General features: G+C 30.4%; 1 protein-coding gene across 1 annotated transcript; it reads right to left on the bottom strand.

The window, feature by feature from the left end:
- Positions 1 to 19,357: 19,357 nt before the first annotated feature.
- LOC132949296 (uncharacterized) lies at positions 19,358 to 70,761 on the bottom strand. Its single transcript, XM_061020113.1, has 6 exons — positions 70,264 to 70,761; positions 34,874 to 35,085; positions 32,869 to 33,004; positions 32,342 to 32,475; positions 21,655 to 21,898; positions 19,358 to 20,341 (listed from the first exon to the last, which is right to left on the bottom strand). Exons 1-6 carry the CDS (start codon positions 70,352 to 70,354, stop codon positions 20,241 to 20,243), a joined length of 918 nt encoding a protein of 305 aa, XP_060876096.1. The 5' UTR covers positions 70,355 to 70,761; the 3' UTR covers positions 19,358 to 20,240.
- Between the last annotated feature and the right edge of the window lie 1,328 nt (positions 70,762 to 72,089).

Below are 72,089 nucleotides of genomic sequence, written 5' to 3'. Positions count from 1 at the left end.
TACATAACATGAAAAATGGCACGATGTAGGAGGGCTCCCAATGGAGCTACCAACTTGGGTGATATTTCTAAGGACAATTTTTAAATGTCCGTTAAAACCAGTGGAGTAGTTTTTGACTCTTTAAACCACAGTCGTACACACATTGCATTATATTTTAATAAATTATAGTATATTATGTACATTATAATATCGTCTTATTGGCATTGTAGTGGTCGTGTACAACTCGTTGGCCCTCTTGTCAGTGGCTGTTTATGCAGGATGATTAGATTTACCTTTATACAATAATAAATTATATGTTTAAATAAATAAGGTCTATTACAATGCACCTCACTCGTCGATGACCATTTATACCGACCGACCGGATCGACGAATATATAAAATACGGTTAAAAATTATAATTTGATGTGATAATTAAAGCGGTCGTAAAACGACGATTGCCAGCGGCGGCACTGTTAGGGAACTCTGTCTATTAAATAAAATAAATAAATAAAATACGTATTAATACACCACCCACGTCAGGGAGGAGATATCTCGTCATCCACGCTCGTGACCCACTCGACACCACCCCTACGTGCGTGTCATCCATGTAACGACTAAGACATTACGCAATGACGTTTCAAACAGTTTACACGTCAATAACGATTGCTCGTCTTAAACGCGGAAGCAATAACACGTCATCAACAAAATTGAAAATATAAAATCACACCACCGCGATAGATGAGTACAACATTACAGTGTAACACGAAATATAATTATCGTTTGTCACGCATAATATATTTCCAATAGATATACTTGTCTTATACCTACGTTTTACAAATATTACTATAACTGATGAACAATAATAATAAATGGTCGTGATTCCGAAAGGGTATCGACCGCAACATTATTTATCCCGATGCAATATGGACCTCGATGCAATGTTTGTACTCGGTGTTTTCGACCATTCACAAAATCAACGATCGTAAAATACAATAAGTAGCTCTACGCGGATACACTCGATAAAGTTTTCGTCGGCACAAAGGATACCAAACTCGATTTCTACCAGTTTAACCCGTATATTTGTGTTAACAGCTATTACTGCAGGTAGGAAAACACGTAAGAACCGTAATCATTTTTTATTATGCGTTCAGTTCACTATACCAACTGTTGATAGCGTTGTCGTTGCAATTTCCTCTTACGATCTATGGCATGTAAAGTATTGATATGAAAATAATAATAATATTAATAAAAATAATAATAGTAATAATAATAATAATAATAATATAGTAATAATAATACACGTAACTAACACGTCATGTACGTGGGTCCTAAATCTTGATACACAAGTTTACATTTCGTATAATTACCATCCATCATTAGAACCCTATAATTTATTTGGATGGACAGATTTTAATTAAACTTCAGTTTTCACTAAAACTTCACGACCGACAAAGATTAATTTCCGTTCTACATCTCTGTCCAATTAGTCGATTAATGTCAGCAATTTTAGTTGTTTCTGCTATACACTATGCTCTCGTCCAACTATGTCGTGTATAAACGTACAAACTTGTAACGTCAAAAATAGCATTTAAAATTTTTGTTTACGTTTTGTCGGTTTAAAATAATTATTAGCTATATAGCTAATTAGTAGTTTAGAACCTATACTTAGTAGTTATACAACCAATAATTACTAAAGTATAGTTACAGACACAATTACAAAAATAAATTATAAGTCTACATTCAGTATATCTTGTCTACACAGTCGTTTCGTTCTACTATAACAAACATCAGTGTCTAGTTTTTATTAACTATCGATAGAACATTATTCATTTAATTTTAATTGTCGAATTTAGATTAACTTCAAATCGCAGTGATCATTAATAACTATGGCCACATTTTTACGTGGTAAGAGTAAACTGAGACCATGTTATTTTAAATACAAAACAAGTTTTGATTACTATTTGGTACATAATTGATTAAAGAAAATCTAACAGCTCTAAGCATAAGGCGGTTGAAAGTCTACTATTTTATGAAAGAACAGTGGAAAATATTTCAGTATCTCAAAAGTTCAATAGCTCAGTACTGAATATGTGAAAAACAGTTGACTGTCCAATTGAATCATTTTTTTCGTATCGTTTTTTCCTTACGTTTATAATTAATTATACTTATAGTAACGTAAATAAATTAAACACGGATCAATCACTACGTCTGATTTTAACTGGAAATACTAGACTTGGTAAGCACAGTGTGAACTTCCTACAAAAAAATACCCACATATGTCAAAAAATAAAATAATATTTCATTGTATAACTACCTACAACCTACCAATTGAAACACTTTGTTTATAATGTTGACATATTGATATAATATATGACGTCGATATCACGGTATCGAAAAAATTAAAACGAAAACTGTACCTAATTAAAGTATAGATAATATTATTATCGTTGTATTAGACTAATATTATGATTATCGTATACAGAGCAGAGGTAGTGGGCGGTGACAAATCGCATATATAACAATAAATTAGTAATAAATTAATTCACCGTCGAATTGAAACTCTTTTGTAAAACTCATAAGTGCATCGTGATCGCTATTGGATCTGCAAATAGAAGAGGTTCTGCTGGACGAAGAACGGTCCTACTGGGTGCCTGGGTCGCCCCGAGAGATTTACGTTTCAAAAACAACTTTTGTCCCAAATCTTGTTATATATATAGTGCGCGCTCTCGGCGTATGTATATAGTGGAATTTATTGCCTCCTTCTCGCCGCCGGTCCTCTGACCTGCGCCAAAGTGAATTCAGTGGCTCTCTCGTGATTTACTGTGACCGCTGTATATGTACATATGTGTGTGTGTGTGTGTGTGTGTGTGTGTGTGTGTGTGTGTGTACATACGGGGTGCCATGGGTGGGAGAAAAAACTCATTACCCGAAACGTCGTCGTTCCCCGAGCGTCGAAAAAAATAAAATGTCGTTTGCCTTTTTACGCGCTTTTATAGTCGCCGCAGCCTGTAGTGGATGTATATTATAATAATATATTGTGTGTATTATGACACTATACCCGAACGTATCGCGTTAACGCCCAGTTATAGGACGTAAGCACTGCCGCTGGTCCAGATCGCGAACTTGTAACGCGACGGTCACAATAGCGCAAATTTAAATTATAAATGATCGAATGTATTATACGTAGTTACATGGTTATGATCAAATCATAACGTTTTGCATTCAAATATGACATTAATTGATTACAACTTTTTATGATTTTTTTTTTTATCGCGTTTGTATCTCACACATTTATGTCACACAAATGTATCTCACACATTTGGTTCTTTTTTCAAGCCAACGAAGAAACATTTCCAGTGTTGTTAGGTCTTATGTGGTAATCGATTGGTTATTTATATTGTATCAGGAAATTTATTTTTCACAGATTTTCGACGATTTTGTTTTGCTGTATTATTAACTTTATTTTTAGTACTTTTTCTTTTTTCTTTAAAGGGTAATAGTGCGTTATTGGAAAATGATATGGATCTTAAAATAATAAAGAGAAAAAATTAATAACCATGTATGTTTAACGTTATATTATGTAGCTATAGGAGCTAGTATAATATGAGAATATTATAATATTTGTTTTCAATATAGTATCGCAATAACAGAGTATTGAATTAATTTGGCTCAGTATAATAACACTTTGCCATCATAGACGACGCCGTCTGTTTTGATTACCGCTAAACTGGTTATTTATCTCATTCCTTATCCGACAGTTGAGTGTTGTTCGATTTATGTGCCACACACCAATAAAATAATATCATTATTTTAGTACATTAAGTAGAAAGTACACGATTTCATGACATCGGACGGTTTCGCCGAGCTTTGTTCTATGGTAGCACCTGTTAAATTATAATAATCGCGTCACAGCTCTGCGTGTTATGATCGCACATTATCTTAAACGGTGTTTGGCAAAATATAATTATAATAAGTCAAAACTATCATTAGACACTGTACACTGATTGAATCATCACACGTCTTATTGTTTAACGTATATTTAGCTGGTATTCAAAGAGTCGACTAAAATTTAAACGCAAACATGAAATTCACAAGTCAAGTTCTACATTCGTATTCCGTTGACGTGGAAAAATTCATGTTATTCGTCGATATTCTACATTAGGCGCAGTGACAATAATTTTTATACTTAAAGACGCATTTTACGTAAAATTTTTCCTATTTGTTGATGAGATCCCTGGAACGAGTGTTACTCGTTCATTGTGCCGACTGAATAGAATTATAGAAATTGTTCGACTCTTTAGCTGCGTTTACATATGGCATGGATTTGAAAGTGAACCACGGCATGCCACCTTCGTTCGACAAACATTGTTTGATTCTATCAAGTTTGGGTCGTGGGGCCGTGATTCATCCGTGATTCACGTCTAGTGTAAGCGTAGATTTAGTCGGTAAACAATTTTATCATTTAGCTCTATTTGGGTGGCTTCGTGGTGTGGCGTGATGGTTTTATTCAGCCACGAAACGTGTTCTGAGTGGCCGGCGTCACTATTTCCCGGACGGGTGACCGCCCGGGTTTTTGTGACAAATCATTACCCCACATACACACGTTTTCCAATAAAACTGTATTATTTAGCCCCCCCCCCCCCCTAACAAACCGCTAATGACCATAGTTGATGGGCTTAAGATCAATAAAAAAAAAAATAATATTTTTGGTCGCATCAAACATTCCTAGTTGAAGTACAATATTAGTTGGTTTTTACAGTGATGTTTTTACTTTTTTTCTCGCTCATGATCACGTTTTTAGGACTAAAGAGCACTCCAAAACTTTTATATATAATATATAGCCACTCTATCAATTGGAAATTGGACACATGTGCTACTATAAAATGGGTATAGGTTTTAGACTTTTACAGTAGTTTTTTACGAAATTGAAGAGCTACAGAAGAGCAGTAAAAAATAAATACATCAAAATTTACAACACACGTGTTTTCTGAGTTGTCCACTTTTGTGTATGGCTGAATTTTATCGACAAACAAATTTTTGATGAGACTAATAATTTCGATCGTTTTTGACGAAAGTTGTCAAACGGTTTCGTGTTAGTTTTAGAATTGAGTTTTTACTAATTTAATATTTATTAAATTTATCATTGATGTTAATATTGTACTTACTTGCCTAGTTAAAATAACCATTCCGGTCACACGGATCTTATCAACTAAATAACAATTGTGGCAGCCATATATTTAGATAATGCGAGATATACTTCACAACGAATATGAATACATATAAAGCGTTGAATAGCTACAATGTTTATATTGTGATACACAACCGTAAACGTAGACTTTTTATTTTTTTATTTGCCTGATGAACAATTTGTATGCATGCAAGCCGTCCGGCGGCCGTTGACGTGCGTACCATAAAATTATATTATAATACCGCCGAAATTGAACTAACTGTGGCAGTTTGAATAAAGTAAAACAATGATTAAAGTTTATTAGTTTTTTCGCACGAAGAAGTTTTTAATGTTTTTGTTTTGTTAATTTCGTTCTGTTTTTTTTTGAGAAAGCAAATTTGTCATTACTCCACGAGATATTATTGTGATACGAAATTTACGAATTCAACGACTCGGAACGATGATAAATTACACACCGTTTTGGTAAAAATATTCTAGTTACTGTATAATATATTATTTTATCAAATAAAAAAATTCTAAAAACGACGATAAAATAATATCGTATGTAGGTACCCTATAACTTTTTAATCATACTCTCGTTGTTATTATAGATTTGTTTTTTGTTGCTTATCCAATTAATCAAACGCAAGGGGTTATGGATAAATGTAAAAAAAAGAAAACATTTCCTGTATGAATTTGATACAGTTATATAAAATATAATTCCGATATACAATTGGGTGATATAATGATATATTATAATATATATTCTGTATAGGTATAATGTTATACAGGATGATTCATAAAGCGTAAGACACTCATTATCTCAAAAAGTATTAATGTTTTTGAAAATATTTTTTACATAGTTTCAAGTTGTTAAAAAAACTATGTTTTTTTTAAAAAATTATATTTTTAAATATTTTTTATCCTTATAATTTTTTAAGTTTTTACTTTTTTGAATGACAGCATAATATTATAATAGTTTTAATTTCATATTCCAAAGCGGAGTATTTTTCTAAGTATTTTAATTCATAAAAATCTAATTTAGGGTGAGTATTCTATGAGTTATGAGCATTTAAAGTTTAGATCGACGGAGTGGAGTGGTATGGGGTTACCCCGCAAAATGTTTGTCCACTCCGCTTGTCTAAACCTTAAATATAACCTTAAATATAAAAAAATACTCATAAACTACTCGTCCTAAATTCGATATTTATGTATCAAAATACTTAGAAAAATATTCTGCTTTGGAAAATGAAATTAAAACTATACTGTCGTTCAAAAAAGTAAAAAACTCAAAAAATTATAAGGATAAAAACTATTTTAAAATATAATTTTTTAATGAAAACATAGTTTTTTTAACAACTTGAAACTATGTAAAAAATATTTTCAAGAACATTAATACTTTTTGAGATAATGAGTGTTTTACGCTTAATGAATCACCCTGTATACAGTCTTGTTAAGTATTCAAATACTTATATTTAAATACTTTTTTTGTATTTCAAATACTTCAAAAAATACTTTTTATTTGTATTTTTATTATAGAATACTAAATGCTTTTTTTAATTATTGTGGTCTACTCCAAATTCCAATAACTAATATTTCAGAACGTACTATTTTAAAATGTTTCTATAACTTCTGATAATTTATAAATAAGGTTTTGCCGAAATACAAGCAGATAACAAAATTACTAAACCATAGAGTATAAAATATATTACTCTATGGACTAAACACTGAAACCCCCGTCGACTCCGCACTCCCATATTACCATGGCATACAAGACACTGACCACTACTGGTTGGATTGGCATTTATCTTGAATCTTTAAATATTCTTTCTTCTTATTTAATGGAGGGTTAATAATTTAGCTCTTGTAAATTAAACTTATATCAATTATTTAAATTAAAAGAATTAATGCATATTTTACCAAACTTTAGAGGACCATGGTTAATAAACTAGCGAACCAAAATTGACAATTTGAGTATCAAAATTTTCAGAAAAAAAAACTTTACCAGAATCCATTAAAAAATATAGTAATTACCATTTGAAAAAAAAATAGCTATTGGTACACCTGCGTGTTTGAAAATTTTGAAATTATTATAAAAAAATTGCCTGTTAATAATAAAGAAACACGTATTTTTTCGTTTTAACGAAATTCTCTGTCATCGAACCTTAATCGTTAAAAACTCCCGCGTACAATGACATTAAGATACAACCTGTATAATATTAGTGCGGGACCGCTACCCTGCGATTTATTTAAGAAATAATGAATAATATAATATACCTATCCATCGCAATTAAAATTCCTGTCTATGCCATTGTAGAGTGTATACACGGACGCTAAACGTCTATCCGGGACTTAGACGTAAACTAACGATGTTCGACTCGATAATATACAATGTATTGTTCATAATAATAACATTGATAATATATAACAATGTATATTTAATCAATGATAGCAATAATATTAACGCCAGCGTTGTCATTTCGTTGTTAAATCTCCGGTATCCCACGCGTTATTTCGTCGTTTCTTTATATTATTATACAGTATTATAATGACGTATTATGCATAATGTATATTGTATACTTTTGGCGTAAGTACTCGCGATCACTCGTTTGGGCGTAAACAACGACGTCTCGACAGACCATATTATTATTATTATTATCATTGTTATAAGTATTATAACTATGTTTTTCTTACCCGTCAACCGTAAATAATATATTATAGACCACCGGAAAAACACTATTTTAATCATAAAATATTACACAGTTTGTGGCTGCACATCCGGTAATTTCGGTGAATTTGATAAGTTTCTTCGCGTTTACTGTGTACCTACGGTGAAATACACTTGGCCGGGTCTCACGATTGAAGGGGTTGATTTTACATAGGCATATATTATCGTCGAGGGTGATAGTCGGCACAGCTTAAACAACAATGCATTACACCTACATCGATTTGTTAATGACATCCATCGTAGTAAGACGACGTTCTGTGCACGCAGTTTTGGTACGTCACTGCAAACTTTTTTTTTTAATTTTTGCATAATACATATACCTAGTCCGAATACTGCTTTTAAATAATATTATGACAGTTTGTTATTATATTGTAAAATGTAATAATATAATGCAAGTCGTTGGAGCACTTCAGCTATGCGAGTTACTCGTCGAATACACATCGATTATTGTCATATATTATACAATATTATAATATACTTATCTGAGTATACTTACCATATTTCTTCGAGTAGGTATTTCTTTAGAAACAAACTTTGTAATGTTGCTGTTTGAAACACATTCGATTATAATACATTGTAAACATTCGATCACGATATTGAAGATGATCAATTATTGTTTGTCGGTGAATTTGTATATTTTACATTTTGACAAGAGTATAAAATATTAACGTCAGTCTAAAACATAGCTACGACCGTGGTCAGAATTGGGGTTGTATTTTATCGTCGACAAAATATTACGCGTAGTATATCATAGTATGGTATTTACATAATTTGATACCTGGTGCGTTATTTTTGCCCACTGAACATTTCCATCCAAGAAATACATAATAGTTTCAAACCCCATAATATCGCTATATTTTGTCATGCGGGTTAATCATTTTAGATTTAGACCATGAGCAGAGCAAAAACGTATTTGCTTTACAGTGAGTCCATCAGCAAAATAGTGGCTTGAATTTTCCATATGGAGGGTAGGAAAGTTGACGTGGTTGGTGCTTAGTAGGGGTAAAAATTAAGAAATTTCCAGCATGTGTCCTTAATAATTAGAAATACTAACAAAAAACAAAATAAATAATAATATTTACGCAACAGCCGTTTTCGACGAAACTGATTTTATGTTTTTGTTGTAATTCAGAAAGGAACTTTATTAAATTTCATTAAAAAACTTATACTCGCATTTTATATATAAAATAACATTTTCAACATATTTTAGCTGTTTTTGAGATATTTATTCATTGAAAGTATTCAACATTTTTTTCCATTTTTTATGTATTAATTAAAATAAATAATTATTTTTTGATAAAAAAATATTAAAATTTATTACGAGTTTTATCTTATACCTATTATAGGTATGTTCATGTATTAAATAAGTTGTTCTTTCAGCATTTCATAAATATCAAAAATACTTTAAAAGTTTAAAAGTTCCTACTAGTGTACATGAAAATGTACTAAATTATTTTAATTATTGATAAATTATGAATGGCTTCCTAAAAGATAATATATTGGAAATGATTGCACTTTTCTTATACATGTGTTAACAATATCTGTGGAAATTAAAAAAAGTTTTTCTCCATACAAAACTTTATTAATTGACAATCGCTTAGGACGCTTAGGTATATTATTTGTTACAAGCATACCTACTTTAATTGTAAAGTCTAACACATTTAATGTACAAAAATATTAACATAGTAACTACCTGTAAAGTTAATAACATTAAAAATAAATTATTAATTATAATATATTATATGAACTTATTATTAAAAACGTAATTTTTTGAATATGTTAGGACATTTTAAAGTAATTTTTTGTTATTTTTGAAATAATTTTTCTGTGTTATTATCAAGTCATTTTAAAATTTTTTTCTGTGCATTTTTTTCAAGAGATTATTAGTTCATCTGCAAGTTATAGTTATCACCATTGAGTGGTAATTGACCGTTATTAAAATTTGTTATTCAATAAACAATGTAGCATTGGGGTAGTAATGTTAACGCAGAACCCTTCTGCTAATGTAAATCTAAAATATACTATGTGTCTATGAATATATTTGATTGAGGTGTATTTAACAATAATCTATATTGAAGAATCCAATTTAATGGCATACATTTCTTATAGATTACTATTAAAATAACTGAATTTGGATGGACTACTTCGCCATAGAGATAATTATATGATACGGGACTTTTAGAACGTAATGTACAGCTTAAACAAGTTTCACGGTGTTTCGCTATGGAATTTAATGTCTTGATTGTGTAATTAATAAATATTTTACAAGATACAAACGATAATTTTAAACGACTTCTGGACACCATTAATACTGTAAGGTCTATATTATAGTATCGAGTATGGAAACAGAAATTTTTCTTCGATATCGATTTCGATATTTTATGAGTGTAATATATTATCATGTGATGACATAATATTATGGTAGTGGTTTATACATTTTGGCTACTATATGATTTATGGCAGCGGTTCTCAACCTTTATTGGGTCACGGACCCTTTTTAAAATATCAAACTACGGACTATCTAAGAAAAATAACCTTTGTTTTCGATTATTATTTAATATAAGTTAAAAAAAAAACCAGGGAACTTGATCTGAAGTACATCACCAATCGCCATGATAGATCACTGTAATGGATAATATGTTAAATTATTATATTTCGATGATAAACCATTGTATACGAATACAATCATTCTTCGAAGAGGCGACGGCGAGTCAGTCTCTGTCTAGGGATATTTTAATTTTCTATTATTAAAACAGTAAGTTGATCTTGTTTATAAAATCATATAATATAAAATTGTTAATTATTATTTTTTATATTAACTAATTATATGTCAAATAAGTCAACACATGCATAATGCATAATATATCGTATAATGGTGTCACTAGATTCATAATAGGTACCTAGCTTTAAATTAGTCTAAGTAGCTTAAAAATTGTATTTTTGAAGAACAACAAAATAACCAAAACTGTCATTGATTGTTTATATGTACCTACAATTTCGTTGAAATTTGAACGATAAAAACTTATATACAATATTACATATTTTTAATATCTTTAAATTAGGATAAAAATAAATGAATATATAGGAACTTGTATAACATTATCAAGCTTTTTGAAAGACATTAAATTGTTTATCAATATTTATCAAAACAAATATAGTTTACATGTTATTATAATATGTATATGCATTAGGTACATCAAGTCACACAGTGTAAACAATAACTGTGCCGTGTTTGTTTATATTATATTATTATAGTATAATCAATGAGACAATTGACATGCATCATAAATTGACGCAATCCACCACCGATCTCAACATAATGTTTAGAGTGTTTACTACCCCTAACCAGAGACGTGCAGGTAGGGAATTGTTGATGGCAGTAACTGCCAGCAAGTAGTTGTAGTTGATATTTTATTATGGATTTGTAAAAGAAAGCGCTCTGTGATATTTAATATGACAATGTTAAAAACGGAAACGAAAATATAATATTATAAACGATTTTTCGAATTAAAAGTAGACACATAGTCTGAAGTTTCTGAGGTTTCACAGATCACTTTCAGGGGTCAAACCCTCTGATCAGTCGACCCATAAATAGGGTTTTAAATGTATTTTTTTTTTGCTTTTCCAACCGTGCGCATGAATATCATTTATTTGATTAAGTCCGTTATTTCGTTTCACTTGTAACTTATAAGAATATATTACTTTTTCATATTTCCGTTACCAATATATTAAATTTAGTTAACTGCGCCAACGGGATGAACGATAGTAATCCAATCGAAAAACATAGTTTGTTTTACATTTTAATTCATAGGTGCAGTAAGTGACTGTGCGCTTGTACATTTTTGTCTGCCTATTAATTTGTCTATTAAAAATAAAGAATGATTATTAAATTGTTACTTACAAAATAATATAATGTATATACGATTAAAACGGGGTTTTACGACCTAAACAGTAAACAATACTATTCCGTTTTACATACAATATAATTATTATGTACAAAACAGTTTAATTATTATTCTCATAAATAATCGGGCGCCGTTTAACGGTACTTATAAGCAGTGTTGGGAATTATCTAGATAAGGTTTTTTGAAATAAATTATTTTTTAAAGTATCTAGATAATTATGTTACGATTTATCTAATGTTTAGCTTAGATAAAAAATGGACTTATCTAGATAAATAGTATAGTGCCCCTAAAAAATTATAAAACCAATGTTACTAAAATTCTAATATAATATGAATTATTTATAAAATTAGAAGAATATATTTCTTGTTATTATTGCCAACGACAATATTACGATAATACGAGACCTGCATGCGGACTTGCACTATACATCGTTCTCTACTAACCATAATAAGCATATTTAAATTAATTATGTATAGGTTTATTTCCCCATTAATTTTAAAAATAAATTAAAATTTATTTCGTAGAACTGTACTTCAAAGGCTCAATTCGTTGTTATTATAAATATTATGTCATTATTACAAAAATACTAAAAAACAATAATAATAAGTGTAAAAAAATGATATTTATCTAGATAAATGTATTATTGTATTTATCTTTATCTAGATAAATTAAATTTATGTTATCTTCATTTTTATCCAGTAAATTTTTTAGTCATCTATTCCCAACACTGCTTATAAGTACTAAACGCGTTTAATTCCAATGATAATAATATTATTATTATGTACATAAGTTTATTTTTTCCTGCAAAACTGCGTTTATAAAACATGATCGAAAATCGAATATTTAAAATAAACGTGTTCTCTGTACCTATTTGTATATATTAATTTAATTTTCATATCCACCGAGCCCCATGCTTTAAAAATAAAATTCCGATTTTCAGTATAAGTACTGAAGTATATACTTACATACAATACAACATTTTTTATAGAACTCAATGAGTTCACGTCTATCAATGCTGATTTGGCGGATGATAGAGATGTATTTATATAAAAATGTCATTTGAATAATAAGTGCTCGATAACAATATATGGCTAAACCAAGTTTAATGACTCTAAAACTACGTAAACTATTTAGATTAGACTATTTAATTAGATTCTGGTTTTCGATTTGTTATCAACAAAAATTGAACACATTGCCTGTTGATTGATACATACTTTTGGCGACTTAAGGGCACGTTTTACAATCGTTAAACTAGGGTTATACCACCGAATTTGGCCGGTAAAATCAGTGGGTTTGGCGTAACCTAGGTTTAAACTATGATTGTAAAACAAGCCCTAAGTCAGTTTAATGCATGTAGTAGCCACAATGCCTATTTGCAGTGTTGATTTTATCTAGATAAATATTATTTTATATTTTAACTTATCTAGATAAATAGAGATTATTAATTCACACAGTTATCTAAGATAAAAATCACCGTTATCTAGATGAATTTATCCAGATCATTTAATTTATCAAATGGCTTTTATTTATTATAATTTATAGGTAGACAATTAAGTAATTTATTAAGTAAGTAGTATAAACTAATTATAACTATCGACATTTTCGATAACATACTATCAAGTTATTCTATATTGACGCGAGCTTACAGAGAGTGCCATAAACCAATATAAAAAATCATCCAATAATTTATCTAGATAAAAAAATTTTTTTTTCATCTTTATCTAGATAACATTATTATAATTTATCTTTATCTTTATCTAAATAAAATTATATTTATCTCGGCTCAATGCTGCCTATTTGTTCACTAGTTGACCGTAAATATTTACGTTTATAAAAATAGAAACAGTTGTTGGATTTTAATTAAATTAATTTCCTTAGTTTATTATCAGTTATTCGTAAATAAAATCATAATATAGAACAAAAAAAAATGTATTTTTATGTTTAAGTACCTATAAGGAGTTAACAAATAGGTACTCATGCTACTAGATAACATACGAGTTCAAGAGGGATTGTAATCCCTAAAGTGAGAACCGAATTGAATACGTTTTATTCACCGTTTGTTTTTTTCAATATTTCTTTCTGGTTAAAAACGAATTTATCTGTTTTGGTAATAACTATATTAATTTTAAATACTACCTACATTGATAGTGTAAAATTTAAGGATTTTGTTATGTAATAATATTATTTATAGGTATATTATGTGATAGATAAATCAATTTAAAAATGTTGTTAATTTAGTCGTATAGTGTATTTATATGTATAGTTATTTTTAGTGAGTAGACAACCTTGTAATATTGCTAGTAATTTCAACTGTAGCAAACATTTTGTTGTTAGTAAATTAATATTATTATTATTTTTTTAGGCTTCGACGACTGAGGTCATTAGCCTGTAAGGTTGGTAGGGTTGGTGCAGTATGGTTGGGACTGTTGGTACGGTCGGTTGGGAACACGTGTATGTGTGACAAGGTTTTTGCGCACAACGAACCGGATGGTCACCCATCCGAGAACTAGTGGCAGCGGCCGTTGCTTACTCTTAATCACGTCGCGTGATTGATTTCAGCCATTGCGCCGCGCTGAGTCACATTATTATTATTATAAATCTGATCTATCAATATTGTAAATTTTATATACAATAGTTTCACGATAATGTAAGTTTTATTTCCTTCTTAAAATTTATAAGTGGACATTAACATAAGATAGGAAAAACAAAGTTGCGTCTAGAATAAACAATAAACATGCAAATTAAAAAAACTAAAAAAACATAATGACCATTCTATAAGAAATACGTTATATTATTTACAATTCAGAAGTAAATGAATCAAATATATTTTTTATTAGTTTATATCGTTTTCTATGATATTGATGTTTCGGTGCATGTATAGATGTTGTAATACTATAAGGCATATCGTAGAGCGTATTTTGATACGAATCAAATTATTAGTATTAAAATTTGTTAGCACATTATTATTAATTTTTCAATTGTTGTTATAATTTAATCACTAACAATAATTCTGAAATAGTACCAATCCATTACCAGTAGTTAGATATAATGTAACATGTGGCTCAACGAGGACGCCTTTGTTACACTCATAGAATACAACAAAAGCGTCTCTGAAGTGCTAAGTGCGTTACGTGAAATTCGCTATGAATACAATAAAATTCGTCTTACATTCGGCAATGCAGTTATAGAATTACTATGTATTATTATAATATGTGATTCACCAATCAGCTCATTGCTAATCCCTCAATTTTTTTTATAATATTCCATTTATTCAAATTCTGAATTTGGGATTTTATAATATACTTTAAGATTTATGCTGTATTTTTAGATATTTAGATACTGTAGTTTAAGGCGTTTTCGGTGTCTTGTGACGATATAAAATTCCTTTTGTTCCAATGAGATTTGACCTTTTGTACTATAAATTATTAAACACAAGATTTTTTTTTAATGTTGATCCAACTATATAAAAGTTTGAACAAGCGCTTTCTGAATTATTGCATACTGTGTAGGTACTAAGAATAATAATTCAAATTAACAATTTTGCGTAACAAGTAAAATAGATATAATATTTGAGTCTAGTGTTTATTTTATACTACAAATATTCTTATACCTAAGTCATGAAATGTTAATAATATATTCATAAACAACTTTAAATTTGAAAATCGCCATAGACATCGTCAAATTGCCTTATTTTTTTTTAGTTATCGTCAATATTTTTACTGTGAATTATTATTTACTTGATGAAGATAACATATTATGTGTGATACTTACGAATACTTCTTATCAAAGAAGTGGAGAACTTGTCGATAAATCTATTCCGGATATCCTAGAATAATTATAGGTTATTATTGTATCAGGACTGCCTGCATGATTCCTATTTTACATCCAAGCGTTTGTCATATATATATTGATGTCTAGTTGAAAATAAGCGAAAGACACTTTTATTTTTGGTCTACACAAGAAACACTTTCAAATCTCCTATTTTAAATTTTTTCTACGGCGCGTCTGAAAAAATTGTCATTTTTTTCTAAGAAAACCGAATGGGTGTGACGTGACCAGTGTTTCTGCTATAGTGGCACAGACTCATACAAATGATCAGTCACAAATTTCCCCGAGGAGTGGAAACACATAAAAAAAATGTATATTTGAATTTTACTTATGTTTCTACAACACTTGGAAATTAATTACAATTTCGTTTCATAATATTTATAATGAATTACAATCACCACCCATTTACCTACATGAAATATATCAAACTATTTGCATGCGTAGAATCAATCAACTGCAAAATTGTTTGATTATTATAATTTATAATCATAGATATAGCATACAAAAATACCTTGATTTTATTTTTGATATTTCAATTATTAGGTAATTTAAGATATTTTTAAGTCCCAGGGCTTAAATTTAAAATAAATATATCATTTTTACGTTTTTGGGTATTGTTTGAACTTTATACAATTTTAAGGTTTATCATTACCTATATTTTTAAACGTTATTTTAATTTTTTATTATATTTTTATTTTTGGTACCTACTTTGATGTAAGGACCTATCAAATTAGTAGAATTTATTGTCTGGGATAGATTATTTTCAATCATCCTAGGCTTTTTAGGAAGTAAGTCCTAGCTATAACTGGCAAATTAGTGTTAGTTTGGGTGTGTCAAATATTGCTGAAATAATAAGACATGAATGAAAGATGAAAAAATTAATGTTATTAAAAATAATTATTTTTAACAATAATACAACATGAAATGGCATAATAATGTTAATACTTAATTGTTATATAAGTATTTAGTAGGTAGCCAGGTAGGTACTACCCGACCACACGTTCGCAGTTTTGTATCTTGTTGAAATTTGAATTACAGAAATAAACTAATATTGTATTAAATTAAATACTTATAAATCAAACAGGGATAAAGTATTTCAAAAATATAAATTACTGTTGACATAGGTTTTCTGACTTTTAATTGTTCGTAGTTATAACTTATAAGATTCATACTTATATAGACTACAAGATTTAAAAACGATAATAATGTTCAGTTCAACGTTAAAAAAAGCACAAACGTTATATCGAATAACGTTGTTTGAAATTTTTTATGTTACATAATTTACGTTTATTGTTTATTTTTAATCATATTATGATGCTATATTACTATCATATTATATAATATCATTATTAATCATGACCAATGATATAATTAATATAATATTAATATTAATTATATTATTATGTTTAATGATATTAGATTATTTTCGTCTTTGTTTATTGATTTCGCTTATTATTTTTTTTTCCGTTATAACGTTATAAACAACGTTTCGAAGCCCTGTTTTTAGCTTTATACATTATTAAGATCAAAATGTGTTTAATATAAAAAATATCATAATATCATAAAATTGTTATTCATATCCGAGTAGAGGTGTAGGAATAAATTGTGTGGAATGACAAAGAACAATATTTCAACCAACAGGATAGAAAAAATAATACTCCCTGTTTTTGATGACGGACGAATCAACGTCGATCATCAACCATAGATAGTCAGAGTGTTCCACCTTTACTTACCTATAGTTACCTGTATGATGATGTACTTGATGTTTTATTATGATTTATGAAGTTTAAACATTTTTTTTTTTTTTACAAAATGGTTGATATTTTGTCTTTATGAGAGAAGCTTTAGACATTTTTATGGGAATTTTCATATACAAACTAATAAATAAAATATTATTATTTTAAAACCATAGAATTATTTTAGCTGTACCTACACCCGTTACAGCTTATTTAATTGAAATTTCACAATTTTTTTTTTGTATTATGTGCAACAAGCATCCGTGGGTTTTGTTTTTAAAAATATCTAATTATTTTTTAATTTTTAATTTTTAATTTAATTTATATATTGTTATTACATAAAATAAATATAAGTATTACATAATAAACAAAAATATTACCTATCTACCTTCTAAATTATGAATAAGGACTTTTCTAATATTGATATTGTTTGTCTATAAAACAATTTTATCATTAAATATTTTATTACAATTTTAAGTATGGAGTTTTCATTTTGTTTACAAACTACACAGATCATATTTTGATATGTATTACAATCATAAACGATACACGTTTTATAGTATGTACAGTGTTGATCTGGGAGTTAGGATATCTAAAGCGTCTATTTTAAGACAAAATACAATGTCCATCAGTATGAAAATACTTTTGTAAAAAAATTGATTTCCCTAAGTGGCTATGCGATATAAAATATATAAATCGAATATATATTGTACAACGCTTGATATATAACGATTTATTGTCGTACGTGGTAGTGTTTCATAAAATATTATGCAGAAGATTATTGCATGAATATTATTTTATCGTTAACCAGGTAGTATCGCAAAGAGTATTGAACTTTGAGTTTTAAAAAACTATAAAAATAGCATCAACTTTTAAATAATTCAACAATTTTTCGTATTTCCTTATATTATATTGCCACATTAATCTGGGTCACCTTTTATATTATTTTATTCAAGAATTAAACCCAATCACTTACTTTCTGATAGTTTTGGACTCGCCATAACCTCATAAATTGTCCATATAGGTATACCCGTCATAGGTAGTGTTTTTGTCAAGCCCAAAAATATATTCATCCTATTTAACTACAAGATATTACACTCCGCTGGTCTTTAAATATTTGAGTATTTGACAAATTGCATACTTCATTCAAATTGGTAGGTATGCACAAGTCTGATGATTTGAATACAAATTATAATCCTATAAAAATCATAAATAGTGCTATATTATCCTTCGTTTTTAGTGATTTTTAACAAAATACTTTTTTTGTAAATACTTAAAAATCAACTATGAATTCAATTTTTGTATGACAAATAAATACATATAACATAATATGTATATTTTATTACAGAAATTATATCTCAGGACAAGTTTTATTTTCTGAAAATTATAATGTAAACGTCATTTAATAATAATCGAATTGTGTTAAATAAACTCTTTTATAATCATTTTAATTCAATATTAAGTGTATTACTATGAAGTGTCAGTCGATAAAAGATCCTTCAACACGTTGATGCAGCTAACTATTGTTGTATTGCATTTAAAATTACTATTATATTCCTACATGATATCAAGATAAAGTGCAATATCTGATATCAATAATATGTTACGTATCGATCAAAATTAAAAAAAATACATACATGGTGTCCCACGAGGGTGTACCCATTAAGATATCTCCTGAGATAATACATTTATCATATGTCTGTTTTTTAATAGACTGACAGAAACAAGGACTACTTATATTTTATTTTTGAAACAATTGAACATAGTGATTTTATAGAGTTTAATTTTCTGAACATTTTTACTTTCAAAATTTTTTTTTCATTAATTTCATGAATTTTATGTATATTTTTAGCTTATAGGTAAAACAGCAAAAACCGGTTTTTGTCCGGGCGGCGAGTCCCCCTCTACGGCTATTGGGTTTATCTTTACGGGACATTGTATAATATATTCTACCACACAATGTTATATTAGAATATGAGTGAATTACTATTCTATAAACAGTAAAAAACCAAAATAAAAATAAAATCATTTGATATATTTTGTTCAAATATAATTAATAATTGAACACTTTTTAAAAAGTAATCTTTGTAGCGCCACTACCGACGTATTCCCCTCAGTCAAGTTTGACGGTTTGTGTACACAACTACTTGCATGCTATAATATTATGGACAACATACATATATTATGATATATAATTAAAAATCATTTAAAAACATCAATTACTCGGTTTTTATTTCAGAAAAAACTTGAATAAAACATAAACATTCAATAATTTGATCGTATATATATATACTTATATATATACTGTTACACAGTTAAATGGTTTTGGAAAATACAATATCGTGGTTAAATCCTATATTAAATGTATAAATCGTAATATAGTATAATGTTCTTGTGATCACGTATTATTATGTTTATATCGTATATCGTGGGGCGAAAATAAATGTATGTCATTATCGTATTTGATTTTTATTACCAATATAATGGGTTAAATGGGTGGGAGGTGGAGGGGATGCGACGGTTTGCTATCGCTTCGGCGTTTGGCCTTGCTTGTAGCTCAATCGCGCTGTGAAAGAGAAGAAAATATTATTTTAAACAAGTAATTAATATACTTTCAATTGGCACGGTTAAATAGATTCAAGACCGAGACACGAGCTCTTCTGGGCATCCACTCCGATACAAACATAATAACATCACAAACGGTCGACCGTGTTCATAAATATATATATATATATATATTATATATATTCATGTATATTACAATCATAATGTATAACATTATTACTCTTGTAAAACACTTATAAAATACGACGACGACGAATATCGTCCGTTATAACATGATGACGTAATAATAATAATGTCGGGGTGTTTGTCTATTGTGTATGATAATCGTAAAGCTATCTTAAGAGATACGGTGCAATTCGATGGGCGACAATAGCAACCAATACGAACGCACATCCAATAGCGAAACGATCAGCTGAACTTGCTTGTGGTCCACCTAGAAACGTTACACAAAGTGTAAGTACACATGATAAAAAAAAACATACATTTATAAATCGATAAGGGCCATAATTTTAAATCAGTAATAAAATAATATCGAGTATGGGGACCGAGATTATTGCAATTTTAATATAGGTATAATTGTCATGTGATTACATTTGGCTGCGAAGCTCGGATAGCCAGTACACAAGAGGTAAGACAACTAGAGGTTTTTGAAATGCAGTTCTATTGAATAATGTTTAAAAACGAGAAGTTTAGTATCGCATTAAAGTTGAAAGGTACATAAGAATGACAAGATATGAAAAGCTGTATTGGAAGTAGAGGTCCAAGGATGGAGTACTTCATGAAACAAATCTTGGTAGACACGGATCAAAGATAATTACATGGATTTATAGGAATTAAGTTACACAATGAAAGCTTGGAGTAATGTAACAAACCAATAAAATTATCGAAGACACAAAGAATAAAAGGATGCAATTATATAACACGAACATTTTATGAAGACCCTCATGGCTATTATGCAAGAATGTTCAATCTTTATTGGGTTACGGTTCCGATAACGATATACAATATTATAACAACTTTTTTTTTCGATAACTAGTTGACGTTGTTTAAAAAAAATGTTAAATGATTGTTATCATAATAATATTATAATGTTATGTAAACAAAGTCACAATTTAAGAAATAAATTAAGCACTAGCATTTAAAAAAATAATATATATGTATAAAAAATTGATTTAAATATAAATCTCATCGTGAGGACTATTGATTTTTGGATTGAACGATTGCATTGAAACCTGGAGTTTTTTGTGTCAACACAATTGTAGATAAAACACAAAAAAAACGAGTTAAGTTGGGTTATAAATAACAACTATCAACAGCCGATAATCATCAAATAATTATTTTTAAAAAAAATCAGAGCCACACCAAAAATCCCAGAGAACTCATCTACGGACTCCTTAGGGGTCCATGGTTCATTGGTTATGAACCCCAGACTCGCGGCGTATTTTATCCGATAAATATCTTTTGAAGACGTATACGTGCATATCGAGTATCGATTCGTGCCAAGTTTTGGAATTGAAATTGAAAATATTGTCAGTATCACCCTAATGCATTGTTAATAATATTATAATTTATAATGAAAATAATATTTTATTTTATTATATGGGTCAGGACGATTAACGCCATACGACAAACATAATTTAGTGTAGTCGTGTATTCAATTTAAAAACTATATCTACTTTAAGATTGTCCCAACGGCCAGTACAGCAAAATTGCATATGTAGGGGAGGTAGAGCGTATACCACTTACCCGATCTCAGCACGGCAGTGGGGCTGATCATCTGGGCCAGTCTGGGTGAGTCATCCATCAACTCAATAACTGAGTACTTTTTGTACAACAGAAACTGATTGGACTCGCAGCGGACCATCATACGGCCACCCGGGAAGTAATCGGCGTGGGTCGCAAGCTCCAGTCGCGATCGGCTGGTCAGCAGCCCGTCGTCTTCAGCTGTGACCCAAGCCGTCGTCTTTGCGTATTTCGTAATACTCGTCACCTGCAACGAAACCACGATTTAATATAAAATGTGATAATTATTTTTTCTATATATTATGTAATCGATTTTATAATGTTGTCACGTCGTCATCGTTTTTGCCACATTTCACCACCGTTTAAATATCACGATAATGTATGATGTGGTAAAATATATTGTAAAAGCAAAAAAATTAAAATTATACGCCACTCGTCGCCGTCGTAAAAAAAAAATGTAAAAGGCGTTAATCGTTTTATGACTCTTGAGATGAAGTTAATAACAAAACAAAAAAGGTCCGTGCACTTATATAACAATATATAACGCGTACAATCAAAATCGACTACCCTACATACAAGCGCAAGTGCGGAGGGCGCGAGACAGCCATAATTCAAACAGAACAAAAACTAACTAAAACGAAATACTTCGGTAAAGCTTAACTTTTGTAGTTTCGGTTTATGAAATTTCAGAAAATATTGCACAAACCGAAAAACCAACACCAATATCGATTAAAACAAACTAGTGGAAAATAATAAAAATTAAATTTCACGAGAAGAAAAGAAAAAAATAATACGCTTAGATGTAAGATACGTTTAAACTCCGTTCCACGAGAGAAGGAACTCGTTTCGCAATGTAACTGACGGAATTTAACGTCCTGGGGCACTATTTCCTTCTCTCAAACATTCCGAGAGGGAGCGTTGTATAGCTGTGGCGTTGTATAAACTATGTTTATGGTCTGAGAAGATAATAATGAAAATGAAATCTTGATTATTCTGAACCCGTGCGATTCAAGTATAAGTGGTTTGACTTTCATTTCGAAGTGGACCTACATTAAAATATCTAATCAAATTTTGATGAAAATCTATCGTTTTGACATTATATATATATATATATATATATATATATTATGATTATGTATTATGTCTGGGGGTCATTCTATAATTTTGTACGACACGCAGAATGTTACCGTTACGTCATAGTGTTGAGCCAGGGAGCCTAAAATATTATTATATTTTTCTGACCGATTACACGTTATATAGTTGTAATGACAACCAAACGATAACAAAGATGAAATTAATTGTATCAAGTTCCTAGGTTGCTCCTATAGTAACACTGACGGTTCTCATATAGTTAGGTTATACCATAGCAACGTCATTACCCTTTTTTCGATTCTGAGCGTAGCGATGTACGTATTTAATTTACAAGACATATACATTATACACGTACCGATGTATCTGCATGATGTGTGGATAGTTTTGTTTTTTTTTTCATTTAATATCAGAAAATCATCCTCGTAATTTTAAGTGACGTTCTGGACATGGTCATGTTCTATTTAATGATACGGGTTGTGATTATTTTATAGATAAATAGTGGTTGTACGACTAATGGATGATAATGCCACTGAATGGACGTGGGTTCAATGTGGCTCACTCGTTTTGTTATTACCATCGACACGGATATTTTTTTTTCCCGGCTTTAACCGACTGGAATTGTCAGAGTGTTTCAATTTTTTTTAAATCGGCGTGAGATCTAACCGTTGCCGTTGATCTAAAATCTAAATTATGTTTTGATCCTACCTCTAATTTCATAATATATATTTTATACGCAATCTGCAGTCTGCCATATAGCCATATCGATATAAATGGTATGTCTACAAAACACTAATGAAATAACTTAGTCAGATCCAATTAAATATTGAATCGTAATATACTTTTAAATATATTTTACATTAAAATTATACAAATCGCATAAATTATCTTCACCGATGTACTTTTTTTTAGAATACTTTCATTTATTGGTCGGATTTCCACTAAATAAATATGTACTTTTTGACGTTCGTAACTAAAAAATGTAATTTCACTTTGAAAGTAAAACAACATTTTGAAATTTAATGATAAGATTAATTAATGTAATTTAGTATTTTACATTTGATAATTTATAACATATTATAAGTTATTAGTTTCTCTTCGTCATGAAATATTAAATACCAACACTACATTTTAGTATATTTATCTTCATTATATGTATTGCTTTTGTTTCATAACAACTCTACAAATTAAATAATAGATACAATGAAACAATGTTATAAAAATTGTTTAGTACAATAAAATTAATAATTTAATTTTCAACAATAATAGTATTAAAAAAATAAATTAAGAATAAGTATTTCAGCATTAATCTTGTGGTAGTTTCGTGAAATTCGTGGCCAACAATATTTATACTTCAAATCCCGTATCTAATTGTTCTTTTACTTAAAGTAGTTTTCTTTCATTATTGTATTGGCTTATTTTATAATTATACATTATTAAGTACTTATACATGTATTTTATAAATTTTAATTTTAATACTATAATAAATTATTATACATCGTTGATTAGGGTTGGGACATTTTCAGGGCTGATAAGACAAATAAAAAAATGCAATGTAATTAATAACCATTTATTAAGCATTATGTTATATACTTATATAAAGGAATATTTTAATTAAATATTAAAATTATTTATCGAAATTAAAATAATAATATTATAATACTTACATAAGCTTAAGAGTGAAAAATAAAACAAGTTGTAATTTTATTTTACTACTTAATCTTTAAACCAATATACCTAGTAAAAATTAAAATAATTGTTCTTATATTAATTACTTTCTATAATTATTATTATTTTACTTTTCATAGTAATTTCAAAGCAAATTTTAATATCAACATACTGTACTCCCGACATTTTTTAACAAGGTGTTTAAAACAAAACATTTTGCACAAAATATCCACCCTGATTACACCGTGAGCGTGAAAAGCAGATTGAGACAGATGAGTCTCTAAAATAGTGTGGTAGTAACGAAGAATATTGAGTTCACGGTTTTCGGCGCAGTGCGCCTGTTTATAATATACATCCCGCGGGCTCGGTTTTAGGATTATTATTATTGTAATATGTGTTCACGCTCGCATTAGAATAACAATTAGTTCGCGGGAACAAATAAAAAATTGCTTAAAAAGAAAAAAAAATCCCCGACTCGTATATACTATATTATAATATACGCGTGTGTACATGATTATAATAATAATAATAAAAAAAAATATGAATGCGTTTTTCGCACAAAAACGTTTCGTATAATATTTAAGCCCCCATTATTATTATATTATTCGAGAATATTTTTTATGATTCACGATAGGAAGAAAAAAAAACATAAAAATACTATTATTATGTCCCCGTAATACGCGTGTGTATACCGCGGTTATGGGTAATTTATTCCGAAATGTTTTACAATGGTTTGTCCGGGTACCCCGAGCGTTGCGCAAGCTTTTTCTCTTTTCAGTGTAATGACTTCCTTCAATTGCGACGACCATGACAATATTATTATGTAATATACATTATACACGTACAACATCTACCTATAACAATATTATACGTACCTATATAATATATTATACATACATTATGTAAACCACACACGGTCTTGCGGGCAGTTTTAATCAAAAGTCTATGATTTTTTCATAAGAAAAACACTCGTTTATATTAATGAAGTGCGTAGTAGGTACAGTTGGAAGGAACATAAGGTATAAGGGTACCTACGTGTGTAACGGCCGGGCGGACAAATTTCGAGTATTTTAACCCATGTTATAATTTTATATATTAGATACACAAAATCATAATATACTATTATTATTATTATTGTTATTATTTATATCGCACAAAGACGACAATACACGTACCTAGTTATTGTTATACGAGCATGTGTCTCGCATCGTATAATGGCAATAACCGTATAACCTAGCGATAATGTTGTAGGGGTACAATTTATTTTTGAAGATGTCGAGCGCGCGTACGTATACCTTAGTATTATATAATTATAATAATATAAACAGGCCACAATATAGGTGTTTGTGACTGGCTGCACTGATATTCCGGGTACTTTTTGTTGTTTCATCAGTTTTATAAGTACATAGTTTATTGTACGTACCTGTGCAAAAAAAATCTTTTATGAACTTCTTTTTATCATAATAAAAGTTTTTTATAAGTAGTTTTTTCACTACCTATACCTATTACTTATGATTTTAATTTTCTACCATAGGGGAGCATGGGGCGTAGTGTTATACACGGGACAAAGTGTTACGTTAACAATTATTCGTATTACGCAGTCGGTAACACTAGAATAACTGCGCAAGATTTTCGGCTTCGGCCATGTGCGTACTGTTACTGATAAGCCGGTTTAATAACAAACGTATTTTAATAAATAATTTGGAAAATGTAAAATTAGTCGAAAAAAAAAGTTTTGTATGTGTCAAGTTTTTTGTCACAGTTTTTCTTTAAGCTAAGTGATTTTTATTTCATTATACAGTCTAGCTTGTATAGAATAATATTTCGTTGGAATATCTTTTTATACAAAATAGCTATTGCGTTATAACAATAATCGTTAATAATGGACGGTTGGGGTCAACTATTACGGGGTAAACTGTTATAATGTTAGATATTAACATATTATAAACAGTAAAACTCGATTATATTCTATATCAATTTCTTTTAGTGTTTGTATACATTTAATTCATCTGTGCTTATTCAAAGGTTTTTTTAAAATTGTTTTGTACAAATGTGAACTGTTTATAGATGACTAAAATTTAATGTAATTTTAATAATACTATACAAAAAGACAAAAAGTGTATCACATTTAGCCCCAGGCTCCCCTACGTAGATGAATACTTATCTAAAGGCTTAAGGCTTTGATAGTTTGATGAATTAATTATTATAACCGGTTATCGAGTAAATTTAATACTATATTTAATTAATGAGCACATCTTAAAGTTTAGATGATTGGATCCTCAACTTTTGCGAAAAACCAATTTTCAGTCTCCGTTTTATTACGCTCGTGTAAACTAAAAATGCTCATATATTAATAAAATACTGTTTATTCGGTATCCTATATATTAAAATACATCAATGTGCTTTTGTTTAAGAAATTAAGAATATTTGCCTCACCTAACTAAATAAAAGTTTAAATTACCAGACAAGTGGCAATCCTATAAGATAAAAAATACTTCAGAAAAAATAAAACAAAGCAGATAGCATAGACATTTAAATAGAAAACTATACTCTATTCAGGATGAGAGCAGTACCGGTTTTCGTCTGGCAGCTGCCAGATGCTTCTCCCACCGAGTCAACCACCGGGTTCAACATTTTCATTCGGAACGAAGCCCATGTGCACAAGTCGGTCATCCTGGTAAAGCACGATTGAGCATAAAACGATTGAGCATAGAATATTTTATGCGATGTTGCCACATTCACGTGGCCGAAATTTTGTAATTTCTTATTTTCACGTATTATTACACCAATTATTATGATACCAGACGCGAGACATGAGCTGAGCCCAGCTTTATCAACAATGTTATCGATTAATAAATTAGTTCCGGAGCAATAGAGTTCCGACGTTTTAAACATTTAAAATTGGGGGGAAATATAAGATAATAAATTAAGATACAATTCCAAAATTATTATAGAAATAATATCAGTGTTCGATCACCCATACTCTATAGTATTCTTGACTTATAAGCCATGCAATAATATTTTTAATTCGTACCATATTTAGATTTTATTATTTTCATAACTATATTATTATTATTATCAAACAGATTTATGGAATGTGACTATTTTATTGACTATGAAATCATGTTTGGGGGACCGAGCGGCCGAGCGGACGAAGGCGTCGGCTGCAACGCAGTCGACCCGAGTTCGATTCCTCGGCCATTGGCGGCATTTTTCTTCGAACAAGTCACGGTGTCTAGAAAACAAGTGTCGCCATCCCCCACCCGGGCATGGCGGATACCTACGGGTGCCCAATCAAAAATTCTGCCAAACAAAACACCACACGTGTTCCTCCCCCTACCGACTTAATAACCTACAGTAAAAAAAATAAACTAAAAATAGCTAATGGCCTCAGCTGCCGGGTTCAAGATAAATAAAAAAAATAAAAAAATCATGTTATTTTTTTGATATGTTATATTTTGAATTATTATAATTATTTAAATAAATATTTTTGTATAATATAGCTTAAAAATGGAAAATAGCAACGTTGTGGAGCTTTTTATGCCCAATCGTGTAGGTGTTCTTTTGTATACCGATTTCCTTTGATACGCTGATAATTTGGCTCAATCGTGTCGCAAAAAAGGTGTTTTATGCTCAATCGTGTCTTAGCCTTACCGTTTATGCTATATATTATATTATATTCAGGATAAGAGCGGTACCGGATGACCGGCTGAAACACGATTAACATACCTATATTATTATTATAAACTAGAAGGCAATGCGTGTATGCGTGTATGTATGTGTGTGTGTGTGTGTGTGTGTGTATGTATGCGTTCCACAGCTAAGTCCATTGATCTGAAATTTAGTCCATAGGTAATCCTTTTTTTTATATAAATTGTTTCCATTGGTTGTAGATTATAATAGTATTAGTAGAAAATAGTTTTTTTTTTGTTGTACATAAATTGTTGCCATCGGTTACTCGGTCAGATGAGGTAAAAGCAGACTCGCATCTGCAGTGACGTAGCATGTCCACAACACTGTCTTAGTATACCTAATTAATGTGTATAAATAATTATTAATTATTAACAAATCGTCGCTTTTACATTACTTCGATTTAAGAAACAATAATGATTTTGATGAAACTCTCAGATACTGTTTAGAAACGTTTAGAGAGTAGTTTTAAAATAAACCAAGTGCTAAATGTAGTAAGTGATTTGCAGTTACCCATCTAGGTCGAATTATTTTACAAAGTTGGGTATACTGACGCCGATGCACCCTTGAACTGAGGTACACTCAAACCAAGATACACCTATAATGTTTTAGATTTGTATTTTATATTTGTTAATTTGTTCCTGGGTGTAGTCAGGTCTTATAGCTATGTACTACATAACATTAAAGGCCTAAAACGGATAAACCAATGCAAATCCACAGTTTTTGACCGATAAAATAATATTCATAAAATGTTCTTCGATAAATTAAGCTAGATACATACGGATGGATCCAAGTTATTCGTCTAATTGGATATAGTTTTAGACCTATATTTTATATTTAGTCAATACAATCCAAATTAATGTGTTCAAAATATGTGTACCAGGTACCTAGTTTACATATTTTAATGGAGTTTAAGACACAGTTAATCCAATGGCATATTTTAAATTCTCACAGATGAACTGCGGAGGATCAGCTATTATTAATAAATATATAATATATTATATAATATAAAAGGCCATTACAACATATGACCCTTACGCAAATTCACAGTTTCAGAAAAATGTCTTAAAATAAGGTAATCAACACATTCAGCAAGATCCGTAGTGTCATAGTATACTTTTTACTTTTTAATGCATACACATCACTGAAAAATTATATATTTTATTATAATATAAGTTGACTTACGCACAACTGTCATTTGTATTAATATACAGTTGCCATCGGATAGTTATTAATTATTATGGTTGGATATAATAATTCCTGTATTTTATGTTGGGTCAAATAACCCAAAATAAGCCGTGTTAAAAATCTGCGAAGTTAACATTTTAAATGAGTTAAGGATGTTAAGAAGGTGTAAATCCACGGCCATTGAATTTGTCGAGGGTGACGCCGTGCAGGATCAGCCAGTATACCTATAATAATATTATAGTATTTGTACGACTGGGGCGCGGGTGAGTTTTACGTAATAATAATAATAATAATGATGTGTACCGGATACGGACGAGTTGCGCCGTTGTTCCGGCGACGGATCGACGCGTTAAATATTTACTCGTAGGAGCCGACAGAGAGTGCAACCGAACGAGAAACGATTTATTAAATGCAGGGGGACACCGGAAGCGAATGTCGTGTGTGCGTTTTCACGTGGAAAAAGCTTTAAACGGCGATGGGTGTTATATATTAAGTATTCCGTAGTTGTACCTATTTAAGGACCGCGATACCGCGGAAATGAGCAATTTTGACGAAGAAAACAAGATTTTTCGTTCTTAGTTTTTTCCCGAAATCGTGGCTGGGACAGGAGGAGAGATCCTTTGAAAATTCATATTTAGTTCAAACACAATATTACACGGTGCAACAGATCAATAGTTTAGGAACCGTTTAACCGTTTTTAGGTTTCTAACCACAAGCTTAGAACATCTCATGTCCCCGTTGTGTCCGTCCGCCCACCCGTTAATTACAGATAAAGTATAAAGATTATATACGATATTATATAAGTAAGCGCTGTTGTTAATAAATATATATATTTTTTTTTATTAAGTTAAGGTTTCGACGACTGAGGTAATTAACCTTTAAGGTTGGTAGAGTTGGTACGGCTGCAGGTATTGGATTTTCGGTGCAGTTGGTTAGCAACACGTGTATGTGGGACAAGGTTTTTTCCACTACGAACCCGGGTGGTCACCCATCCGGCAACTAGTGGCAGTGGATGTTACTTACGCCCAACCACGTTGCGTGATTAATTATAGCCACCACACCAATCCAAACCAACGTTGTTAATATTAATTAGTCAATTTTCATATTCGTAGGTATTCATAATCCAAAACAAAAAACTAGAAACTCGTTTAGTTAGACACTTACTATTAATAAGAATATTTAAATATTAACTACAATTGAACAAACAAATAATTTTGAACTGAACAGTTCAATTTAAAGATAAGTAATGTATACTTGCAAGTATTAAACAAATATCAAAATATGAGTATTTAATATTATATAGATTCATATTAGGAATATTTAAAATCCGGTACCAACATATTATAAAGGTTACCAAATAGTTTTTAAATTGTAAATGGAATTATAGTATAAGTTTATTGGGTTGCAATAAAATTTGTTTTATACCAGGTATTTATCATGCATACTGAGTGAGTTTTCCTAACTTGTTTACATTCTGTAAATACGGTATATGAAAGCAATAACAAAATCGTTTATAAGTTTTTGTTTTTAGTTTAATTTATTCTCTAGTGAAATCACGATTGAAAATCTCTATAATCGTAACCAAAAATGAATCAAAGGATAAAATTTGTATTTTAGTTCTAATTATAAATTTGTTAAATTAGTTTTACCTAAATACGCAATTACTAGTTAAACTATTTATATTGGTTGCTATATAAGTATATTATATTATTTTATATCGAATTTAAATATTTTTTTGTTATTTTACTCAAAATTTACGCTGTTAACCAAGATTCTAAAATAATCGACGATGAACAACAAGTTGTGATGAAAACATTTTTTGGTAGGTTAAAAAGGTACACAATTAATACCTACATAATTCTAATTCTTACAGTAAATGCTATGTTTGTGTTATTTTGAGTTCTAAGATAATGTGAATGTCGTAAATTAATGTGTAGGTAGACGTATTTACGTGAATATATTCGAATTGTTATACTATGGTCTCTTTAAAAAAAAAATTTAATACATACTGCAGTATACATGTATATTTATTAAAAACCGACGGGCAAGGGGTGACATTGAATTTGATTAATCGTTTTAACGCTTAACCGTCACATTTGACACGGTCGACAATTACCTACTCTGCATCGTGCATACAGAATTATAGACCTTTAGACTAGGTACCTAATATAATAACGAATTAAGATATTATAAATAAAATGTCACGTTTTAAAATACATTTGAACAATTTTTGGATTAGGTATAGGTCGTCGCCGAATTGGGACTTCTGAATCGGAACCATAATGGTTGTTTTTAATTTGTTTCGCACGTTTAGTATAATAATAACCTATTTTGTTGTAGAAATTCTACCTTAAAGGTTATGTAAGTACTTGCGGTTAAAAGTATGATGGCATGGTGTTTGTATTAAACAAGAATTAAAAATAGAAACAATTAACAGACTTAAAACTATAGCAATCAAAAAATATATTTAATAAAATAGTACCTGTTTAATATAAAAATAAAATGTCAGTATTTAAAATACCATTATAATAGTTATAAAATAAAATCACACAATAAAGTATTCAAGAGGTATAATTAAAAAAGTTATTAAATACTTTTATTCAAATTCGATATAACACTGGTGACATTGTATTTTAAATGTATTTTTTATTCTCAAATAACAACTTTATCGTACATAAGTTGAAAAAAAGCTAGCAATTTTAAATCAATTAATTATTCTCTAGAAGAAGCCAATTGTATTTGTATATTTCTACTTTTAAAAACCCAAAACATAAACTGGATACATTTTTTTTACAAGACCTCAGCCTCAATAATGAATAGCAAAGCGTTTTTTGTCTTCAGACACAAACAAAAATAATAAAATCATAAACACACAACACTATAAATCAAGAATTCAGAATTCGAAAAACATACGATAGCTTCGCGAATATCGAGCACTTGACTTATAACTAAACTTTAAATTATTCAGTGTATAATTTATATTATATCCTATGCAATTTTACTGGGTCCTTTAGTAAATCTATACATTTGAATATGTAGTATTTGGTCCACTCACCTTTTTGTCATTTATGAACCACGTGAGATTGGTGGCCGGGAACGCCGAATAAGAAGTGCAGTTTATCTTGACCGGTTCGTCTTTGATGTACTTGAGCTTACCGGCAAACATAAGTGGCGGCGTCTGTGGTTCTTCTGCAAAGGAAATCATGACGGTAAATGGCCGCATTATTTATAACATTGTCAAGTTATCGACATATTAATGTATATTTGAATACGATTCTTTTCACGATAATCATTACTCATATTATAATATTTTATATAATAAACTAGCAGATATCGGCAATTGGTTAGATATTGAACTAAACAATAACTGTACAATGATAAAATACAATTGAAAAATAAAAAAAAAAATAGAAAAGAAGCTTTTACTGTCAGGGCGACATACCATATTATTAATACATAGTACGGGTTTCGATTTCGTGAGAGAGTTAAATAATAGTAATATTTAGGTTTTGGTTACATCGGTATTTTCAATATTATACGGTACCAATCAGAAACTGTAATAATATTAATAATAGCACTTACCAATTATAGTTATGTACGACTCTTTGATTTGCGTGTGAAACAGTGGAGCGTCCGCAGAAATTTCGCATTTATAGTGGCCTGACATGTCCCGAGGTAGGTTAGTCAGTGTGACTGAGTGGTCATCCGACTCGGATATCTAAACATGTTTACAAAAAAAAAAAAGATTTATAAAACCTTTAATACACCTTAACTTTAAAAACATATTGGCGTATTCTACGCGTTAAAGGATCAGACTAGCTATCTGCAGGATTATCGAATCGAGAATTATTGTTATCAGCTACACAAACGACTTCATCAGGACGAGGGTATAATTATACGTAACGAGTGCATTCGAAATAACTCACACAAAGGTATATAAATATAGCAATACGCGGCTGTTGACAGAGTGTGTGGAAAGTAAAAAAAAAATATTACAACGACAATATTTGTAAAATTTTGTAATTTTGAAAATCTGTATATAGTTAAGACATAGAAATGTACTCGTAGGTATCTAATCGTAGGTAGGTAATTAAGGAAACACGATTTTATGAGGAAAGACCATGTTTCCGTTTTGCTATAATTATAGTAGAACACTTTCGACGGGTTGATCAGTTTTTGTAATTTTGTAGGGTGTGAACCTTAGACCTATAATAAGTAGGTACCTAGACTTATAGGTCTACGGTGTGAACTATACATAATATTGAATGAAAAATATTGTCGAGTTCACTTTGGATCGCGATAACGGTGGACTGGCGTTTTTACCTCGATCATAAGGAATTTCTAAACAAAGTTCGTGAAAAGTTCGTTTTGCAGTGGTTATAATACATATTATTATATTGTGCGGTGTACCTATTTACAATTTTATTACCAATGGAAAAAAAAAAGGTCGTGGGTCCGGCGAATGCATTTAATTTAAAACGTCACGAGAAACACATAATGACGGCAGGAATATCGTTTGCCGTGTTGAAAGATCCACGAGAATAATGTTATAGAATATTATTACCATGCACGGAAAATAACCCGAAACGGGTCGTAACTGAAGGTTCACGTATAAACATCCTTGGGGGACTGTATATGAGATGGATAAACTTTGCTGTTATTTGCGTCGAGTCGAACATTCATTCTTCCGAGGGACCAAAGTTTCATTCGTTGCACGATATTATATAATTTACGATTATTATATATAGTTATTATAGTTATTGTGCGCACATTTATAATATATATTTATTATTTTTATATAACTCTGCAGCGCAAATGTGTGTGTATGTGTGTGTGTGTGTGTGTGTGTGTGTGTGTGTGTGTGTGTGTGTACTTGTGTTTTAAGTTATGTCACTGACTTGCACGCTTAATATTTCAGTATTACCTATTGGCTATCATCCAAAATGTGTCATCGTTTTTAAAAATTGGGTTTAACGAGTAAGGTCGTATGACTAAGTCGGTTAATTGATAGAGCTGTTATTGGCAATTAGTTTAATCCAACCAAATACCAATACTGCAGTCGATAAATAAAGCGAAATAATAATAATGTGTACTTACGTCGAATTTATAATATTATGCCATGGTGGCATAATAATATGTAAGTACTTTTAAGTTTATTAATTACCTACATTGGCTAAATTATTTTTAATATCATATTTAATTATAGGTTCAAACACTAATGAACTGAAAACTATTAACGTTTTCTGAAAAGCAGTGATTTTCTAATTATCTATTTTATCCGATCACCGTCCATATAATGTATATAGTCTCAGTGTTATATAAACAGTGTGATTTATTTGTTATAAACATTTTACGATTTTTTTTTACCGTGAGTCGTTAGGACTTATTAAACTGTTATATATATTTTATTTTTTTAATTACATGATTCTGCCACGACAACCGACTTAAAACCGTTGACGTTAGGAAAATTGACCCCTTATAATGAACGCCAATGGAACAGTTGTGACAAATATGCTTTGAGTAGGTTTATAATTAATAATATTGTATATAAGTATATCGTATACAATTAGAGTTATATTATACTTACGTCAACCGACGTAGTACCGGACAGCGGGAAAACCCTGGTCGGTGGTGACTCTTTGGGCACGAACCTGTAGAACTCCTGGTCTCCAAAGTACCACTTTATCGAGTAAAGGGGCACCCCCTCAAGATCGTAGTCACAAGAAAGCCGCAACTGCTCGCCTGCTCGGATGGCTTCAGGGTTCCAAATTCGGACACCCTTCAAACCGAACACCGCGTCTGAAAAGAAAAAAAAACGCTGATGAAATATTTTTTATTGATTGTACGTTATCATATGTTCTACTGATTATGTTGTAATGCATGTATGCAATCCAGCTAAGGCATATCCACTCGATTGTCCAACCCGACGACAATGGTTAAAAACAACGTTAGGGAATTCACGTCATAATAATCCTTAAAATAATCATGCATTTATCCTCAAAAGATAAATATCACCAAAGGTGCCCCTAAAATATGCACAATTTCATAAATATTCTAGTAGAAAAGTAGAAATTTGTAAATATTAGTATTTTTTTCTTGTATAAATGGTTAGGCTACTGGTTAGACGTACAATTAAATTGTTATTATGATTACCTATGACTGGACATAATGTTAACCTGTATTTAAATTTAGTTGCTATATTTTTTATTTATTAATATCATAACTACTTATTTGTTATGGAGTTATTTGTTATATTATTTTTTAAGTTAATCTTTAGAAAAAAGTCACTAATTACTCTCCGATGATTTTAAATTAAATATTTTCTTTTTTTTTTTTAATTTTTAAAAACTGTTACACCTAATATTAAATAACAAATCGAACAAAGTTTGATTCATGTAAGACCAGTAAGTTATCATTTTTTTATGTGCAACGAAGTACCCGGGGTCAGCTAGTCAATTATAATTACATGATAATGAAAAAAAAATGATTAATTATTAAGGCGTTGAAATTGAATTATAATTCAAACATGTTTATGTAGTTGAGATCCTGTTCTTTTACTAATAGGTATTTAAAAGAAGTATTTACAAAAAAATAAAACTAATGACTACAACAATTTATATTGAAACATACAAAACTTACAGGGCGGAATGTGTACGAATTTACAAACAACATTTACTAATCAACGTACCGTGTACTCATTAATGAAGTCCGTGGGTAGATAAAACTATAATGTCAGTGTTTAGCAGTCTCAACTAATATTAATTAAGGAAATATAAAGCACGCATTTACTTCATTCAATAATATTTTTTCAAATATAATGACGTATAATACTTACGAGTATGTTATATTCTTTTGTTTTATGTCATAACTTTTAACATTAACTTTCCCTTATATGCATACCCTGTGTCTACCGAAATAGGAAACACGTCTGTATAACTGGTTTGCAGAACATAAACTATACTGTGCCATAATATATTCTACCGACTTAATTTTTTTTTTTTACGTGTGATTTTGCACATTTGTACCTTACATGTATTTCCTTTAAATGAATACCACTTCCTAGTTGTCATTATATTATATTCAGATTGGTTGAAATATTTTTACTCATTTTTATGTATCAATTTGAGAGCTATATCAAATTTGACTCCTTTGTTTTTTTTTTTAGGTTTTAGACTTTGACAACTGAGGTCATTTACCTGTAGGTTGGTAGGTTTGTTACAATAGGGTTGGGTCGGTCGGTAAGGAACACGTATTTGTGTGGCATGGTTCTTGCGCATTACGAACCCGGGGGTTACCCATCTGAAAACTTTTGGCAGCGGCCGTTGCTTACTCTCAATCACATCACAAAATTTGACTTTTATTTGACTGCTGCGGACTTAATATTCAAAAAACATAATAATATTTCTATAATAACAGTTCAATAAAACAAAAAAGTAAGAATAATTTCTTTAATAATAGTTTAATTCAAATTGAAAAATTTTGAATGTATTATGGAGCTTAAACTTATATTGACCACGAAGTTTTTTTTTCATAAGTGGCTAATTAGAATTAATCACGTAAGGGGTAAACATTTTCTAAAACATATACTTAATATTTAACGTAATAAAGCATATACATTTTTTGATAACTATTTTTGTTTATTTATAACAATCAAAATTACCCATGTACAGTGTATACAACTGCTTTTAAAACAAAATAGTACTTTTAAAATTTTGATAAACAAAAAATTATTTCAGTTAATAGTTATATTGTAGATCGTTATTATAATATGGTCATGTAAGTTAAACATTTACTATTTACCTAACACGATACAAATAGGTTTTGCGAAAAACAATGTCACACAGATTCAATATAACGACCACTAATAATATTATAACAACAGCTTTACAAAACATAAGATAAGAAAAATGGATTTCCTAAAAGTTATTAGATCGATATACAATATTTTAATGCGGGAAATTATTTGACCCACGCAACGACGGATAGAACTATAGGAAGTACATAAATACAAAAGAAAAAAAACCAATAATTTTGTCAAATTCAAATTTAACAAAAATTGTTTTTATTTTTTTTGAAATACGTAATAAATAACAGTATTTTATATAATACACATATTGTGATGGGAATACGTTTCCGAAAAAAATAACAAAGGTCGACAAAACAAAACAAATTCGATACAGTATATAATAATATGCAGTCGTGGCATGTACATCATATACATAATAATATAATATATGTGTACGGTTCTACACAGAAGTATACGAGTAAACGTATATATTATTGTTATTGTACACATTGTAATATCAAAACTTTGAAATATTAGTCGGTTGTTTATTATTATATCCATTCCGAATGTGCATAATGTACGTACCGCGAGTTTCAATAATATATATCATATTATACGGTTGTAGTTGATGCAGAGTGATTATTTTATCGCAGAACTCGTCGATAACCCCTAACTTAAATTTAGAACCTGACAGCTAGGTTAGGTTGTTTGGATTCCCGCGTCCCGAATACGCCGTAAAAGTATGTACATAACATATTAGGCACACCTACTCGGAGATAATTTTCCTCATAATATTCTTATTTTGTTTAAACAATAAATCACGTGATGCATACAGTCGTAATGACGTGTGTTCTTCTGGTGCGGATATTTTATAGTATGATTCCCACCGACACACCCACAAATACTTTTTCTAGTATCAGTAATATTATAATAACTACAATGATTCATATATATATATATATATATATATAAATAACACGTGCCCGATGACTTTAAAGAAACGCGTAAAACGTATTGTCCGTTGAGTGGATACGTACAAATGATAATGGCAATATAGTGCAACATTGTTAAAATAAAACGTTTTGTATGAACCGTTTTGGTTATTCGATGCATAATGCATATTATACACAACTATATTGTAAAACGTATATTATATGCAACTTTGCGTGTGTAAATTACAGTATTACCTATTAACATATTGCTGTTGTTGCAATAACATATTATAAATATATTATTTTATCGCGACATGTTTCTCTAATTTAATGGACGGCAGTTAGTTCCCGAGCGGGCCCGGATGATTTGATAAACTGTTTTGAGTTCCAGAAAATGATTTTATACATATCCTAAATATAGATAAAATTTAAAATAAATAAATAAACACAAACATTTAGCCAATATTATTATTATTCTGCGTCTATAATGAGATAGATTATTAAAAAAAATAAACAAAAAGATAAATCGTTTCTAAAAAATATTGAAGAATCTAAAAAAGAAAAGATTGTGGTGTAATCATCATTAAACTTATATATTTTTAGCGATTTGGTTTTTTCACGTCCACGATTCAGAATATTGGTCCACAGTTATTTTCAACTTCTGTAGGTATTATCTAATACCTACACTAGTATTTCCCAAAATTTTGCACGACGATAATATTAAATATAGGTGTGTGGTAATATTTGAACTTTTGTTTTATTTATTTACATTAAAACAATATAAAATATAATAAGAAAATAAATTTTTTTATACAAATATATAATGTATCACTCAATATCTGAATATTTAGAAACAAAATTATAGTTGTACTTATATAAATACAAATATTATCTCTTTCAATATTTTAGTGTGAATAATTGAATATTAATTTGATGTGCGCCGTTAATTTTCTCCCTGACCTTGCAATACTTTTTATTTAAAATCACGAAATGGTGCTACACATTTTACTTGGTTTTTGGTTTAGTTAATTCCGTGAAAAAATTAGTTTGGGAATAATTGCATCACTCTATATAATCGGTATATTAATTAAACTGTTTGTGGGTACAATATTAGAATAATTCTAGAATTATCAAAATTATTTTGACAGTGATTAACATCGGTACAGCAATAATATTATTAACAAGGATTTTATTATCACATTAATTTTCTGGCAAACAATAATAATGCACATGGTGCAATGAATCATTATTTATGGAGTCGGGGGATGTTGTGTGCCCGCAAAAGGGTATATTAAAGAGTCCTGGGAGGACGCGATTTGTTCTGTAGGTACCTCGTACCCATGGTATGAAATTGTATTTTACGGATAATTCTATTTTATACACACGCGTATCACTCATGTCGGACATTATTACATAAAGGCCATTGATTATCGTTTTATATCTCTGCGTGTCATTAAATTGTTATTAAATCATTGTTTTGGGTAAAAAAAATATGTACCTGTAGCAGTGGCCCTGCTATAAGGATTTTTTTGTGAGAAAAAATAAGAGAATACAAACACGCCTTAACAAAATCCATATGATACTTTTAACTCCATGTGAAGCTTATTTTTCAAAATATTATTTAAAAAAATAAACATTATAATATTATTTATTCGTATGAAAAGTTGAAAAATTCGCTTACTGTCATCTGCGCAGGATATCATTCAAAAGTCACCTACACGTCGATGTACCGAAATTGCCTACTCGAAGCGCCGGCCACAGAATATAGTACGTCATTATACACACAATCACTACCACGCTATATACTCGTTTTTATATTGCATACAAAACGTATTAATTAATGCTATTAATATTGTTTATTAATTATTTGATGAGAATAAAGCACATAGTAGGAATGTATAATATTGGTTATAATATATATTATATATAAAAGAATATATAAATACACAGCGTGGTAGTTGCATTAATAATGAATCAAAAAAATTAGCTAAACTATAGAAGTGCGGAAATATAAACCCGAAAACAAAATAGTATACCTAGAAAAAAAGACGGGTGGGCTAATTATCCATGTGCATAATTATGTCAATAGGAGGGTTGCGAATGTAGTTAGTAGAATGAACGGGTACAGTAAAAGGAATTTAGAATCTTGTGAAATGGGAAGGAATTTTAACATTTAATTGGTGAATTAGAAATCCATAGGTTCATACATCCACCTACGCAGGCATATTAAGTTAACCTCTACTCTTCTATCAATATATCCGATGAGGGTTGTAATCGAGCTCACGCATGACTGGGCAGTAGTCATGTGGATTATTGTGGTCAGATTTTTGGACGAAATACGTGGAATTCGTAAGTTACCTTTGTACGTTGCTCTACACGGGAAGAGTCAACAGCTGTGAAAAATTCCCATTGAACTGGCGTGTATTCTAAAAGAGATTTAACAAGATAACAGTAAATGGCCTTTAATGAGGCAAAGAACTTAAAATTATTATTAAAAAGCGCATTTCATAGCCTAAAATTGTAGAGCTCTACAAGAAAATATCACTACAATGTTATAGCGATGGAAGATCGATCTCGGGGTGAAGGTAACACCTTAACCATTTTCGACATCAACTGATTCTAACCTTTAAATATTGATGTCATAAGTGTATTTGATAAAATACTGTCATCTAGTAAAAAGATACAGAGCGAATGTCGTTTGTGATACATTTCAATCTGATTGAATACACGATACACGTGATTTAAATTCACTGTGCAGAGATATACAGTTGGACACCGAAAAACATTGAATCGTCAGAAAACACGAGTTGTTTGCAAGAAGGTACAGAATTGCTTAAAACATTTATAAAAAGTGAACAAATCAAAGGGCATAGTTACTTGGAAAACGCTCAAAGTGACGACAAAAATTTTAAATTTGTTTAATGTACAATACACAATGGCTGGCTGATTTATCTATCAATTCAATAACATGACATAACATTCGTTAAAATTAAAAAAAAAATTATATATTTTATCATCATTTTTACGTTTAAAATTACGAATTTACTATCGGTGCAAATTAAAAAAATCTAATGAAAGGTGGGTAATTATTAAATTTAGATTGACCGACTTGCTTCATTTCCTGGCCTAGTCATGATATAATATATCGATTTGTTAACGTTCTTATGTACTATTTTTTTCTCTATTTTCGCTTTTTACAAACATATTATTTAACTGCAGGTTTATTATAAGTGACTCACGAGAAAGATGATGGAATGGATGTTGTTTAAGTTTTAAATATTTATATATCACATTACGGGGATACATATATATATATATTAATAATATCATATTAAACGATACTCGACCGTTTTATTCTACTTATGGATAGTGCCTATACATTATACAATATAACGTCATATATTACATTTTATATATAGTGTATGCATATATATTTTATATTATAGCAAACTTAATTTTAGACACAACGTGCATCTAATATATTATAATATATTTAGTTGGAGATAAACTTTTCGAGAATCACGTGGATTCGAGAAAACCATAACCCCTATAAAAAGTTGGGCTATAAGAAATATGATTTTGTGTTTGTGAATATTGAATAGGCGCCGGTGTTCGGCGGAACGCTCACAATGTTTTCATGCTAAACTCTATGGTAATAAAATAGACGTGGAACGAACAATGAATTTTTACATACATCGTGAGAGGAACGATCTCTATATTTGATGACATTATCAATGCAAACGTACTATACAACAGTTCCGTTGCCAACAATTCACAACAGGCAAATAAGTACACGAGAATACCTTTTAAAATCATATTATTATATTTAATGAGTAATACAAAATAACTAAATTAAAATTATGTAAAATATAATCGTACGCCTTAACCATGAATATGATAATATTAAGATTACAGATTATTTAAAAACAGACCATATTATATAGTTTATTTTCGACTTTGGCATATTACACTGCATATAGGTTTTTTAGAATGTCGTTTGCCTTTGGATTTCAATAGATTTAACGCGGGGTGTTTTAGTTATATAATTTTAATTTCTAAATTATGAGCATAATTAACGTGGAAAACCAGTCTGTTCTCTCTCTAACGAAAGAAAGGGAACTAGTGTGAAATTATATTGTTATTCAATTATAAACAAAAATGAATTACATCATAGAGCCAAGAATATATAGATGATAATATACTGATATTTACATATAATAACAATAAAAGCGTTCGTACATTTGATATTGATAATAAGCTTCACAAAGATAATTTATCACATAACTATAATAGTATTAGACCTGAATTGAAAGAACTCAACCGAACTGAATATATACCCAATTTACCCCATATACAAATGGGTATATTCGAACAAAAATACGCAACACTGGTCGTCTCACATTCGGCGATTTTGGTAAAGGTAGTAAAACTCTGCCCTACGCATAAACACAGAGCAGAGTCAATACAAGATTTATAATACAGCTCAAACGCGTTTACCGTCTTATATAGACGAGCGTCTTCGTTAAAAATTAATATATACAACGACCCTAATAAGAAACTTTCCTGTCCACTTAAAAAACTTTAACGACGCGTCTATTGATTTATGAAATTGAATTAAACTTTTAGAAACGCTAATCAAAGAAGTAAATTTATTTGACGAAATCACATTAAATAATCGAGATTTTATTTCATTAAAATAAAGGAATTAAATAAATAATGACTGTCAGTGCGCGCGTTCCAAGTCCAAGTATATATATACATCTATTATTCTATTATGAATAATATGTAGTATAATATGAATATAGCCGTCGGTATAGGGTACACATTAAAATTGTCAATTAAAATTTAATAATTTAAATAATGTATACCTTTGTACCCTACTCGATGACTTCGGACGAACGGTAATGTACCATTTTTCCTCTTATTTTAATTGTTTATGCATATTGCATAGCGCAATGTATTTATTTATTAAAATATTTTATAGTATGGCTTTTTGTTCTGGCCTAAGCTGGACAAGTTGAGATGGTGGATTATTGAGGTGTACCACATCTATTAGGCAGAATTCATTTGGAGTATGGTTTACTAAAGGATTAGTAGGTATATAGTTCTCATTCGGAGATAACCTATTGCGTTATTATATTAAAAACAGTGTTGAGCTTTAGCTAAATCTGTCTAGACAAGTTATCTAGATAAAAACTTCATATTTTTTGTTGAAATATACAGTTAATATCAGTATTCACCCTTGACACGTGTGTACAATTTAGTATCCAGTTATGCGAGTATACGACTCACTCTCTAGACGGATGTAACACAACCTCAGTTATGGATATATATATAGGGCCTTTGATGTATGTAACACTCACTTGCACAGGCACCGTCGTACAGTGCGTATACGGTGTGCGTGTACTGTCACAGTTAATTAATTGTCCAGTTGTACGTTATTATATATTATCATATAATATATTAATCATAAAGTCGGGTTATTAATCATTTAAACTAATACCGAAAGTCATTAGTCCATCAAGCTTCACTTTCAACACTCTTATCTTATCTAGATAAAAAATAAAATTGACATCTAATTATTTTCATCTGGATAAAAATTATAGCCATCTATCTAGATAATTCATATCAAGATAACTTACAAGTAATAAGTCTAGGGGTGGGAGTTTGTAGCACTTAAAATTTCATAATTAATATGCGCTATAATATTACCTTAAATATCGCCAAATATGCAATAAAAACGACCAAATATGCCAAAAATGAAAATTTATAAATTAACGCACCGACAAATTGGCGAAAAACAGATTGGTTCCATAAATATTATATAAGTGCACTCATTTACCGATCAAAGGACATATTTTGTCCACGCTGATATTATAACTTACACGTGAACCGTTTCATAGAGCGACGGTCGTCTTTGCATTTTAGACGTAGGTATAGTGTATTACATTAAAACTGGCGCGTGTTCGAAATATAATATTTACGTACTGTATAATAATAATAGTAATATATGCGTCGGTATTATACGATTCGCGTTCTGCAAAACATAGCCCATGTGCCTATATATATATATATATAATAATGTGCTTGTGTGGGTGCGGGGGCGTGTGTGTGAAATAGCACCCAGAATTAAAATAAATTATGCAGGGATACACGTAAAAAACGCTTTTACAACACACGGCATATTGTATACAGATTACAGGGTGAACAATTTAACAGGCTACACACATTTTTTTTGTTTTAAGAAAAAATATATTTTAGTTGCTATAATAATATATGGTATAACGTGTAAAAAAATACCAAAGTACCGCATAAGTTTTCAGTTTTTTATTTTTTTTTTTTATGTCAACCCTTGTTTATAAATTTGTTAGATGACAAAAGAAAAACACTTTTCTAATTAGTGATGGGCAATCCAAGACCAAGACCAAGACTATGCAAGTCTTGGTCTTGTTCTTGCAGACTCAGTCTTGGTCTTGGTCTTGCAGAACCATTTATAGTTTTTTGGTCTTGCACTTCAAGTCTTGGACTTGCTGCAAGACTTGCAATATTTAAAAAAAAATTAGATCCATATTTATTTTATGCTATGAGTTTGTAGAATTTGTTAATTGTTTATTATCTCTAAGATATAACTATATTAGAATATATATATATATATATCGTATCGCCCGTATCTGTGACTGGTGCTATTATTAAAATATTTGTTTGTGCCCACTGCTCGCACATCAACATTTGCGTCATATTTGGCAGCTAAAAATAATTCCATTAAGTTTCTGTATTGCTATTTATTACGAAACCACTTTATAGAGGTATCCAATCATTTCGTATCTTGTTTTCAATAATTCAATAATTTGTTATTTCCTCAATTATTCTCGAAACGTGTTGTACGTCAAATGCAATATTACGTTTTTATTATATTCCTAATAAGTTGTTTTTTTTTATTAATTAACCTGCGGAAACTTAGGCTATTGGGTTGTTGTATTAAACTGAGTGGGAGGGTACTATAGGTTTTGGTAAACACGTGTGTTTTTTTGGGTTTTAGCAGAATTTCAACTGGACACTCGTAGGTTTCTGCCATGCCCGCGGTCGGGGGATGGCGGCCTCTCTCTCCTGACAGATGTCTGCCCGGAGAGAAGTGCCACCCGTGACCGATATTCGAACCGGTGACGGTGCGCGTCGCCACCAACGCCTCAGTCCACTCGGCCACACCCCCCTGGTAAATTATCTCACTTAGCCTACACTAAATGACGTGTTTTCTGGTAAAATTAAAAAAAAAAATTACAATAAATATTGCAAGACTCTGCACGAGTTGGTCTTGTTTTGGTCTTGGTCTTGCTGCAAGACCAAGATAGTTTTGCCCATCACTACTTTTCTACATATTTTGATTTACAAATATCAAATAAATTGTTGTTATTGTTTGGTTTTTTTTTGTTAAAAAGCATTTATAGTTTATGCAAGTTCTACGCGTAGGTAACAATAATTATGGTAATAAATATGGTCCACAACTGACCACCAAAGATAAAAAAGTATTCTGCTTCTGATCATGCAATTTTAATCAGAAAATATTATGTCATCATAAAAAAAGGCCACCATAATGAAAAGTTATATTTTATTTGTGAAAATATTGCAAACTATATCAAAGCAATTTTTTTTAAAAAACAAAAACACACATACCAACAATGTCTCTGAAAATGAGTGTTGCCAGTTAAATGTAGAAGATTTTATATTTATACGTAGGTACTCTACATATTATTATACCAACACACTGAAGAGCTGCAAATATTATTATTATATTAGGCATGGAGCAAACAGCGTGTTATAACGATGCGAGTTAAATGTATTATTATTCATCGTCGTGAAATCTAATCGTCTCTGCCGCGCGCTGTGCCTGCAAATCTGTAGTCTTTGAAGTCGGCCCCGAAACTTTTGACTTTGTGTACGTAAAAACGACGAATAACAATAATAATAACAAAGAGCACGACGACGTGAAACAATAATAAAACTAAATTACAGCGTGCACAAGTACATAATAATAATAATAATAATAATGCACGCGTCGACATTGATGTTTGCGTTAGTATGATTTCGCCATAATTTTCTCGCGCCAGTGAATTGTGAAGTAAAAGTGCAAATAATTATATTATAATAATATTATACGTAACATTATTAGTCTGCAGAGCAAACATTCACAAGGGATAGGTGGTTAACCAGCGCCTGTGTGCTGCCAAAGTTTTCAATCATAATTCATAATAATATATACGATAATATAAAGACCCGAAATGTAGGGTAATAGCGCGTTACGTTCACCCCGAATGAATGGTCGGATGAATAATTAATTTCATCATTGGAATATAATATCGTGATATTATATTATTGTTATCATCGTCATCGTCATCATCGACGTCATCGTTGTGGCACGTGTAATCGAAAACTCGACGGATGGTAGACGAATATTATTCGAGAAGCGCGTATATTTCGAGATTATGCGACGGGGAGGCGGCACTTAAGCCTTTATTATATAATAATTATGTCACGGTAACGTGTAGGTATAATAATGGAGTTTATTATGTTAATGTGTGATACCATTGATTATACATACTATGTATAATCAATGGTGATACGAAAGTATACTATCCTCGTCGGTGGAGTAATGACTGCCATGGTTTGTATACGCCACCTTAACGTATAATATGTTGTAAGTATAAGTGTATAACAGGTACAGCTGTTGTTGTTTTTATTTTTTCAAAAAATTTAAATCAGATATCGGTTCTTTTTCCAAAATTTAAGTCAAGCATAGACAATAATCACTTTCCATTCGATCATGCAACCACTATAATAACTGAAATTATAATTGTTTATTCGATTTTAGGTACTTCGCCTATTTTTTTTAGTACATTAATTAGAATTCGTCGTTGGTTATAAGTGATGACTAATATTGTTTATCATTAATAAGTTAGATATTTTTAAAATTATGTTCATGTCGATGTTACAACGATGCATATTTTTCCGTCGGTGGAAGGGTCAATAAACAAAACGTTTTATGGAAGATTTAATCCACTTATATGTCCAGTCTTGGTAGGCGGTGGAGTAGGTAGTGTTGAATTATATTCATCTTAATTCATCCTCATCCTAAACTAACCTCAAAACTTCTAATTGTTGTGTCTATTTATACGTAGGTTTAAATAACTACCTTCGGTAAATAATTACGTGCAATATTCAAATGTATAGAACATAATATTTCACACAGTTTTCGGTTCTGATTTGAAACGCACGCTGAGTATATAAATTCTATTACTCTCTGTATAATAATATTATTACAATATATTGTATCGTTATCAAAACAGAGTAGATTTCATCGAAAAGTGAAATAGGATTTATGATTTATAGTTTGTACATTATTATCGTTATTATAATTCAACTATCTATATTATAATAATGTATATTATGTTTCAGTAGAGGTAGGAAATAGATAGGGCACAGTGCACAATGCCCGATTTTAATGGTCAATGTAAGTAGGGAGCTGGGAGAGAGTCTATATTGTTCCGTCAATGTGAATAATAACTAAATAAAGGTGGGCAGAGTACATACAGTGTTAAAATTAGTAAATTGAAATTTGATCAAAAACTATCCACTTAATTAATTCTCAATGAAAATGAAAACAATTTAAAAATATTATTATTTGAATACCCTTATAAAATATATAATTGTTTTGTAAATATTTCTATTTTTTTTTTAGCATTAACTACAAAGGGTAGCTTACATAAATATTACATTATTATAATATTATATAGCACTGTACATTTCGATTTTTTTAGTATAAGAAATTATATTGCAGTGGTTTGAAAATGGGCCAATTATATAATTTTGAAAGTGTTTTGATCTGAAAAATGTCCATGTCGAGGTCCATGTTCCATTGGTAATTTCTAGCCTCCATAGTGTAGAAGAGGCACGCGAGAGACGAGCAGCTGAGGTTAGGCTACGTCGAATAAAAAACTAATCCTCTTATAGGCTTCAACAGCAATAAAAAAAAAAAGATTCTTCAAAATTATTATTTTTATTTTTTTACTTCGGTTTTCATTTCTGTACATATAGGTGCCGTGAGCAGTGATATGCCCAAAATGTAATTCGAGTGAAAATATATTATGTATATTTAATATACAACTATAATACAAGACGATGTATTGTTATAAAAACATTTAAATTTATATTCGGAAAACAATTTTTACGCACAAAGTTCAACGGTAGGTATACATTACATTGTCGCGAAACATTTATGCTATTATCATTGCAGAAAAATGAAAAAGAACATTCTAACTCTGTGAAGAAAAAAAAGTCTGTATAAATCAGTGCCAGCCATAAATTGCGTATATTCGAGAGAATTGTCGCTATAATATACGTATTTATATTATAAATGGTTTTTATTTTGTACAAAAGATAAGGTGTAATGAACTGTCTTTTGTTGTCATTTTATATTATAGTATGTATTATTCAAGTGTATTCCTGCGATTTTTATTTTATTTCACGTTTCGTTGCGATCTGCAGTGTGACAATTTGATACGGATTAATAGCATTTTAACAAAGCACAATAATATCATCTATGTGTTTATAGTTTATATTGACACACAATCGATAACATTAGGCCCTACCATAACTAACTATTTCATACGTACCAAAGGTGGTGCTAAATGTGTTAATATTTTGTAGTATGTGTTTCAATAACAGAAAAAAAAATCAACTTCGAACCAAACGTAATGTTTTTAAATTTTCCAATATTTGAAAACAGCCTTTCTGTATAAATACAATATATTAATATGTTTGTGACATGCAACTTTTGGTGCTTATCGGATATATAGGTACTATTTATACTCAGCATAGCAGTCAATAAATGTAATCATCATATAAGTATTTCCAATTGTCATACGCATTAAAACAATATTATAATATACGAAAACGAATTATACAATTAATTTGAATAGTACCCCACAAAGCCGCATGAACAAAGAATTGGTAAAACCCCAGCTGTAGTAGACATAACCACTATACAAAGATAACATGCAACTAAATAAGGTGTTTCATTTCAGACATTCTATTTTGTATCGTTCACAATCGACCAACATTATGTTCTATTAGAACTTACCTATAGGCTTATAATGTTAATATCAGTGAATATTATTTCTAATATTTTACGTAATAGTTTTAATATTGATTCTAATTGACGATTATATGTATAGTACACACAACTTAGTAGGTAAAAAATTGTAGACGACGATGCATATTATATTATTATCGGAGCGGTGTTTTTTATTTTTACAATAATTTGTATATCCTCAGTATTTTTTATATTATTGGTCTACAATGTCGATCATTAGGTTAGGTTAGGTTAGGTTTATAAATTGGCGATCTTGACACTCTAATTTTGGCGTAAACGATACATTTTTAAATATCCCGTTAACAGACGTGATCAATGGAAGTATATCTCCATAAATTGCGTTTCTGTATTTGCATACACTGCAGTTGTACACGTGTTTGGAAATGGATATTAAAATTAAAACTAAAAAAAAAAACCAACTCAATACAAACAATAATTATACACGAGAATTGGATCTACAGTGCATTTTATGCTACGGAGAATAAAACGTAGTGACGGGACAACAATTTCGACGAAATAATTCGTTTGGAGTTTAAAAAACAAATGAACAAACAGCGGCTGAACCTTTCGTCGCGTGAAATGATCGCCGCGGAGGCGTCATTTCGATGAAAATGTTATTGAAATGAATAATTTACTGTGATATTAATTTAATTAATACAAATTGAGTGCTTTTTTTTATTCTTGAAAATGGCCATCATATTTTTCCCCGATTTCGATAACTGGTAATGGCCACCAACTATAGGGGTCTAAAATTATAGCATTCAATATTATTCAAAGTTGAAAATTTTAAGAATATCAATAATGAAGACAAGTATAGAGCACCTAGTGACTCACGCTAGTGACCAGTCTTGTTAGGAATACTTATCAAATGTATTCAGAATACGTATTTAAATTCGTATTCGAATACTGTCTTTCAAAAGTATTTGAATATAAATACAAATACATTTTAAAAGTATCTAAAATACTTTTCAAGTACTTTCTGTAGTATCTTAAAATGTTTTTACGTTTATCACAAATGTAGGTATACTTAAAATTATTAATACATAATTAAATTAAATAGGTAATTAATAAATGTATTCTTTAATTGGTTCAAGAATTTCCAATGTGACATAACTATTATATTGTCAGTTGAACTTCAGCCAGTTAGATATGAATTTTAGTTCATTTGCGTATTAAATTAAATATAAAAAAAAATCCTTGAAACAACATAAAATATAATTTTAAGACCAATTTTTAAAACTGTAATAAACGAAACAAAAATATTGTTCTTTGAAATACCACTGTAAAAAAAAGAAGTATTTAGTGTTCTGGAATAAAATATAAAGAAAAAATATTTTGAACTTAAAATACACTTGTTAAAAAGTATTTAAATACAAGTATTAGAGTACTTAACAAGACTGCGTAAGTCACAGATTCATAACTACTTCTATAATACACCTATTATGCATACTATGAAATAAGTCAATTTCATTTTAATATGACGGTAAAAAACAACGCAATATTATTAATATTTTTTTAGAAAAATGTGATATATTCCTTAAATGGTTTATCGTCCACTCGGTGCCGCCCCGACAAGATATTTTTAGTAATTTTTTTTTATCGTTTTCAAATTGAATTTAATTGATTTTTATTCGCATACAGCCCCTGAAATAATTTCTTTCGCCGATACTTCGATTTGATATTATAATATAATATAACGCTGAACGAGTATTTTTTTCACGCACGCGCGTAGTGTTATTGCATCGCGATAACGTTGACAATGATCTAGACAACAGTTTGTTATAATAATATTATTATCGTCGTCGTTTCGTATGTTCTATTCCATTATTATACGCGATGTGCCCGCCCACACAACGCCCACGCGGTGGTAATGTATTTTCAAAACTGTTAATACCGTCATCGTTGTAGTTGTCGTGTTCGTCATCCACCGGAATATTATTGTTATTATTATTATTATTATTACCGTTATTACACCGTCAAATTCCGTTTGACGGAACGCAATAGTATTATCATCGTGTTGTATATACGCGTCACTTAAACGACGTTTTACAAAATAATTTAACAGATAAACCGACTTGGACGCATGCGGACACTGTGTTTTCCGCGACTTGTGTCGCAATATTATTACTTCACTCGGCCGCGTCCTCATATCGACTCGCAACACTATGTACAGCGAGTGCAGCACTTGGCGCGAGCTTACCCGAAAGTTCGCCTCGCTTTAAAGTAGGGTCGTTAATCCAACTTGCGACGCGCGCACCAGTCAACCATCACCCCGTTGACACCCCCGCGCGGCTACCTACCAAACTCTGTGCTTCCATGTGATAACATTAAATATTCACTATGATATTGCAGATTATAACGTTATATAATATGATTAATGTTTAATGCGCAGCGTACATGTAAACGCTGTAAATGTTAATTATTAACGATTACGAGACGATGGGTAAAGGTACTAAGGTCTATGTTATGATAATAATATGTCATACCGTATGCACGTGTTTATAACACAGAGTCGATGTTCAACTTAAGTTATAATAATATTATACCGAACCCGACTGAAATACCCATGCTTACGAAAAATATACGCCCGATGTATAGTAGATATTTTTAGTGGGTACCTGTCTACGACACAACAATGTACCTATATTTACACTTCAATAAATTAGGTAGGTATACACGAAATACGGTGTAGGTATTATGTGTTTGTGTGGTTTTTTCTTTACATTGAGACCATAAGACACGCCTCGGTATACAGCAAGCAGTTAAAATTAGCCGCACGAACATTGTAATATTATTAAGCTTGTTTTAATAGTTTTTGTATGCATGTATACAAATTAAAAACTAATCAATCATTATTCTGTAATAGTATGTTGTTTCAGGCGTAATACTTTATAAATGTCTATTTTAATTTTTGGCCACGGTCTATGCTTATGCGTGTTCGAGACGATACCGAACAGAAAACATTACTATTATGCAGTGTTAATTTCGTCTTTAATTATTATAATCGTCTAAGGTTGTTAAAATCCATTTTTTTTTTATGCAAAATAATTATTCCTATATTTAGTATGTAGATATTATGTAACATTGTAAATTAATCTATGCAATAACGTGGGCATAATCACTAAAGATTATAATATTATATTTTGTCGTAGGTAGTTCAGGACGTAAATAGTAATGTAAAGGTAAATTAACACAGGGGTCGACTTAGTATGGTTAAATGTATACTATATTAAAAGTATGCTATATTCACCATTTTTAAAACGAACCTTCAAATTAATATCACTTATTGATAAAAACATATCGTCCCGTTATTCTATTCCAATATTTTATACACCGATCGATTTTTTACACTATTAAGTAAGTATATATATATGATCAATTAAGTGCCTTTCTTACAATGTCCGGCTAAAGTTAACCGACACTTAACCAGCCAAAGTCTGCCGGTAATAAAATCTGTTGTCAGTTGGTTAGCGTTAACCGACATTTTACCGGACATTGTAAGAACGGCCCTAATAATCAGTTCAACACATTGAATTGATTTTTTATAACTTTAAAGTTATAAAATTCGTTTATTCGTAAAAAGTTTTTTTTAGGTGATTGATGACCTTTAGTGTGAATACTGTTAGATTTATAATATTGTATAGTGTTAGTTAAATTAACTTTGAGTGAGAATATTACAATTTAAATGAAACTGGCACCGTTCAAGCGGGTACTTGAAAAATAAAAAACTTTGAAAAAAACAATTGTTCATTCTATCATTGATGATCTGTTACAATATTAACTCACTACTTTCAAAGTTCATTATTCGAATTTCTATATTTTCAAGTTATTATAATATAGTATATAACTGAATATAAACAGCTGAATATTTATACTAATAGATGTAAAAAAGTATTGTAAGGTGTCAGGCTAATTATATAAAATAGGTTTTTGATTAATCCGTAAATGTTCAATATTTTGTAAGAAAACCTGGCGTATTATACGATCCTGTTCAGTAGGGCTCATTATCTTCTTGAAAAAATAAAATATAAAATAAAAATATTATGCCTAGTGCCTACAACACATTTGTATCGTCGAATTCTATTGCTTTTTTTTTGTTGTAAAACAACTGCCAACTTAAAAATATATAAATACACTTATATGTACCATATTATATGTTCAGTTTCAATCTATACTATCTATGTACTACAATATAAAACTTTCTGTGGTCAAAAATTTGTTTTTTGGAAAAATAAATACACTTATAGACATCTACTCTGTTCACTATACTATTATAATGATTATCTAAAATACATAACATAACTCGACATGCGACATGCACTTTTTTTGAGAGCTAAAACGTAAACCAGAGGTCTAGCAAATCCTTCACTCAATCCCCCCCCCCCCCCACTATATCAGACTGTCCTTAGAGCAAAATCTAAAATCCCGGATAGCTAGAACGCATTCCAACGAATAAATTCTTTTTTATAATATTATAATGCGTACTCGTGCGTGTATATAAATATAAAATATATATTATATAATATTAAAATAGCACTATAATACACGCATACGAATATTATATTCATATATTATATAATAACGCTGAAAAAATGTAAATGGCTATATTGTGTATTTTACGAGTGCTTACGGATAGAAGGAGTTAGTGAGAAAGAGAAAAATGAAGAAGGCGGTGGGTTAAAAATCTCTTAAGCGCATCAACCCGCGTTCTTATCATTTCGCGTATCTGGCTGCGGTTAAATGGATTCACATTCATCCCGCTACCCCTCCGCCGCTGTGCAGTTCTCTCTTTCCGAGATCCGTTAATCTCCGGTCCATGATCCGACCTATCCCGTTTTCCTACTCCTCCTGTCCTTGTTATCCTTCTCCGCCATCACCACCACCTCTACTACCACCCCACGACCGACCCCGTTTTATCCTTGCCTTTTGCCCATCTCCGTCGTCGTCATCGTCGCCATAATATCCTCACCCATGCTACATTGGGTGTCATTCTTATCTGCCATTTTTAAGACTTAGTCAAACTAAGCCACAGGATACCGCCGGTTCCCACACCTTGTGTAGATATTATGTACCACATTCCCACGGTCGTGGTGAGATGACTAGGTTATATCGTGATCATCACCACCGTGATCATCATCATATCCATCATCTGCATCATCATCACCGCTTCAGTTATAACCTGGTATAGTGGAGCAAGTGGTATATACAATAAACATGGTATTATATTATACTGATCTAGAATATTTGACTCATGAACAGTTATCGCAATATAATTCAGTCAATGGAATACACTCAAATTTGAAATTATAGTATCTATTTATACAGATCAAAGATAAAAATCAACAATACAGCCAACTGACCAGGATTTTGTCTCTCAGATCACTGATGGATGAAGTGATGAGTTACGACTAATCTCTTCGAAAAAAAAAACAATATAATAGCTACTAGATTCGTTTGGAAAAATCAATCATAAGAACTTTTATGAATTATGTTTTTACGAATTTCGATTGTAGTGGTGTGTCGAGAAAATGTCAGCCAACGAACTTTGCAATTATTGTGAATAGCATTTTAATTTAATTATAATATATCATCAAAGATTATAGTAAGGCTAGATAGGTACGAAGCGATTTATTTGTAACTTGTATTGTATGTGTTTTCTGCAGTGTTCACCATTATGTATAATATACGCATGAATCGACTCGGTTCGGATAGTCCGATGAGCGATAAAATATTACAATCTCGGGCGGAGTTAATAAAATGCCACAAAGTTTAAATTATTTTAATTGGTCGTTTGCATATTTTACAATAACGAAACGTCGATCAATTGCAAGGCACTTCAATTGCAGGTCCCTACTATATTATAATTTTAGTTTTCATCGTTTCATCCATGTATTATACATCGTTTTGTACCCCATTTCACGTAAAATACCTATATTACACATAATATTTATAGTATAAAAAATAATGGAATGTTATGTTTCCGTATAAACCTGTGCGTGTCACCAATCGCATACGTTTTTATGGTCCGTAACTTTGTGAACCTTCAAAGATTTCCAACTAACGTTCCGTTTTTCCCAGACCCTGTATCCGTTGTAATGTTACATTCTGAGTTCATACAATTTAATATCGATAACGGGATAACAAAAAATATTGTAATATAGACGTATCCTACGTGAAAAACATTCGAAAATAAAATAGCATTATCAATAATTTGAATTTTTTATAACACATGATTTTGTACCTTGATTTGTGTTATAGCATGCAGTTAAATTGCAATATTATTTGTAATTAATAAATGGACGGTAAAATGTTTGTTTTATTGTTATACATAGGATGTATTATACGCATATTATGGTATTTAGGTACCGCTGTGTGATAGCATGAGAAGTTTTTTTAAATTTCATATACATAATAACATAAACATCCCGGATTTAATTTAGTCTAATTTTTAGATTCTGAATAATAATGGATTGTAGGTATTTACAACGATGTGTGTTTTTTATTTATTTATTTTTCTGTTTGTCATCAACAATATGGGTATTAAAAATGCTCCAATTTTCGAGATCAGCATCTTTTCTTATAGAAATGTGAATCTACTTTTAAGAGATCAAAATTTTCAATTCTAAGTAGTTTTAGAAAGCGTCGAGAAAAAAAGAGCTGGTAAGTGGATGTGCTCTGCTGTACAGTAGGTTACAAGTATAATGGATTGTATTCAATTTGAGTTAAATGATAAAATATTATTGTATTAATTAAACGATTCTGAGTGGGGACGATTTGTTTGGCTGGATATTTTATATTCTTATTATTTATTATAGCCTGTAAGTTAAATTAATATTTTTGAACTTGTCACAATTTTTTATTCATTTCTATGGTAATAAACAAAGCGTTTGAAATAAAAATCCCATTTTAGCGGTTTTTTGTAATTCGTCGGTGGTTTTTCCCGATGCATTAAATTTAATAACTATTGAGAAAATCAACCTCTTTAAAGTACCATCTTGATCCAATTTGCTAAAGGATAAGATACTATATATTGAAAACAAAGGACTCCTTCCGGTTAAAATTTCGTAAAATAAAATAAACACCATTGTAAAACCACTATAGCTTTTTCGCTCCGCTCAGAATCTAAAACTATGGAATATCGGCAATTTTTAAGCAAAATCGGTTTTCGACTAAATTGATTATAGTTTTTGGTATAACTCTAAAACAAATAAATACTTGACATTTTTACTGAATGTTTATATTAGAATTTTTCATGAACGGTACATTTTTTTTAAATATAACAGCTATTTTTGAACTAGTTATAGTTTTCAGACATTTTTCGAATTTTGTAAATTATGGAAGATCAAAAATATTAAAGATACATAAGCACTATTATTTTTATATGAATTTAAAGTTCAAATTTTGACATTTCGAAAATGTTCAAATTATATTTCATACAAATCCATAAAAGTTTTTGTTTTCATAGCTAAGATTAAAAATGTTAATAGAACATTCTACATTAAGCAAAAAAAAAAAATGATTACTGGAAAGTAATATTAATTTTTGATGAGCGTTTAAATATAAAATGTTTAGGATATTTTATATTTTTATTTATTTTACGGGATACCTAGACACATTTTACATTAATATGTACAGCTTGTAATAAGTTATTTAGAGTAAAATATCTTAAATATAATTCAATGTAATTTTAACACTAGCGAAAATGGATTCATTACAATATACAATATTCGAATTTTAGTGACTTAAACAAATGTATACAAAATTAAATTAAAAACAGAAAATTGGGTTGTACATAATATCATCTTAACGTTTAATTTGCAAGGTAGTTTGTTGTGGCATGTGAAATATAAAAATGTGCAGTGGATCGAGGTCATCGTTGGGGTGCCGTAAAAATATTAGCGATAGATTTTCAGAAGGTGAAATTGTGCCATTCAGTATTCCCTGAATAAACCTAATGCCTGCAGAGTGCCTATATTCAGCCAAAGTAGAAAAGTTTAGCTTGTTTGCAACTGCAGTGTTATTATGAGGCAAACGAGAAATTGTGAGCATGAAACTGGCAAAACGCAAAAATGTATTATGGACTAGCTTCAGTTGTCTTGAATCATTGGCTGTTTGAGGATCCCACACAACACAACCATACTCCAGTATAGGGCGTAGGTACTAGAGCACAGTATACAATTTTTATAGATATACTAAGTTTATATTGAGCCTATATTATAATAAAACCAAGAGTTATAAACGTTTTGAAGCAAACATGGTCGATTCGTGGATTAGGATCAAAATTATGGCTTAAATTGGAGCCAAGATCCATGACACAGTTAAATACACACGGAGTGTTGTTTACACCAAGACGATAAGAGAAAGTTAATGGAGATTGACTTCTACTAAACGTAAATACTTTTCACTTGAACAGGTTCAGGGATAAACCCAACAAAATCCACCAATCAACAAATCTATATAAGTCACCTTGAAACAGTTGACAATCGCCAAAACACCACACTTGTATATAAATAGCTTCATGTCGTCAGCAAAACATAGAATGCTAGATGCGGCGGAACACGCTTAACGCTATTAATAAATAAGAAAACAGTAAGAGAGTTAAATGTCCCTTTTAATGGACCCCAGCAGTTAGTAATAACACACATTGCAAGAAATAAGTTAGATTTGATACTGAAAACTTTAACTCACTGTTACCTAATATTAAGATAAGACTCAAATTACGACAGAAATGGTTCCCCAAACCCAGATTCCTTAAGTAATAGGATGGAGCATTAGGATTCGCCGAGTCAAAAGCTTTATTGAAGTCAGTGTAAATTACATCTACTTTAGAACTACACTGACCAGAATTAAAAACATAATTGCAGAACAAAATGTTATAAGTAAAAGTAGACCGGCCAGGACGGAAGCCATGTTGCTCATCCATAAGTATTTGGATCGCTTTAAGGACCAATATTTCAAAAACTTTTGATATGTGAGTCTGTATAGATATTGGCCGGTAATTGGAGACAAGGGGTGGGCAATTGGACTTAATTTGAACATGGATGGTAAAATACCTTATTGAAGTGATCGTCGTACTGGCATCGTAAAGTATGTTTACAGCTGAATCAATGTCATAACGTTGAAAAGTGGAGTACCAATAAAAAAGTCAATATAAATAAACGTGTATTTTTATAATTGGTTTTAGGAAAGTTGTAGAAGGAATAGTTACTAGCTAATGCAATGAGAAATTGAAGAAAAAGCAGGTAACGTTATGTTAAGCGTAGGATGGTATTGGTCAATAGGTACAAGTGGTTCATTAGATTTTTCGACTGTTAGAAGTTTAAAATAATTAGAAAATGCTAAATCTACAATAGAACTAGGTACATTATTAGAATAATTGATAAAACCATTTGTCACAAACTTTTTGGAATGCATGATGCACGTGCGTATATGTGTAAGAAAAAATTTATCATTGTTACACAAAAAGATCCCAGGGAAATTGTAGTCACTACAAATAATAAATATGTCATCCGGATAAAGGAGCATAAGGTAATCAATGGAATTAACATGGGATTCATAATAGAAAGGAGGGAGTGGGGCGAAATGTAGACACAGACAACAATAAAGTTACACGATCTAATATAAATGTGACAAAGAATGTTCAACATTTAATTCTGGAGACTGGAACAGAGGACACTGGGATGTCTTTACAAACGTCAATGATAATACCATCGCCGTGCAATCAATTTACTAGTAGCACTACTTCTATTATACTTGAAATTTGCTATAATAATATAACTAGTTAATAAATAATGTTATTAGGTATTGAATTTTCACCTGTAAATTATCAAATGTTCATCTATCGATTTTTGATATTTTGTCGTAACTAAAAAACAATGATCCTAGAAATTCTAAATGTTCACTAAATGTTAAAATGACTATTATCCATACATGGTAACATTTTCAAGCTAATTTGACCTTTTTTGAGCTATTTATAATAGCCATGACTCATGGCCCATTATGAGACATTTTCAACATTTTGGGAATAATTTTTCAGTTAGAAATTCACAAAAGTTTATTTTTCATAGCTAAGATTAAAAATTTTAACAGAAGATTTCACATAAGTTTTTCTACATATATTATAACAAACAATAAAAAGTTTACTAAAATGGAACATTTTTTATGATTTTATAGTTTTTACGATATTTGATATTCAGAGTTAAATTATCGACTTCCCATTAATCGATTTTTGATATTTTGTTGTAAATCTAAAACCAATGATCCTCTTGAAATGTTCATCAAATATTTATATTAGCATTTTTCATACACGGTATAATGTTTAAATGATATATACACTTTTTGAGCTATTTATAGCCATGACATTTTTTTCAAATTTTGTAAATTATTTTTCAGTTAGAACTTCATTAAACTTTTTTTTTTCATAGCTAACATTTTATTTAATAATTTTAATAAAAGGTACCCAACAAGTTTCCTACCTCTATTAAAAAGAAAAAGTTCACTGGAAAGTTTCGTTATTCAAAGCCATGAGATATTTTCGATTTTTAATAATTTTTTTTTAACTATTAAATTTGAGTATTTATACAATTAGTATAAATAGACACGTTGACTCTTTGCTCAGAATCGTTTTTCGTATACAATGATACACCATTGAATTCAAATATAATATATCCATTACAACGACATAAATTACTACTACGCCATTACTGTACAGCAGAGCGGTACTCACTTGTTCACCTTTTTGATTATACAAGCGAACTTTTAGTATGTAATATAGTAAAAGCATAATGAATAATAATACTTCTACTCAAGACGATTTAAAGTAGACTTGGCAACAAATTCAAATCTGTTTTCAGAATTCTCGTCGCTCCAATATATCATTTGGAATGTTTGACGAAAAACATGTCTAAAATACTATGTCGTGCGTATGTCAGACAAAAACAGAAAATCACGGTATCGAATCCTGAGGGGATGATTATTCCTAATACATTGTGTATAATGAATGCAATATTTTGCCTACCGACAAAATGGCGGCCGCCCACAGCTGCAGATCATCACTTGTAACTATGTAAATTATTTAGGAGTTCCTCACCTGTTGTAGTATATAGAGAATCTGTGGGTGGAACAATCTGAATACACGTCAAATAGCTCCAGACCGATTACCACTCGCATCCGATACTTATATTAAACAAATACGCTAAACGATTTAATGTGGGTACGTATGTATAGTGAATAGGGTACTTAATATAATAGATTTTATTACTTTATGCTAATATTGAGTAAATTGAAAAATGCATTTCGAGTTAGAAGACATTAATTTGTTTTGTTTTTTTTTTATACAACAATGGACGGAGTCACGCCTGCAGTACGTACCTATAAATTATGTACTGAAATAATAAACACCCGACGCAGTTGTCGAATAACAGTAAAACGCCCAATAAAAGCGTATAATATCGTTATTATAATAATAATAATAATAATGTAAACAACGTTGTGTAATACAATACGAGTACAGTGGAATGGGAAAAATCATATTAAATTACGGATAACAATATTATACTATAATACTATACCTATATACTCGTCTGAAAGATATATATATAAAATTCACTTTGATAATGTAATAATATTATATAATTATTTTATTGTTTCAGGCATCGACTGTGTGGTTATAAGTAAAATATATGATAATATTATAATACTACGAAGAACCGTAGAAACAATAACAACGTTTTTGTTTTCGCTATCTTTTTTTTATCATATTCTTATACGCGATTTTGAAGTCTCGTTTCTCATGCCATATAATTTTACAATTTTAAATAATAATATAGTACTCACTAAAAATAATACGAAATATTTTAAAAAAGTTTTTAATTTTTGTCGACGGTGGGTTTTAGATAGTATTGGGAAAAATTATATTTTTAGTCAGGTACATTAGTTTTCCTGTATACATATTATTTGTAACTTTAATTTATTTGCAATATTTGAAGAAAACATTTCTTAGGTTCCATACGAAACTCCTATCGAAACGCTGCAGCGTTACTTGTACAGAGTAATTGTTTCCTGACAAATGACATTCATTTAGGTTACAAATGAATGTGTTAGGAAAGCGTTGTTAATAATGGTGCATTATATATTATAACGCCACTGTTTTAAAAATATATGATAAATCGTAAAAGGCTCGTCAAAAGTGTACTGTCGAGTACTTTTTTTCAAATCGTTCATTTCACGAAAAAGTTTACCGATACCTATATTTCGTTGGGTTAAAAAAATCACACTGTTTTGACGACGAAAAACATCGGTCGTTGTTCGGAAAAGTCGTGAGCGGAACATCGACATATTGTAATGATTTTATTCTACTGCAGGGATGTATATTTTAATATTATTACATCAACATAATAATAGACAAATATTTATATCGTCCGAACTTACCAGAAGGCCAAATCATGTACGCGGACGTAATTGGAAGCGTTTGCGCGAATCGAACCGACCGAATGTTTCTGTTTTATTCGAACGCTCTACTTATATATATTTGTGTATACAATAATATTAGTGTCCGGATTTAAATGCAGTGTACTTTTTTTTATTTTTTTGGTTTTTGTAAAACGCATTCAAAGTTGATAATTCGTTTTATGCAACAGATGCATCAAAGGCGATACTTGCATTTTGCATTTATTTTTTACATTTTCAATTAATTTTATTAAATTTAAGTTGCATATATATATATATATAAGCACGGTGTACAATATCTTAGTGTACACAAGAAACACAAAGTATTAAACCGTGAAATATTGTTTTCATAATATTATTTGCTTTAATACTTTTAAGGAATTTTTCATCCACAACAAGTGTCAGTAATACTTACTATTAATTATAAATGCGATAGGTAAACATATATATTTATCTATATCTTCAGTGACTATCGGAGATGGTGTTTCGAGGACTCAAAAAAATAAAAACTCTCTTGGTCAATTGTAGTTAGAACACGATCCCGTTTATTTCGTTTATCTATATTTATTTATTGAGCGTGCCCAAGCTAAGTTTAGTTTTTGATAAAAGTGTTGAGAAGGCCGAAAGTTAAAATCATCGTCTTTCTTTCGCTTACACGCCTATCAAAAAAATTAGTTTTATTTTTTAAGCGCGAAATCGAAAATGCATTTTGGATTATTTGTTTTATTCATTTTGTTGATAGTCTTATAGGTTATTTAAATCTGGGCCCTAAAAATAATATCACTTCAATTTTTTTGAAACGGTATGAATGTTGCCTAGTTTCTTTTTTTTTAACTTCGAATCTAATTGTTGTTTGTTATTTTTTTTTCCATTAACTCGTTTCGTGCGAGTCTTATACTTTGCAAAATTTGTCGTCGTCGAGTAATATGTAAATTACTAGAACACTGATCGCGATAAATATTAACGTTAATTCTCGACGACCGAAACAAGCCTTATACACGCCGTGTAGACTATGAAATATGTAGGTACCTTCATATATATGAATAAAGACCAATGTAATTCGTTTGATAATAACGCCCCAAAATCGATTACGCGCAACTTCAGTTTACGGTCTTGGCAATGTGCTGCAGGATGGCGTTACGGTGTAGGTTAATTAAATGTTCGCGAGTAGGTTTCGTCGTGTTTATACATTATATTATACATACATCAATATTATGTGGTAAAAACTAGCTTGAAGGTAGTTGGTTTGTGTGCTGCATTACCGCGGAAAAATCAGATAATATCCGAGAATTGTGATTTTGAAAATTATATCACTATTGACCATAATATTTACCATAATTATGACGCTTAGGTCTGGCAGTTGAATCGTGATCAAATCTTACAATAATATATTAATATCTAAATAGAAAAATATCAACACTATAAAATATATTTGTAAAGTTATTTTATTAGAATAAAAATGGTGACAATATAATTTTATGGTACAGTCATAAATTTGAGTATTATGACATATTGCATTAACTACAATAATTACAATACTAAACCATATTCAAGCAATACACAACATTTTTACTAGAAATTTCTAATTGACGTATTAATTCGTTTTTAAATTATTAATATAATATAAAGTACAATAATTTATTAGAAATGTTTGCAGGATATACATTATAATTATCATAATGGAAAACTCAAGTATTATTGAATATAATAATCATGTAGGTATTTACAAACATTAGGTCATTATTTAAATTGTATATCGTGTACAGTGTACACTGACACACTTTAGATATAAAAATATAAATTATATTAAATTGATTATAAAATAATCTGTTGTTAAAATATTATTATTAACAGCTGGACGACTGACAATAAGTGAATAAAGCAGATATTATATTATTTATTATGGATCCAGCGATATTTTTTAAACAATAACAACGGCAATTTGTTAATGGTCGGTTGATCACGGTATTAACCAATCCGACATAGCGCATGGACAGTTGTGGAAAATAAATAAAGTCGGAGAATAAAAATAAGAACTTGCGTTTTGTCACGAAACTTAATATGGGTTGTGTTTTCTATATTTTAATGCCACACGCTGATATTGCGGTACCTGCTTGAATGCCAATACTACGTTAATAATAATATTATTCAACACGTCTTGTAAGTTCCATTTTTCATTAATACGAGTCGCGAAAACGAAATTAGATGTGTAACTATACTAGACAATTGATGTATTTATAATATATTAATATCATTATGGACCACACAATGTGTAGTACAAGAGTTGTAGTGGATGTAGTATAATAGTTGCAATTATTTTTAGTTTGAAGGACGCCATTAATATTTTTCTCGGATCCGGAGTACCTATACAAGTATATCAAAAATATCGTATTTGATGGCTGAAAAAACTATGCGGTTTCAAACCGCACGATTGATGAATACGATTAAAAATATCATGCTAAATACGTATTATATATAGGTTATCGTGACGTATTGTATACGCAACGGCAAATAATCATACTGTGTGTGCAAGAAATTACACGGTAAAAAAACATATTATTTTGGAAATGTCGTTCCAAATCGAGTATAGTCTTTACTGCCGGACGGATAGCGCATAATTCAACATTTATGCGGCACATGAGTTATTATTGTATTCGCGTGCAGCATATGTAGATGTATAATATGCGATATAAGCTGACGTTTTGAGTTATTTTAATGTCAACCGAAAGCGTACTACCACGAGTTCGAAAAACACGAGAATATAGCGATATAGAAGTGGTCGAGGGAATTAAAATAAATACGTTTTTCTACGGAAACGATACGTTCTAGACTTCTAAACTATTATGGTTCTTACGGGCCGTACATCCAGTTCGTTTCAACGGGACGCACATCAATTATTTTGTAATAATCGTAGGTTAAAAACATGCAATCAACAATATCATAATTATATTTTTTACATTCATTTTGTCCGAGGTAAATATCACGTACTACAGTTTATTATTATTTTTCTATTTATATACGCAGTGCCAATACTACTACATAAACTGTGTCTTAAATCTTCTAGAACAACTGACGAAAAAATAAAAAATAGTAACGATAAAAACTAGAAATAATCATGGAATTCTAGATTACGAAATTTCTTACACATACGGCTGGCGATCGGTCAACCGGCCATCCTTACGTCTGAGACGAGCGATATACGCAAATAGTTATACGAATGTCGTGACCATTTTATGTGCGAGTATAAATAATTTGTTCTGTTATTATTTTCTACCACATAAATTCAAAATTATATAAATACGTTAACGTATTACATTTACAACCGCCAAAGTACACAATTGATAATATTATTATATTATGTTCTATTTTTTGGATATTCTAAGTTATAACTAATATATTATCGTGGCTTGGTACGGCGCGTTGGCTGCTACAGTCGTGGAATGCGACTGAGTGTAAGTAACGCCCGATGCTACTAGATCCCGGATGGGTGACCACCAGGGTTCGTAGTAGTAAAAAAACCTTGCCACACATACACGTTTTTGCTTACCCATCGTAACAACCTTACCAACTATAGTTCAAAATTCCCTAAAACAGCTAACGACCATAGTCGCCGGGCTTAAGTTTAACAAATAAATAAATAATATATTATCTTGTTATATATTATATTACAATATAATATTATTATGACATTATAATATAGTCTAATAATAATAATATTTAAAAAAAAATAAATAATAATAATGTATATTATATTATTATAGATTTAGAGCAAGAAGGTTAGAAATGTTTGAAGCAGCAAAGGCTTTAAATGGGCTGTAAAATCTAGAACAAGAAGAAAATAATATATTGTGTACACCAATGTATTGACTCTGAAGCCGAATTCACCCCGCGATAAATAAAGAGAGTGGTAGTGATACTGGTGTGTGGGTATACGAGTGTTTGTGAAACGAGCTGTAACAGAATGATATTAATTTAAACGGTAATCCATACGCAGTAACAATCGCAAAAGTGAATAAAATGTATATATTAGCTGATATAGTATAAGATGCATAAGATATTATATTATGACGCAAAGTTTCTTTAACAAGAGAGATGTTTAACTGTAATTCATTCTCGTGTATTGATACACACCACCACACCAGTGCGAGACCGATTATAAACAAACTTATTTTATCCATAATTAAAAAAAAACGATAGGTATTCACTATTCAATCATTCGACTTTTAAGACATTTACATTTAAGCTCTATAAAAATGTGGTTACATTTTCATACTCAACAATAAAACCACAAATGTTATGTATTTATTTTCAGTTCCAGTTAACTAAAAAAAAGAAAAAGTAATATATGCATTTCAAAAATAATTATGTGTTCCAAGTATACAATAGAAGCCAGTGATTTTCCAAAAATATTATCAATAATAACAACATTTTTTAATGCAACGCGGGTAACGTATTATTATTGTAATGACAATGTGGTATTATTATGATAGTGTGTATAATAATGTAAAATATCGTCAGAGTGGTTAGACGATTTCAGTACCATTACTATAATGGTTAAATTGTGTACCATAACAATTACTGAGGTATATTTACTAATCGGACGACAGTTCTGGTTATCGACGTGTACCTGTTTGATTTTCGCGTGTCTCCTCAATCAACCACCACAGTAGATCGGCACTAAGGTTATTATTGGTATATACCTACTAGAATAGTGCATTATGTTATAAAATGTAAATACTCGATTGAGTTGTACAATATTTTTGTAAACGACACAATCTATAAAATAATATATGGGATAACACTTGAGTTTATATTATATAGATAGACACATTATTATATACTTAAGGAGCACCGAGTATAAGCTCATTCAAATAATAAATTACAATAATATTGCTTATTGCAATAATCTGCGGCAACGCAGTTTTGTTTTGTTTTGTTTTTTTTTTGTGTTTAATAAAACGTTCAACAATAATATTCATTTTTATATAGGTAGTTGTTTGTTTCAGACGTGTATGTATATTATACATAACGGTTTTCGTATAATATGCAGCGATTCACATTCACGTATAGATGGTCGTTACGTTTTGAATCGCTCAACTATAGATAGTGGAAAATATATACGTTGTAAAATTTAACGCATCCGTGTAAACAACACTCTCCGTGGCTCCGCCTGCACGCGCGACGCAACACAATTTGAACTGAGATAACAAAAAACTGTGCCCTCCAAGTCGTTGTCAACATAATAATATTGTACGTATATAATACGATTATTTTAATGTATTTTTTCCCGACTAGTGGGTTTGCGTTTTCGCTTTACGAACCCATTTTTTTCACTTATGGAAATGCTGTGATTTATAACGAAAGACAATAATGATACGTTATTATTGTACCATTATACTATTATTACGTTATACCTATTGAGCTCACACAAACATCAAAATTATTTACTTTACACCGGTGCGTAAGTATATACCTAAGTATAAATAATAATAAGTACCTAGGTGTATTATTGTTGTTGTGTACAGGCCCGTTAAACAACGGACGTATAATATAACAAGTCACATAATAAATAATATCGATAAGACTGCGATCGATCGTCGTTTAACGTCAGTTTTAGGCTACCGAGAACAATATATCATACAAATATCGCTGTGCACATATACTACTAACGTACGATAGCATAAGATTGAGGCAGTATCGTATTTTCGGCTGAAATATAAAATATATCGACTTGGAAACTATGACACGATGGAATTTGTATTGTATTATTACCGTATGGTCGTATTATATTGCATTATGTTGTAACGTTGAACATAGTCTGAAATTGAAAAAAATATATTAAATTTTACCGCCCAAAAAATTACAGCACCACGCGGTTATAACGCGGCTATAAACTAATACGCCTAAAGGGAAATAATAATATAATTTAAAAATCCTTGTTAAAATTTACACCGCACCCTTTGTGCATACTTGAACGAGTTTTGTAAAAATATGCACACAGGGAAAAAAATATTGTAATTAAAATATTTTAGCGAGACGTTTTTATTTTCATAATATTGTATTTGAACCACCAGCGACGATTATATTGGATTCTGCAGAGCGGGCCGAGGGGACTATCTCGGATCTGTGTACTATATTATATAATTATAATGTGTGCACCGTTATTTCATTATTTTTATGCGATTTTGATTTTTGATAAATAGTTTTTTCAGTCGTAGGTACTTTATGAAAACGCTAAGTGTATCGTACAAAAAGTATAAATTCATAATAGGTATTTGTGATTTTTTTTCATATATTTGATTTTAACTTTGAAGTAAAGACATTAACCTGCAGTTTGGTATATGTATGTGTCGTGCACAAGTGCTCAACGAACATTCAATATATTTTCCCATTAGACGATTAATATAAAACAAATAATTGCAAAACTATTAAAAAAAAAAAGTTTAATGAAATAACATTATTTAATAATAATAAATATGTAGAGTCTATTATGAGGATTAAAATTTATTTAATTTTAAATTGACCATATCGTATCGGTTTAAATCGGTTGGTACATATTTTGTATATATATATATATATTATTATATTATAATGGTAATTGGTATTAATAAATTGTCCTATGGGTTATGATTATATTTTAAACACTGAATTTACTTTATTTTTAGATTTGTTTATAGATTTTTATTTTGCATTTATTATGCATTTCGGGGAAACTGATAAATTTTTTTTTTTTAATTTTGTTGGAGTAGAAATAAAATTATTTAAAAAAAATACCATATTATAATTAAATAATTAATACAGTTTCAACCACACTCAGAGAATGTAACGTTTATTTAATAACTAATAAAGAGAAAAACTAATATAATAACGTTCTCGTAATTTAATTTAGTCATGAAAAAAGAAAAAATAATAATTTATAAATTTTCATTTTTATTATTATGCAGCTATTAAATTTAGGCATTTCGTACCTGAGAAGAATAACACATTTTTCCATATTATATTTATTCATAGTAAATAAATAAATATATAGTGGTTATACATAATAAAATAATATCATATCCTCGTATGGGTGCATAATACATTACATTATTAACATAATGTGTTGAAGTGCACACAAAACGATTCAGATTGTCTATGACTGCCTATAAAACTCTTGTATCTCAGATATTGTGTCCACTTGAGATCCTCTGTAATAAATGCCCTTACAGCACCTACTACAGCCGTGACGAGCGTACTAATCGTAATGGGCGTGGAGAATTTATCGCGAGAAGTGGTTTTAATGAACCAATATTCTCAAAAGAATAATAAGTGTGATAAAATTATATATGTATAGGCACTGAGGGTCTATACTATATATATTATATTATTTGAAAGTGTGTTCTTCCCAAGTCGGTCGAAGTCCTCGTGATACGACGAACAATCAAGTCTAGTTTTACTAAAATTAAGTATGCGTCGTTTCGTGAAAAAGTTATTAAACTATTTTTAATATAATATAATATTATTTGTTTACAGATACTATGTCCTCGAAGGAAGTCGTTGAAATAATTTCAGTAACGCATAACCATGGTATGGGTCATAAAAGACATATATATTTTCAACCGCGTGCCCACGATCACAATATATATACCATTATGGGACATTTACCTAACGATTTTGGGTATTTTAAATATTCGACTTTTGCATAACTTAAAAGTGGTTTCCGAAAATCGTTATTTTCTTTTAACCAGATGAAAATATCATATTTTTTTTCTTAGTATCGTTTATTGTCACTATAACGCAAAATGTCTTTTGTATAATATTTTTGTAAATATTTTATATAATATTATACCAACGCACAACCTATTAATAGTTACATATAATATATATATATGCAGAGTGTCCAGGGTGATAATATCGTCATGCAATCGTAGAGTGAATTAATTTTGTCATGTCGATCGACTGGGAATAGGTACCACACACATAGTTAATAGCTGCACTGGCCGTCATCAAATGTACCACTTTTTAAAACCCACAAGACCATATTATCAAAACAATGGTTACAACGAGGTTAATAAAAAAAAATTACAGTATCTGTGTACATTTACCTAGGTATACTATTTTGTGTAAGCAAATTTTATAGATTGTCATAACAATAATGATAGTATAGTGCACGAATATCACCGTATAATTTTATGACTATCATAACTGCTACCCTTTTGGAAGATTATAAAATGCAATTTTTTTAATCGTAAGTATAGACGATAACCTAACGTGTACGAGTAATGTTCATAATATTGGAATTCACTTAAATCAGAATTACAATTATTATCAATCATATTTTTGTGTGCAGTAAACTCGATAATATTATGTTAGGTATATAATAGTCCATACATTCGGTACGCAATAACGATGTTCACAATTTTTATATTAAAATATGCCTAGGTATGTTCGTAAAAATAATATGTAATATAATGCGTTGTCTTATCCAAACAATATAATAACTTTAATTTGATTTTTCTATTTGAAATATTAAATGTTTTTTAGCCCTTTCGTGCGTATGCGATTTATTTTGATCACAGATTCAGGAATTAAATTTCACATAGACTTTGTCTACAGATCGGCCGCATTTCCTCGATGCTTGGGGGTGATTGGAGTAAGTCGGGATAATATGTAGTCATAACACTCACCCGAAGCCAGAGCCAACAGCACCGCGATCAGACAGACCAAGACGACAGCCCGCGGTCTCCTGGCCGTCGTGGTAGTCCGAGGCGGCTCCATCCGGGACAGCCGGAATCCGCGCGCGGCGGTAACCGCTCGGAGTGTTCGGTCACCACGACAGGCTCTACACCAAACGGATGCGTCAACACAATATTATTGCGGTGACGGACATGACCACCAGAAACCGGGTATTCGGTCGTTCGTCGCACGTACGCACGGTTGCGCAAAATATTATCAAAAACGACGAGTAAAAAAAAAATTTAAAAAAAATAGGCACATAAACAAAACCAAATCGCGACGATTGTGTGCCACGTTATCGAGTGTGTGCGTGTGCGTGTGTGTGAACGTGAACGTGACCGTGTTCGGTTACGCACGGTATGGTCGGTGCTAACGTTCGCGCTTTCAGTACGGTCGCCGACGTGGTACTGACTGATGCAGCAGCGGCGGCGACGGTGGCGAATTTGAGCGCGCCGCGTCGGTGCGCTCCGCCCCGGACAAACGAGCGGCGGGCGGTAAGTGCCGGAGAGAAAATGTCGACGCCGCCGCCGACAGACGGAGATGAGAAAAAAAGAGATCGACGGGCCGGAGCACACGCGTAGTCACGTCATTATACGTATCATCGTCTATGTAACTCTTATAATATATTAAATAATATTATATAGTCGTGTGTTGGTCGGGTCGACGTCGGAAAAACCTGCCGGTCGCTCTTATTTTCTATTTTCGTCTCGGTTAACTTTTATATAATTATATGCACGCTTATACGATCGTCTCGAATTTTACCCCGCAATCCCGCCGTAACAATATTGAATTGGCCGCGTTCACAAATGTATTGCATTCGTGTATTGTACCGGTCACCATACATCATAGTGCTGCAGCAGCTGTACATTTCTCGACCCGTTTAGACGTACGGTGTTCGGTTATGGGTTTCTGCAATGCCGCATTCAATACAAAAACGCTTCAAGCGTTTAAATCCATCTGATTACAGCTAATAACAATATTACTCCTTAGTATTTCACAAACAATAATCTTCGCAAAGACCTGGAAATTCCTACCCTTAATCAATTACCAACATTATATTAGGTACATGAAATCGCATACCAACTTAAACTCTCAAATTAACCCATTAATCAAACAACTATCCTCCATCTCACTTCCCGGTAATGTATACGTAGAATACTGAAGGGATACAGTGGACTAGAGACCTACTAAAATAAAAATAAATTTGAAAAAAACAATAGGTGATACCTAAAAAGCACCTGGTCGGGTGGCACTGCCGAGTGCCTACCCATAAACACTGCCTCTTGTTACTAATATAACCATGTATCAAATTTACTCATCGCACTAATTGTATTGTATATGGATTGCGAATAAAAAATAAAAAAGTACCTATAAATAAATTTGAAATAACAGTGTAATTGTTATTGCTTATTTTTTTCTTTGTCATAGTCTCGTAGGTAATAATAATAATAAAATATGGGAATCATAGATTTCTTCGCGGACGTAACATTTGTCGACACGGCACTGCTTCGCTCATTATTTTTTCATTCTACCTCAACGCGTTTGTGTAATAATCATAATAATTGATAACCTATCACGCAGGACGACAGCTATGTATAATATATATAATTTATATTATATACTATCCATAGATATATATAGCGTGGTTGCACCCCCACCCATTTTAAATGGGTGGGGATATATATAGAACGAAGACGAAGTTTTTTAGACGGTTATATTATGACTATGATAGTGTGTTGTAGAATTATAGCAATCACTGCACAAACTTAAATCAAAA

This window comes from Metopolophium dirhodum, chromosome 7 (assembly GCF_019925205.1).
Source record: "Metopolophium dirhodum isolate CAU chromosome 7, ASM1992520v1, whole genome shotgun sequence".
In the NCBI taxonomy this organism is placed as follows: Eukaryota; Metazoa; Arthropoda; class Insecta; order Hemiptera; family Aphididae; genus Metopolophium; species Metopolophium dirhodum.
The sequence above is the reverse complement of the archived record's forward strand: the minus strand, read 5'-3'. Positions and strand labels throughout refer to the sequence as shown.

Coding starts and splice junctions, on each gene's coding strand:
- LOC132949296 (XM_061020113.1), bottom strand. CDS start 70,354: ATGGAGCCGCCTCGGACTACCACGACGGCCAGGAGACCGCGGGCTGTC. Junction 32,476..32,868: donor GTCGTACATAACTATAATTG/GTAAGTGCTATT, acceptor TTTCCTTTGCAG/AAGAACCACAGACGCCGCCA. Junction 21,899..32,341: donor GGTTCATAAATGACAAAAAG/GTGAGTGGACCA, acceptor GTTTCGTTGCAG/GTGACGAGTATTACGAAATA.